The sequence below is a fragment of the Tiliqua scincoides genome, chromosome 2, assembly GCF_035046505.1.
Source record: "Tiliqua scincoides isolate rTilSci1 chromosome 2, rTilSci1.hap2, whole genome shotgun sequence".
NCBI lineage: Eukaryota > Metazoa > Chordata > Lepidosauria > Squamata > Scincidae > Tiliqua > Tiliqua scincoides.
The window spans coordinates 103,519,227-103,583,090 of record NC_089822.1 but is presented as its reverse complement, the minus strand read 5'-3'; the positions used below and the strand labels follow the sequence as shown (position 1 = coordinate 103,583,090).

At 44.7% G+C, this 63,864-nt stretch overlaps 1 protein-coding gene and 4 pseudogenes across 1 annotated transcript; 2 read left to right on the top strand and 3 right to left on the bottom strand.

Annotated features, from left to right (window-relative positions):
• The first annotated feature begins 6,047 nt into the window (after positions 1 to 6,047).
• Positions 6,048 to 6,163, top strand: LOC136643345 (5S ribosomal RNA; annotated as a pseudogene).
• Positions 6,164 to 6,750: 587 nt separating this feature from the next.
• Positions 6,751 to 6,869, top strand: LOC136643115 (5S ribosomal RNA; annotated as a pseudogene).
• Positions 6,870 to 15,120: 8,251 nt separating this feature from the next.
• Positions 15,121 to 49,289, bottom strand: WARS2 (tryptophanyl tRNA synthetase 2, mitochondrial). The gene is made up of 6 exons (XM_066616376.1): positions 49,254 to 49,289; positions 31,298 to 31,555; positions 21,983 to 22,063; positions 19,302 to 19,387; positions 18,807 to 18,925; positions 15,121 to 17,330 (listed from the first exon to the last, which is right to left on the bottom strand). Exons 1-6 carry the CDS (start codon positions 49,287 to 49,289, stop codon positions 16,882 to 16,884), a joined length of 1,029 nt encoding a protein of 342 aa, XP_066472473.1. The 3' UTR covers positions 15,121 to 16,881.
• LOC136642833 (5S ribosomal RNA) lies at positions 36,293 to 36,412 on the bottom strand (annotated as a pseudogene).
• Positions 39,967 to 40,086, bottom strand: LOC136643248 (5S ribosomal RNA; annotated as a pseudogene).
• Positions 49,290 to 63,864: the final 14,575 nt, after the last annotated feature.

The window sequence follows — 63,864 nt, the reverse complement described above, 5'->3', positions numbered from 1 at the left end:
ACCATTTTTATTTCCAAGTGGTTCAAGTGTACCCATCCCTCTCTCCTGTAAGAGCAGCTCCTGCAAATGTTATTGGTGCCTGCTGGAAGGAAACTCAATATATTGTCTTCAGGCCATAAATGGTGAGTTTAAATTTGTAGGATGGACTGATTTTAAGGAAAAGTTCTCTTAGGCCTCTTGAGTGCAAATACCATCAAAGAACCTTTTGGGCATTTCTAGGTTATTTTTCTGAATGTGTGTATGAGCTCAAAGTTGGAAAGAGGCATAAAAATAAACCCCAAACCAACAATAATACAGTAAAATCGAGGGTATGTACATTATTGCCAATGTCCGTTTTTTGTTTGCATTAAACAGAGGAATGGAGTGGGGCCTTTAATTGGCATCATGTTGCATGGACGCACATCTACTGTTAAACCCATTTCTGCCCAGCCCACAGATGTACACACTTGATCCCTGTTGCGTATATGCAACATTGGGCAGAAGAGGCTTAACGCTGGATAAGCACTGGATGAGATGTGGAAAGCCATGAATGGAAAGGATGGATGGAAAGTGCAAGAGGAGTGTGCTCTGCTTTAACTCCCCTTCGTGCACTTTCTTCTTTTTCCCAATTGTCTAAATTTTAACACTGAGCTCCTCAAGACAGGGACATGTCTTTGAGCACAAACCTAGGCAAGTCTACTCAGAAGTAAGCCCCACTGAATTCAATGTGACTTACTCTTGGGTAAGTGTGTACAGGATGGTAGCCTGATCAGAAGAAGTGGCACTCAGGGCCCAAGCCTTTCCAACTTTCCATCAGTGACGCAGCCCTGCCAACAGGGCATGTGCTACATCTTGCAGTGAGGGGGTAGTCATGGAGGCCTCCTCAAGGTGAGGGACTTAACTTGGGGCTGCACTGGTCAACACTGGCACTGGAAAGTTGGATAGGATAGGGCCCTCAGACAGCCATGCAGTGCAACTGGAGGTTTTGCTTCATTTCCCAGTCTGCAAACTAACTCAGATATGCTGTTCCCTCTCATCAAATGCCCTCTCCACTGCCCTCTGGCTTTTCCCATGTCCCCATGTGGTTTGATCCAAGCTTGGATACTTTTAATGCATTATGACTGTGCTTGCACCCCTGAGGTCCAGCGATTTTCAGCCACTGTGCTGTGGCACACTGGTGTGCCATGAGGCCTGCAGGTGTGCCATGGGAGTTTGGGGGAGTGTCATTTAGGCCATTGGGGGATGCGTGATGTGCCTTGTCAATGGTCCAACAACTGATGGTGTGCCTTGACCATCTTGGGCCTTGTCAGTGTGCCATCAGGCCCAAATCAGTAGGCCCTGGTGGGTTTCCACAGAGGAGAGGCTATGAGCAAGAAGTACTGGGGAGATGGACTTTGCAGAGCTTCCTCTCTCCTGCGGGGGTGGGGGGGCAACCGAGCTGTTCCGCTTTGCCAGCAGGGCGCGTGGAGAGTGTCCTGGCGGCCCAGGAAGACCTCAATGCCGCCTTTCAGTGGCAGTGGGGAGAGATCGCAGGTCGCGGGCCCCAGGTTGACAGCCGCGCTGCCGCCGCCTTCCCTCGACAGGCTCGGATGACGAATGGAAACGACGGCCGCCCCCTCGCTGGCTCGCTCTCCGCTAGGCAAGCAGCAGGACCCCTGCCTTGCTGGGCGCCCCTTCCCAGGCTCTCCTATTGTGCGCCGCTCACTAACAGCCCAAGCCTAGGCCTGTCTACTCGGAAGTAAGTGCCATTAGAGTCAAAGGGGCTTACTCCCAGGTCACTGTGGAGAGGATTGCAGCCTCAGAGCCCAAGCCTAGGCCTGCCTACTCAGAAATAATTCCCATTATAGTCAATGGGACTTACTCTCCAGTAAGTGTGGATAGGATTGCAGCCTTAGTTCGGGGTTCCGTTCTCATTGCAAGTGTACAATAATATTATTAGTGCACGTGTACAATTATTGCACGTGTGCACGCTAGGCAGAGTGCAGTCCTGCTGGGTGAACCTCTCCAGCGCAAATCCCATTGAAATGAACGAGTGATTCTCCCGGAGAGAAGATGCTCGGGCTGCGGGAGGGGTGGGGGCGCTGGCTGGATTGTGCCTTGGAACCGGTTGCACCTGTCGATTTCGACGTCCAAGCGGAAGAGACACGTGTCTGTGTTGGATCCTCCACACAGGGCAGAGGGATTTCTGCTTCAGACCCAGCTGTATGGCAAGTACACTCTGAGAACCGCTCCTGGTCTCGCATCCCAGACACAGTGGCGTCACTAGGGTTCGCCTCACCCGGTGCGGGAGACCAGCGTCACCCCCATGCAGTGGGCAGAGCAATACTCCAGGTGGTGGGCGTGGTGATCTAACCATCTCCCCGCCCCCACTGGTTTTTTGGCAGTACCTTTTGACAGAATAAAGATATTTGAACGCAGTTTGTTTCATTGCATTCTGCATGAAATTGCACATTGATTGATATATAACATGGTGGTATTATTTTTACAAACTGTGATTTTAGTGATTTTGGTCACTAGTGGTGTCACCTCCCCCCAGGGTGTCAACTTATTAACACCTTATTGGAGCAGCTCTCAAACTTTTAACACTGGGACCCACTTTTTAGAATGACAATCTTTTTAGAATGACAGGACCCATCATAAAGCAAATTAATAGAAATAATTATAAATAAAGTAAAGTAAAACAAATAATTAAATAAGGGAAAGCCAGTCCTGTTCCACCAAGTCAATTTTCTCTGTAGCCTACCTGCAGTAACACCCCCCCCCCAAAAAAAAAGAATCAGTAAGATTTTCATCCCTACCCAGTACCCAGTTCAATTTAAGTTCTTATATTTCAAGCATATAACTATCAGGACCCACCTGGCTTTACAAGTCTGAGAGCCCAATCCTATGCCTGTCTACTCAGAAGTAAGTCCCATTATAGTCAGTGGGGCTTACTCTGAGGAAAGTGTGGATAGGATTGCAGCCTAAAACAGAAAAATAACCTTACCCTGTCAAGCCTCTGTTTCATTCTTTTTATGGGGGGGGGGGGGCTGCCTTCTGGAGCATTTGTTGAGCGCCAGTTGCATCAAATCAGGACCATTCTGGTGGCCTCACATTTCCCTTTGCCTGACCTGCCCAAGAGACAAGGCACGTTTGCTTACTTGCCAGTAAACGCGACCATGTGTCTTAGTTTTTCTTTCCATAAGGCTCAATACATTCGCCAGCTTGGAAGGAGGGACCTCCTTCTCGGGTGTTTTTTAGAGACTACATTCATTGGATCAGGACCACTCTGGTGTCGTTGGATTCCTCTCAGCCTGCCCTTTCTGACAGACTAAGGCACGTTTGCCTACTTGCGAGTAAACGCGCAATATGGCTCAGTTTCACTTTCCATTGGGTTCCATGCATTTTTTGTTTTCTGGTTTTTTGCCAATAACTTTTGGTAAAAAGGAGATGTTTCACTCTGGTTTTTTGCATTGCATTCCGCTGGGAATTCCGCATCCAACGGTATATAACATGATGAGGTTACTCCTTACCACTGCGATTTTAGCGCGTCAGTCCCCCAGTGCTCGACCCCCGTGCGCGTCACTCGGTGCGACCCGCACCCCCTTAGCGACGCCCCTGCCTCCGCATCAGATTTTTAACCACCATCCGATTGATTCACGATCTAACATGATTTTCAGTGGAAGACTTGAGTTAAGCCGCTTCTGCCCAATGCTGCATGAAATGTAGGCTGCAATCCAAACCACACTTTCCTGAGAGTAAGCCCCATTGAACAAAATAGGACTTACTTCTGAGTAGGATTGTGCCCTTAGTGGGGCTTATTTCGGAGTAAACGTCCACAGGCTTGCAGTGTCTTTTGTAAACGTACATCGGATTATAGCTGTGGTTCCCTTTAAGCCGTTTCGGCCCAACGTTGCATAAACGCAACAGGGATCAAATGTGCACACCTAGGGACTGGGCAGAAATGGAGTTGCCAATCAGGAGTTGGCAGACAGGCTTAAAATTTCGTCCTCGAGCCGTCTTTTGATTTGAATCTGGATTTATAGCAACTGGTGTTATCGACGTGGGGAAACTGGTCCACTGACTGGACCCAGTGAGTAATGTTAATGTTGGGGGGGGGAGGGATATGATGGAAATTTGAATCTACCCCAACTGCAAGTAAACTCTTTGCAGGGCGTGTGAGGTCAGTTAACTGGTAATAAACCTGGAATGGGGGGGGGGGAGCTCCTTAAGAAAGTGCAGGATCAGGGGGCCCAACTCTGCTCTGCTTTAACACGCCCGCATTATTGGATCATCCCAGGTTTCAAGCCCACCACCCCCTCTCGATTCCTGAGTCCAAGTGCACGCGTGGCAGCAGTTCTGGGTTACCCCACCATCCTCCCTACGGGAAGAAGCTCTGCTCGTCGGAATGTGAATGCCCCGCGAGTCTGACTGCAAGGGAGTTCAGTGTGGGGTGTTTGGTTTGCTGTTAAAGTACTTTAAAAGTCTTTAATGAGTGTCCCAGAAGCAGCAGCCACTGGTGGGATGGGCGGGATGGGCACTCTGGTGTCTTTAGTGCAGTGGGATCGGGGAGACGCGAGTTCGAATCCTGCTCTGTCATGCGGTCCAAACCTAGGTTACCTTACTAGGTGGGGGATAAAATGGGAGAGGTGGAGAGAACCACCCCGATCCCTAAACTCTGTGGAGGAAGGTTGGGGGATAAAACAAGGTCGTCGATCAATCCACCACGTCTTCCCTAGAAAAAGAGGCCTGTTCATCGCCTGGTGTCCAAACAGCCGGCCAGCTCCCCCTGAACGAAGAAGCAATCGCATTCAGATTTCACCTCCAAGTTGTTGCTTCCTTGGGGGCCGGGTCGTTCTGATGCGATTGAAGGGGGGGGGGAGAGATCAGACTAGATCAGAAAAGCTGGTGCGGGCAGGCAGCCGAGGAGGTGAGGTGGTTTCACTGCGCATGGGGGTGACTGGAGGACGGAATACTTTGGGGGGGGGGGGAAGTGGGATTTTAGTGGGACATCCACTAAAATTGAGTGTTGGGAGAGTTAGAACAGACAAGAGAAAATATTTCTTTACTCAGCGTGTGGTTGGTCTGTGGAACTTCTTGCCACAGGATGTGTTGATGGTGTCTGGCCTGGACGCCTTTAAAAAGGAATTGGACAAGTTTCTGGAGGAAAAGTCCATTACGGGTTACAAGCCATGATGTGTATCTGCAGCCTCCTGATTTCAGAAATGGGCTATGTCAGACGCAAGGGAGGGCACCAGGATGCAGGTCTCTTGTTATCAGGTGTGCTCCCTGGGGCATTTGGTGGGCTGCTGTGAGATTCAGGAAGCTGGACTAGATGGGCCTATAGCCTGATCCAGTGGGGCTGTTCTTATGTTCTTATGGGATGTATTTGCAGAATGCCTGCTCTTCTCTCCAGGCATTCCTTGATATTGCAGCGTGTGTCAACAACACGACTTCGTGTGTACAGGCGCAGCCCAAGCCTACTGAATTCAATGGGACCAAACTCCTCACCAAGGCTGCAATCCTATACACACTTTCCTGGGAGTAAGCCCCATTGACTATAATGAGACTTACTTCTGAGTAGACACGCATAGGATTGGGCTCAATGGCTGCAATCCTCTCCACACTTTCCTGGGAGTAGGCTCCATTGACTGTAATGGGATTTCTCAATAGACAGGCATAGGATTGGGCTCTGAATGTGCCTGAGACTGCAGTCCTATACGCACTTTTACCAGCGGGGAGTCACCCCCCCCCCCACGGAATTGTATAGGATCAGGCCGTGTGTGATTTATTTCCGCCGCCCCGCCCCCCCATCTGCATAGCTGAGGCGTCCAGTCTGTGTAAATGGAAAGTTGGGTTGTCAATCTCTAGGCAGATCTAACGAAATACTATATCCTATGCGTAAGGGCTGACCATATATCCAGACCATAACGTGTACCATTCCAGGGAAGCTTTTCATGGGACTGATGCAATGTCTAGGACTGCGATTTTCAATCTTTATCGTCTCATGGCACACTGACAAGGTACTAAGATTGTCAAGGCACATGGACAAGGCACACCATGCTGCCGGTGGGGAGGGGCTCACATCCCCCAATGGCCCTACCCTGCACATTCCCGATCTTGTCTGAACTTGGAAGCTAAGCAGAGTCAGGCCTGGTTAGTACTTGGATGGGAGACCGCCTGGGAATACCGGGTGCTGTAGGCTTATACCAGAGTCTTTCGAGACTGAAGGTTGCCAACCCTACCAATAAATGACCTTCCCCCAAACTCCTGTGGCACACCTGCAGGGCATTTGGGACACACCACTGCCAGGGCACAGTGGTTGAAAATGGCTGGTCTAGGTTTGGAATCCCATTAACACCCCATTAGCATCCCCAGGGCAGCTTCATTTCTTTGTTGATTGTCAGTCAGTCAGAAACCTTTATTGGCATAACTCAGAGACAACACAGACGTCAAGGCATTGATAACATCAAATAGGAGAATCAGTCAGGCTGAATTCTCTGTGCCCTACTACCGATTTCAGAAAAAAATAGCTACTCTCCCTAATATCTTGACATCTTCCGAAGAAAGAATGCATCATGGCTTGTCTTGATCAGATCAACCACTTATCTTTGTCAATATCTTCTTCGTTAATTGAGTTTCATAAAGTTTACTTCAGCTAATCCGAGATTTGTGACTGTGGAGTTAACATCTAAGGTCAAACCTGAATTAAACTTACTGTTTTTTAAAAAACTGACTTATTAAACCAGCTCTTTAAAAAAAAAGTCTGAGTGCATAACAAGGTTCGAAATTTCAGATCATCCCATTACCCTGCACATGCCCGATCTCGTCTGATCTCGGAAGCTAAGCAGGGTCAGGCCTGGTTAGTACTTGGATGGGAGACCGCCTGGGAATACCAGGTGCTGTAGGCTTATACTATAGTCTTTCGAGACTGAAGGTTGCCAACCAACCATCCAAGGGGCAGTGGGACTCCATATCAAAAATTACCCCCCAAACTGGGCCATTCCAGCCGGAAACGTGACTTCCGTCGGAGGGAAAGAGAATTGCTCTTGATCGCCACGTGGGTGGCATTGGAAAATGAGGCGAGCCCAAGTCTGTCCCATGTTGGAAGAGGAAAGCACTTTTTCGGTTTAGCTCGGTTCGGTGGTTCCCAAACTGTGGGTCGTAACCTGATTTTCGGTGGGTCTTCAAAGGGTGGTGGAATAATCAGATAACCAATGGCCTCAGGCCCTGATCCGAGATCAGAGAGTGTAGCTGCTCCTTACCCTGCAAACAGCTCAGCTCCTGTCGTTTGCAAGGATGTGTAAAGAGATAAATGTTTGAGGATCTTTTTTCTGGTGATTATTACTTAAAAAAATAAATAATTATAAAATATATATAAACATATGTCTCAATAAAAATATATAACTATATTTATAAATAAATAATTTCTTTCTTGATCTCCTTTTTAAAAAGTTTGGTCAATCTAGGTGGGTCCCGACAGAGCGTCATTTTAAAAAGTGGATCCCGGGGCTCCAAAAGTTTTGGGATCCAGTGTAGTAGGTGCATTGGATGGGAGAGCTGGAGGATTCCTCCGCTGGGTTTTCTAAAGCGTTTCTGCTTCTCCTGCCTGCCCTGCAAACGTCACTTTGTAACTCCAATTCGGATGAAGAGCGCGTTCTGAAAAGGCAGCGCCTCTGGGCTGCGAATAGAGCGGAGGAACATTGCTGGCAGCCTTGCGGGCCTTGACCGGAGCGTCTGCCGCGGCCAGCCAGGCCGAGGGTCGCAGAAGGCCCTTGACTGTGACCGCGGGGAACCCGGGTTCGGCAGGAAGGGTGCCCTAAACCAGGATCGCGGGAGGGGAAGCCCACACAGCACGTCTCCCCTGGGAGGAGCAGGTCTCTTGGGCTGAGAGATTTTCCCTCCTGGTTTGGCCCATGACTTGCACCCCTAACTGGCTCTGAACGAACTGCCCTTCTCGGGGCAGGGGGGGGGGCAGGTAGAGAAGGGGGAAGAAGGCCCTGAGGAATGGGGGGCTCCCCCTGCACAGCCCCCCACCACTTGAAACCTCTCCTTGCCTTCGCCATCCCCATTGGATGGGGGCAGGAGCCCCCCCCAGGAGCAGATGCTGCAGGAGGCTTTTTCTTGGCTCTTTCCAAGCCCTCCTTCCCTCCCTCGCCGGTGACCTCATACCTGGCATGGTTGCCATTAGGCTCTCGGCTACGCAACCGAGCAGCAGAAGAAAATGAAACGAGCACACGAACCCATGGCTGCTTTGGGAGATCAAAGCCCCGATCTCTCTCCGGGCATCTGGAGAGCGGCGGGAGGGGGGGGCAAGGACGGGGCGGGAGGGAGCTGGAGCTGCTGCTGATGCTGCAACCCTTGCGGGACTTCAAAGCGTTTTTTAACAATGCTGCCCCCCCCCCACCCACCAAGCATCCTTGCAGACAATGGAGTCCGTGGCTGCCCTCCAAGGAAAGAACCTGTCTCGGAAAGACTGGGGGGGGGGGGGAGACTCTGCTGGAAAGAGTTGAAGGCTGCTGGAAAGGAGGGCTGCTCGCATGTGTACACGCATCAACGCCCCTGGAGAAAGTACAGCCCAAGCCCATGCATGTCCACTCAGAAGCAAGTTCCACCATAGTCAATGGAGCTGACTCTCAAGGAAGTGTGGACAGGATTGCAGCCTTAGGACCCAACCCTATCCAACTTTCCAGCTCACATTGTGTAGCCACAATGCAGCCCTGTGGTAAGGAAACAGTGCGCCCATAACCTGAGAAGGCCCCAGTGAATGCCCCTCCATCACAGGATGCAGCGCACACCCCACTGGCGCAACTGCCCCAGCACGGGAAAACTGGAGAGGATTGGGCCCTCAGTTCGGCAAGGTTTGGCATCGTTTCCAAAACGTTCGAAAAGCGTCCCACTGGAGTCAAGGAGGACAGAAAAAAAAAAACAGTACACGTGTATCTGTAATGTGGGAAAGGCTGCCCTGCTCAAACACTGCTAGAAACGCCTGGTTAACTGCACAAAGGGACGCCTTTTTTCAAGCGGTGCTCCTCTTCTATTCAGCAGGGGGAGAGCAACTGCCCCCCCTTCACCCCCACCCCTTCCCTCTTTTCCAATGGCTGTTGCCGGGATCTCTTCTGCACCTGTCACTAGATTGTGTGAGCCTTTAGGGGACAGGGAGCCATGGCTTAGCCGCTTTGAAAGCCCACTTGGGAGATAAAGTGGGGGGGGGAGAGAGAGAGTGAGATGCTGCCTTGAGGGCCCTTAAGTGGGGTGGAAAGGCAGGGTATAACTCTCATAAAAAATAAATAAATAAATAAATAAATTTGTATTGCGCTTATGCAAATGGTTTTGCGAAGTACTTTCTGTTGAAAAGCGGTATATAAATATTATTTTCAATATTAATTTTTTTTTTTTAGCCATTGCGATTGTCAGGCTCAAGATGGAAGGTTTTTCCAGTTTAGTTCTTTTACCAAGGATCTTGAAAGGCAAGCAACCTCCCCCTCCCCCAGCTTAACAACAGAAGGAGCGCTGCTCGTGATGTGTACAAGCATCAACGCATCAGCCCAAGCCTATGCATGTCTGGCTGGAACCTGAAAGGGAGGGAAGACTGCTCTGTCGCTGGGTGGTGTTTCTTCTTTTGAGGCCATCAAAACACTGGTTTCTGTTGGAGGAAATTAAAAATAGATGGAGGAAATTAAAAATAGGAAATTCTTCTTTGGGGGGAAGCAGAGTAGCATAAGCAGTGGACCCCCCCTTTCCAAGGGAACCTCCCTCATTCTGCTGCTATTCAATGAAAAAAGACAAAGAGGCAATGGCTTGTTAAAGTTGCAAAAAAGAAGTAGTATATATATCTGGACTTTCAGAAGGCGTTCGACAGGGTCCCTCACCAAAGGCTACTGAAAAAAACTCCACAGTCAGGGAATTAGAGGGCAGGTCCTCTCCTGGATTGAGACCTGGTTGAAGACCAGGAAACAGAGAATGGGTGCCAATGGGCAATTTTCACAATGGAGAGAGGTGAAAAGCAGTGTGCCCCAAGGATCTGTCCTGGGACCAGTGCTTTTCAACCTCTTCATAAATGACCTGGAGTCAGGGGTGAGCAGTGAGGTGGCTAAGTTTGCAGACGACACCAAACTTTTCCAAGTGGTGAAGACCAGACATGATTGTGAGGAGCTCCAGAAGGATCTCTCCAAACTGGCAGAATGGGCAGCAAGATGCATTTCAATGTAAGTAAGTTCACATATAGGCTAATGGGTTCTGAGCTGTCTGTGGCAGATCAGGAAAGAGATCTTGGGGTGGTGATGGACAGGTTGATGAAAGTGCCGACCCAATGTGCAGTGGCAGTGAAGAAGGCCAATTCTATGCTTGGGATCATTAGAAAAGTACTGAGAACAAAACAGCTAATATTATAATGCCATTGTACAAATCTATGGTAAGGCCACACCTGGAGTATTGTGTCCAGTTCTGGTCACTGCACCTCAAAAAGGACATAGTGGAAGTGGAAAAGGTGCAAAAGAGAGTGATGATTACTGGGCTGGGGCACCTGGCGCTTGGGACTCTTCAGCCTAGAAAAGAGACGCCTGAGGGGTGACATGATTGATACGAGTACATACAAAATTATGCATGGGAAGGATAAAGTGGATAGAGAGATGCTCTTTACACTCTCACATAACACCAGAACCAGGAGACATCCACTAAAATTGAGTGTTGGGAGGGTTAGGGCAGACAAAAGAAAATATTTCTTTACTCAGTGTGTGGACGGTCTGTGGAACTCCTTGCCGCAGGATGTGGTGATGGCGTCTGACCTGAATGCCTTTAAAAGGGGATTGGACAAGTTTCTGGAGGAAAAATCCATTATGGGTTACATGCCATGATGTGTATGTGGAACCTCCTGATTTTAGGAATGGGCCATGCCATTCAAAGGGGAGGTAAGAACCTGGCTTTGCAAACCAGCTCTCTAGGGCCAATCCATGCTCCCAAAAGGAGATTCACTGCTCAGGTCCCTCTGCTCAAGCTAAATGATTCCCCAGAGCTCACCCCATGAATGCAGGTGCCCAAATCATAAAGGAGATTCTCTGGCAGAAGGTTCTTTCATGCATCTTCACTTGCTGGATCAGGAACCTCAGCATGTCAGAGATGCGCAGGTGACATTCAGAGCACAAAAGCAGCACTGCATTGCTTTCCAGGGCACACAAACGTGTGCATCCAAATGCGTATTCTCAATAGAATGAAAAGCAGCACACTGTTGACAGTGGATCTGCGCTGCTGTGCAGCCCGCATATACCCTCCCCCCCCTGCTGATCCAGCATGTGACAACATGTAGGAAAACCGATTTCCACAGGAGGCTCTACTTAAGTTGTGAGAAAATTCGAGAACTTGAGAAAACATTTCCTTCCTTTTGCCTGCCTGCACTCCTCTTTAGTTTGTCAATTTAGGGGCAGATTCCTATATTTAGAAATGCATGCCTTTTATTTATAGTAAAGAAAACACACACACACACACACACACACACACACACACACACACACACACACACTCCCATTGTGGCTTCCAACAACACGAAGCAGGTAGGAGCACCACATACAAACCACAAAAATGTTTTCCACGCCCTCTGACTTGAGAACTTCTCTGTGGTTCTCAAAATATCCCTTGCATTCAAATCCAAAAGGTCAGCCCATGCCTCGTTTGGAGAATGAGAATGCTGCAAGCCAGAAAAGGCTTACTCGAACAGCTTGCTTAGGGGCTACTTCACACATGGCATGTTCTAGGTGTGTGCCTAAAAATGGGAAGTGTCAACGTGACAAACAGGTGCTTTAAAAACATGCCCGTCATACGCAGGTGCATATCAGAAGGGCAGGACTGGTTGCAGCTCCCTGATGAGCATTTGCTTGGTGGCAAACCTAAGCTATGCAGTATAGAGTATATGAACGAGTGCTAAGACTGGAGCACTAATGAATCACTCCAGGGCTTTCAGAAACTGTAGGAGATAGGAGGGAGATAGGAGGGTACTGAAAATCCTGGATTTTAGACTCTACTGGCCCCTGGTGGCTACCTTGAGTAACTACATACCTGCAGCACTACAGCCAGTGCCTTCTACCCAGACTGTCAAGGCTTGGTCTGCAGAGGAGGCAATTGAAGACAGAGTGAAAATGGAGCTGAACATAACAAATCTTTGGGGGGGAAGAGAGGGAAGCCTCCTCCCGCTTTGCTTCAAGAGGCAGCATTCCTGAGATTCAAGACTTTCTGAAAAGCTGCCCTGTAAGAACATAAGAACAGCCCCACTGGATCAGGCCATAGGCCCATCTAGTCCAGCTTCCTGTATCTCACAGCGGCCCACCAAATGCCCCAGGGAGCACACCAGATAACAAGAGACCTCATCCTGGTGCCCTCCCTTGCATCTGGCATTCTGACATAACCCATTTCTAAAATCAGGAGGTTGCGCATACACCTCATGGCTTGTACCCCATAATGGATTTTTCCTCCAGAAACTTGTCCAATCCCCTTTTAAAGGCATCTAGGCTAGATGCCAGCACCACATCCTGTGGCAAGGAGTTCCACAGACCAACCACACGCTGAGTAAAGAAATATTTTCTTTTGTCTGTCCTAACCCGCCCAACACTCAATTTTAGTGGATGTCCCCTGGTTCTGGTATTATGTGAGAGTGTAAAGAGCATCTCCCTATCCACTCTGTCCATCCCCTGCATAATTTTGTATGTCTCAATCATGTCCCCCCTCAAGCGTCTCTTTTCTAGGCTGAAGAGGCCCAAACGCCGTAGCCTTTCCTCATAAGGAAGGTGCCCCAGCCCCGTAATCATCTTAGTCGCTCTCTTTTGCACCTTTTCCATTTCCACTCTGTCTTTTTTGAGATGCGGCGACCAGAACTGGACACAATACTCCAGGTGTGGCCTTACCATAGATTTGTACAACGGCATTATAATACTAGCCGTTTTGTTCTCAATACCCTTCCTAATGATCCCAAGCATAGAATTGGCCTTCTTCACTGCCGCTGAACATTGGGTCGACACTTTCATCGACCTCTCCACCACCACCCCAAGATATCTCTCCTGATCTGTCACAGACAGCTCAGAACCCATCAGCCTATATCTAAAGTTTTGATTTTTTGCCCCAATGTGCATGACTTTACACTTACTGACATTGAAGCGCATCTGCCATTTTGCTGCCCATTCTGCCAGTCTGGAGAGATCCTTCTGGAGCTCCTCACAATCACTTCTGGTCTTTACCACTCGGAAAAGTTTGGTGTCGTCTGCAAACTTAGCCACTTCACTGCTCAACCCTGTCTCCAGGTCATTTATGAAGAGGTTGAAAAGCACCGGTCCCAGGACAGATCCTTGGGGCACACCGCTTTTCACCTCTCTCCATTGTGAAAATTGCCCATTGACACCCACTCTCTGCTTCCTGGCCTCCAACCAGTTCTCAATCCAGGAGAGGACCTGTCCTCTAATTCCCTGACTGGTGCTTATGATAATTTTTGATGTCAGTTTCAGTAGTGACGGGCGCTTATGATAATTTTTGATGTCAGTTTCAGTGCATAAAGCAGTGACATCACATCAAAATGTGATGCTTCCTTGCAGTAGGTTAACAGAATGAACAGGTCTTTTCATCCCAACACAGTAGCACAACAGACAGACTTGCTAGTGCACACCAAAACGAGCAGCTCTTGGGGGCTTAAGGCAGCCATTTTCAACCACTGTGCTGTGGCACACTGGTGTGCCACAAGTGGTCCACAGGTGTGCCACTGGAATTTGGGGGAAGGTCATTTATTAGTAGGGCCAATGGGGGATGTGGCCTCCCAGTGGCAGCATAGTGTGCCTTGTCAATTGTCAAAAACCTGATGGTGTGCCTTGACCATTTTAATGCCCTGTCAGTGTGCCATGAGATGAAAAAGATTGAAAATCACTGGCTTAAGGGATAGGCCTTAAAGCGGTACTGTGGGTGCACAACTCAGCCTCCCAAGAAACTGAGCTTTCCTTTTTTGTTTTAAAAAGTAACTCTCTAATCCTTAGCGGTGTGAAGATATGCTTGAAAAACTGTGTGAGCAATACCTGCTAAAAACAAAGAAGCAGATCAGTTTTCAAGAGTCACAAGGGGAGCCTTCAGTCACATCACTCCTGCCCTGAGCAGCAAAACCAGAATCACACAACGTGAATTACGCATATTTGTACAATTTAGAAAGTCTGCAGAATCCCAGTTTTCTTGGCGTTAAGTTTGGACTGCCTGGGTACAGAACTTTTTTTTTTTTAAATGACTGTAATTCTTTGTGTTGATGCGGTGGACACCATATGCAATCATGTGTGCATCTGCTGTCAAACAGTAGACATCTGGGATACTGGCAAGAGGAGGCTGTTGAAATGAAGCTCCGAAGGGCTCTATTAGTGGGTTGAGTCTGCTGCACTACAGCATGCTCAGCACAGCAGGGGTACCCTGACTACAGAGGCAACTTGATGGGGAGGGGTAGGCTACACTGGCTTCTTTCAAGAGAACATTCTGCATTTTGCTTTTCTTCTGCAGGATCCAGAATTGCGGCTTTGGCACAGTTATACTCAAAGTTTTGGGGGGCTCTGGAGCAGTCTGTCTTCTACCAAGAGGCCATAATCATAAGCTCTAGAATCCTGATTTCAGAATGTGTGTGGTTCCTCTGGTGGAGAACACACTGTTATTCTCATTTTTAAAAATGGTTTTACTTGGGCTCAAGGTATTCTTTTGCTCAACTTCCGTATATTTTAAGATAAAATAACTGCTCATATACTGCTAATTATGATTTAAAGTCTGATTACTTTCAAATCTGTTTCTCAGCTCCAACCGTCCTCCTATGCTTCTTTACCATCTTGCCAACATTGCTAAAATATTCCTTCCTTCCCTCCCTGTAGGAAGTTGTAGCGCTGTAGGTCTTTTGCACCAAACCTCTGTCAGTGTATTGACCAGCTATCAGTAAAAACATCTATGCATCAAGCACAAATATGGCCTACTGTACGTACTGATTTTTTTGAGGTGGAAACAGAAGGCCTATAGCAAAATTACCAACATGAAGATATACTAAGTTACTGAAAAATAAAGCTATGGATTAAAAGCCTCTCTCTGTTATGGTCTGAGACATGGAGTAGTTATTTTTCTGCCTTATAATTCATTGGAATAAAGAATCTGAGCCATTATTTCTCCCCTTCAGTCATCAGCCAGAATGTGACAATTTTATTATTTTCTATCATAACGTCATTCATAAGCTCCTGTTGATTCAGCAGCAGCAGGAGCTCAATGTTTTATTATAAATTTCAATGTCCAGAAGACTCTCCAGAAAGAGACAATCAGCACAGGTTCTCTCTTCATTGTTTGCTATATTGCCAGCCTCCACCATGACAGTATGGAAGCCACAGATTATAACACAGTGGTTAAAAAGGCAGCTGCGAGATCAGAGCAATAAACATGATACAGTGACCGGAAAGCAAGCTATTGATGACCTCTTCCACTCGTCTTTTTCCATCAGCAGTTTATCTGGCTCTTCTGGTTTTGAGATTGAGGAAACAAAAGTGTGTGACTGCTGAAGTTGCTCTCTCATGATAGGAACACCTTTTTGCAGGAAAAAGGTCATTTGGCTATAACTGCTGCCCTTTGTTGATGTCCACCACTAACTGGTGGTATTCTGTTTTTGCAAGGAGTCATCCCTTCACAGAAGGAAGAGTTCTGAATGTCTTTCCCCCTCCGCACACGCACACAACACTTAAGTGCGCCTGGAGAGTTTGTCTATCTTTGGAAAAGAGGAAATCAAAAGTAAGTTGAGCTACCAGATGGAAATCTGCAAGATATGAGGATACCTTTAAAGTTCCAGATGGAAGGGGAAATTAAAGAAACCACAGCTTCTTCCACCTGCTCCCCACCCATTGCTTCTCTTTCCATCTGTCCTCCTCAGCCACACATAGTCATGAGCAAGCCTCCATAGCTATCCTACTGTGGAGGGTGGGGAAGTCAGGAAAGATGACCAGTTGAAGAGCTAACCGGGAGGAGCAGGCTGGAGAAGCTGCAGCTATGTTTTTCCCTCTTCACCTAGGACTTTTCAAAAGGAAGACACTCTCCAGATTGTGACCTGGCACTGTTACATGCAAGGATCAAAGTGGGAAAGAGGCCCCGGGCAGATGGTCAAGTAGAGACTTGAGAGACTGGATATTTCTGGGATCAGTCAGCTGGGTTGCTGCCACTTGCTCATCACTTCTACAGACCGTGAAACAGGCTTCAAGGATCCCTGGACAGGTCTAATTTTGTAATATACAAAAAACACACATGAATCACAAATCAGAGACTGTTCTGTCAAGGCAGCTTCTCCCATCTTCTCCTTATAAACCGCACCTTCCCTCAATTTGGCAACATACCCACTAAATGCATTCAGATCTCCTGGGCAATTTTCATTCCTTCTCTCCCTCCTTCACATACCCTACAGTAGTGAGGTGGTCTGCATGGATTTTGTACTCAGGTATTTGCATTTGACCATAATATGTAGCTGAAGAAGCCATCTTCACCTGCCAAAGAGACCAACTAGATCCGATGGTAGGGCTGACTCCTGTTTAGCAAACACTCTGAGAAACACTTCACCTGGCAGATACTAAGGAGTTCAAACTTAGGCTAGATACGTATTGCTGTTTGTATAGGTTCTTTCCCAAGAAAAGACAAGTAATGAAAGACAGGTTCTGACCTAACAGAAATTGTGTTGTTGAGCCAGCTCACAAAAGGGAGGGGGACCCATGGAGGAGATTGTACTTCTGCTTTGTATGGCTCTCTGGAAGCTCCCAGCTGGTCCTATTAAGTTAATGGGTGTGAGGGAATGATTTGACTATAAATCCTCTTGTGGATCCAAAGACAAACTAGGACCTTGAGACTGGGGGCAAAAGATGACCAAAATCAACTTGAGGCATGAAAAGCTGGTTTCTTGTACCATTAATGCAATCCCACCAGTCTTCTGACTTCCTGATACACAGGGGCTGCAAGTTCTTTGGCCTTTTCTGCACCAGTCCACAAAACCTTCTCCAAGTAAGATCTGTCACCTTTTAGTCTCTTGAATTCACTCCTGATCGGTGCCAGTTTTTCAATTACAGCCTCTGCTACCACTCCCTTGTAGTGGGCAGTGTCAAGGCCAACACTGTGGCGCACCACTTCCTCCGTGCTCAGCCCTGTGATGGCAGAGTGAATGGCCACAAGGTTGGAGACACCTGGGCGGCTATCTGGGTCATAGGTCACCTCAGAAGTGAAGTCTGTGAGAGCCTTTCGGAATTTCAGCATGATCTCCTCAGGGCTATCTGTAATGTTTACAGTGGCCAACTTCTGAGGGTCCGATTTTGACATCTTGGATGTGGGATCTCTGAGGGACTTCACCTTCTTGCTTGTAGCTAAAAATTAAGAAAGATGGGAATTACCCAAGAGAGCATGAAACATAGTGGCCAAGAGACTTACAGAGCAATCTTGCATACATCTACTCAGAAGTAACTCCCACTGTGTTCAATGGGGCTTACTCCCAGGTAATTGCATTTAGGACTGCAGCCTTAGTAACAAGTCAAATATTACTTCTCCTATGAACTCACTAGGTGGTCTTAGCTGAGTCATTCTCTTAGCCTACCCTCCACAACTTGCAATATGGAACGATCATACTATTTTACAAGATTTGTAAGGATTACAAAATATGGCCTGAAGCAATTTGCATGTGTGAAAACATAGTATAAATGCTAGGTATTATTTTTACGTAACACACCTTTCACTAAGCACCCCTTGCCTGACTCTGATCATTAGCCCCTTTTGCTTTGCTGAATATCCACCTCCAAAATTTATCTAACAAGGCACCACAGCTCTTTTTTCTCCAAGAACAACTAAAAGCTTGGAACAGACTAAGTTAATTGCTGTCTTCAGGACAGCCTTGCCACTCAAACCCATACCTTATCATTAGAGAACCCACATTCCCACATTCCCCCGCTGTGCTGCATGCACCATCTTTGTTAGAGAGGGCAAGGTTTTATTATCTTTCAACAACCAACAGCTTAAGATTCTCTCTTGAAAGCTTTGACTCCTTGTTTTGCAGAATTTTGGATGTTAAGAAAAACGTGGACCCCCCCCCCCCCCAAAAAAAAAAATAATAATACAATTGGTATACAGGTAGAGCAGGGGTGTCAAACATAAGGCCCGGGGGCTGGATGCAGCCCGCAGAAGCTTTTTTCTGGCCCTCATGCTCTCAGCTGCTGAGCAGTGCTGAGGTGTTACTGCTTATAAGGACAGCGCACATGAAAATTGGGCTCTCCCATATCTTGAAATATGATAAAGACCTGCGTGTTTTCTCTTCTGCCATTTGTAGTTAATGAATTCCTAAGTGAGAAAAAGTGCTTATTTTTGGTCATGAGTTGTTTAATGACATCACTTCCTGCCTAACGACATCACTACAGGCCCTCAGCAGGAATCATGAATGCCATTCGGCCCTCGGTATGAAATGAGTGTGACACCCTTGAGGTAGAGGGTAGTGTGTGTGTGTTTAAACAGCTTTAACGGGCTATACAAAAATTTCTATATCTGGTAGAAGACACACGCTTTGCACGTGCCTCTGAAAAGTTTCAAGGACAAAGTCTCATACTCAAACAGCAGGCACCAAGCACCATGTCTTTCTAAAGGTGACAGCGCATCCATGTAGTCTTGCATTATTTTTTCAAGAGCTCCATTTCATGGGCTCGCATTTCCTTTCTACTTGTTTACTTTGATATCAGGTCATCTCTTCTACTTTTCCATCCACAAGTGCATCCCTGCCCCTCCCTCCACCCACACACAATGAACTCACTTTACTCACGATCACCTCATTTTGCAGAGATGTTACACTTCTTACTCACTTAAAATGGCTTTGGGCACTGGAAAGAATTCCCCGTATTTCTTGTTGAAGCGGCGGGCTACATCTTGGGTCAGTTCCAAGTGCAGGACTTGATCTTCTCCAACAGGGACATGTGTTGACCTTTCAATTAAAACCCAAACGCTTATAGCAAATCAGTAACACTTAAACCATACACAGGTTGGCACAATTCCTGCTACCACTGAGATGATAATCACAGAGGATAAAAGACATCAGGTCTCCCCTTCCCCTTCTCAGTTCACACCTGCTAGCTCAAGCTATTTCAGAAGATGATGGATGGTAGTTACTATACTAATGTCCATATACATGTTGGATATCCTGTCAAACATGCCATTACAGAACCCAGGAACAACTGCACCATGACTAAGCTGCTCCAAAATAATCTATTCCAAGTCACCTCCATATTCATCCTCATTTATTATATCAGTGACCTCCCCACCACCCCAGACCTTCCTTTGCAAACAGATGAAATTCTTACTTGTAGAGAAGAATATCTGCAGCTTGAAGGACAGGATAGGTGAACAGACCAACTGTTCCTTCATTCATTTGACTGGCATTCTTTATCTATTTAAAGAGAAAAAGTAAGTCATACCAACTTGGCGAATACTTTATTTTTAATTTATTTTTAATCCTGAGCAAAATATTTTATTTATTTTTAATCCCGAGCAAAATCATTTTGATCAGGCTAAAGTTAAACCATTCTTTCATAACCTAAGGCTGCAACTGTACACACACGTACCAGGGAGTAAGACTCATGGGTTTATTTCTGGGCAGACATGTATAGGATCGCACTATAAGAAGATGTGAAATGTTGCATATGGAAATTTAAAAGTCACCTAAGCAAGGGGTTTCAAAATTATTTCCTGCACTTTCCCTTTAGAAATTTGATACAGCATACAAGATAAGGTTTGGAACAGCCATACTCCATTTCCATGCAAAATAATTATTGGACAAGCACCGAGGTGTTTTGAGCTGAATGTTTTACTCTACTGATATTTTATATCATAAAAAAAAATTCTAGGCATTTAAAATCTTCCCATCTGCCCCAAGCATGAGCAGACAGGGAGAGCACCATTTCAGATGTAAGGTGCAGGGGGAAGGCAAAGAGATTTCCATGTGATCCTGACCTCCACAGAGGTCATCAACAATACATGGCTGTGTTTTCTGGGTGATACAGGTTCTATTAGATCACTGTACACAACACCAGAAAAATTAAAAGGCCTTTTTTTTTCCTTTTTGAAACCGGCAATACATATTAAGACATCAATAAGTTAAGACATCAGATATAATACTTTGAAACTTTGCATGTGCGGATTAGGAAAGGCCGTATTTAAACACTGGTTTGTGAATTTTAATATTTTTTTGTTCATCTTTTCGAGTCATTAATCTGTATTTGGTTATTTGTTCTACATCTGAAAAATAGAAACAAAACACAATAGTGTAAATTTTGTTTGTTTGTTTCAACTTTCATCAGGGGAAAAATAAGATTTTGGAAAAGTGAAGAACATGATCCAGCACATCACAGAGTCCCACAGGTTCACTAAGTAAATTGTGATTTTTCTGATGTTGAAAAGTGGTAAGTAAATATTTTTGACAGCAGTAGCAGGTTCAACTGAGTCCTATTTCTGCGACATGCTTCTCCATCTACACATGTACCTAGACACACAGTGAAGGCCCAATTCTGTGCAACCTCAGTGCCAGCACTGGGTGTTGCACATGTGCCGCAAGGCATGTCTGCAGCACTCGGAGAGCAGGGGCCGCTGGCACTGAGCCAGCGCCAGTCAGTGCAGAGCCTCAGCACCAGGTGGAGGGCCGACCAGCGCTCCTGCAGCACTGGCTGGTGCTGAGTATTTCCAGGGCGGGGGAGGGCGGGGCAGGGAGCAGAACTGGGGCGGGAGGAGATGGGAGCAGTGGAGCCCTGCTCCGTCGTATTCTATCCTCCGTGTCTGGCTGCAAAGCCCTACATCGAGGCTCTCAAGTCTGCACTGGCAGAATAGCTAATGCAGTTCCTGAGGCTCCCCCCAAGGAGACCTCCGGCCTCAGCGGTGCCGCTGGATGCTGCGGCAGCCATTACGGTGCTGCTGCACCCAGTGCAGCCACTGGGGATAGGACTTGGCCGCCCATCATTTAGGAGAATGGGAGATCTAAGCATGCATTCAATACCCCCGCCTTTCAGTCCTCCTCCATCTCTGCATGATGTTTGGAGCAGTATTGCACACAGACCTCCCATGCTTACGCTAGCCTGTGCACAGTCTTCTGTGTGTGCACCAAGCTGACGAAAAGGGAGAAAGATGGTGTTTGACTGACTTAAGGAAATCTTTTCAGCATAGGCACAGCACCCAGATGTGCAGAGATAATTCACTTTTGTGAAAAACTACAGTTCATTCTTCCATTGAGCAATGTGATTCAGTTCTTACAATTCTTCAAAACAATACAATTTGTCAAAACTTCATTTTTCAATTAGGAAGTGTACAAAACTAAAGCTGGAAAGCAGGATCTACAGATTACGCTTTATTTAATCCCAGTGCGGAAACATTTCACTGATTCAGATTAATGTAATAAAAGTGTTTGGAAACAAGAAAATCTGTTCCCCTGCCCCAATCCGGGGCACTTTTGTAACTTAATATCAAAATTTTGTAATTTTAACTTTTAAAAACCCATATGTATTTTCAAAAATTGTGGGCTACCAGTACCACCCTAGAATCATTTCTTCCGCTCCTCCTACCAGAGGGTGACACTCTGCACCCCTCCACCCCTCAAGAACTGCTGATTCTGCAAATGAGAACAGACTCTTGTTGCACAACAGATGCAAAACATTAATAATTGCTGGTTAAATTATTTTAAAAGCAAAAAGTATGCTTTTTTCTCCTCAGAGTTATTGGTACAAAAAGTTTAATTTATTCAAGTGATTTAATAAGTCTGTTCACTGACTGTATGAGTTTTAATAAAGCAACATGTCTATTAAAATTCTAATATCTTTTATTGGAACATCTGAGACTTATCATGCTTATCACCAGAAAGATTCTCCCATCCCCACCCCGTATGTGCAAAGGCCAACTTTAGTTCTTATAAGCCACAGAATCATCTTCTACATTTCAGCTAAAACCAGTTCAACATACTGACTTCAGTTTTGCAACAAGATGAATGCTAGAGCCTTACCTTCCAGTGGGGAAAGTGCTGGAGACGAGGCACACTTGTGAAACACCCCAGAATCCAGCCAAGTTCTGCGTGTTCCGCTATCTGCAACAAACAAGAGATTAAATTCGGAGCCATGTGTTCTCTCACAGACGCAGCACTAATAGCAAGTCCTGCTTCCAAATACACCCAAAAAGCATGTGAAGTTGCCTTGTAGGGACAAGCTCAGACATGACAGCCAAACCAGGGGAATCAGAAATATGCTAAGGGTGTACAAGTGCCTATCTACTCCTCCACTTCTTCACTCTAGTTTGTCCGCTTCCAAGCTTGTGACAAATTGTGGTGACCATAAGCCAGAAAGAAGGGGAAGGAACCTGTGTGTACAAGTGGGAGGAGGAAGTGTGCAAGCATGTGTATAATAACAAATTAATGGTTTGGCTCAGACATCAGAATCAAACCTGTAGCCCAATACTGTCTACTCTGGCCAGCAATGGCTCTCCAAAGTCTCAGGTGGGTTTCTTTCCCCACTGTGTTAACCAAGATCATTTTAACTGGAGGCTTGAACATGGGGCATTCTGCATGGGTCCCTACCAACTCTGATTCTATGTGCTCCACTACTGAGATAAATTTCCCAAAACACTAAGGCCATGAGATATATAGGCAACTCTACAACTCAATTTTTCCCCCTATTGTACGTCCTTGTTATTCTGACCCACAGGGAAAGAAGAGATGGAGAGAACAATGCTTCCTCATTCTTCACTTATTCTTTAGGGCAAAACCTCGAAGTGTCTAAATGGAACATTAATCACAGAAAAGTCACAGATTTCAGATGTCACAGTAGGCACAAGAGACAGGACAGTTAAGAGATGTGGGGGAGATATCTGAGGTCTAGGGTCATGGCAAGTTGAGCACAAGTAGCAAAATACCAAGCACTGTAAACATCATTTCCTATTGATGTTCTGAACAACCCCAGGTGCCCATTAAAAACAGCCTGACAAAGCAGCCAGATATCAGTGCTTTTCAATATAAAGGTTGTTCTATTATTGTTGGACCAGCTCATTTATCCACATTCTCCAAACAGTGAAAAGCGGGGGAGGGAAGGAGGAAGAATGAACATTAATGCACTGTGAACTCTGTTCTTTGGTTGGCCTCACTATTGTAAAAGGGCCTCCTTCCCTTTATCCTTAAGGGAAAGGCAAGGAATATGTTCTCAGCATCAAAAGCAGCTGTAAAATTGCATTATAAGCTTACCAGGCTAACAAGAAAGTGGCTATCAAATGCAACAGATCCAAATCTTGTTGGAACATGCATGTGGAAAAGAGGTCTATAAAATTTAACAAACAAGCTGCATTATTCTGTCTCAGAAGACACAGCTCTTAATATTTGATCGCTTGGCACAGAATCACTACTCAATCCACTAGATAATCCCCACTCAAAAGAATGCTAGTTTAATGCATAAAGAGCAGGCACATTACTTCCTGAAGGCTGGTCCGAGGAAGAGATAAACTGCTGCAGTTAAGCTGGCTAGCTAAAGTCAGATGAATACGTGCACCTCACTTGAGGGGTAGACATTAGCGCTGAAGACTATTTGCTATCCATTTGCAGGTTTTAGTTAATACTTCAAAAACCTACAGAACCTCTTTGACCAGAAAAGGGGTCTCCAAACCCTCAACGGGTGGAGGATTTGATCCAGCCCAAGGCACATGGTGGGGAGGCTTAACTGTTCCAACTCATAGCAACCTGTAGACGGGCCGGGCCGGGCACGCCAAGTCTTGGTGGGAAAGAGTGAGAGAGACAGAGGGAGGCAAACTGCAAGAGTAACTTCTGCCTGATTCTTAACTCCCACTTTCTTTGGAAACCTGAGAGGAATTCCAGATACATTTAATACCCTGGTCAAGACTGCAGGTCAGTCAGTCCCAACAAATACCGAAACCATGTTTTCTCTTTACAAATTGATGTATTGCTCAGATTACTCCTAACATTATTTAGTTGTTCCAACTCTTTATCTCCTTGATGCATTAATTCTCTCCCCAGTTCCTTCAAATAATTTCCACTTCAAAAAATGTTTTTCCAAAAATATTGGTTTTCTACCATATTCCTCCTTTCAAAAATTCATTTTTCCCAATTTCATTTTCCTTTTTAAAATCCATTCCCCCCTCTTCCTGGGCAAATCAATTTTGCCCTCTGCTCCCCCAACCCCTTTTCAAAATCCATTCCCCTCCATCCATCTCTAATGTATTTATTTAAATTCACATATCTATTTTTCAGCCCTTGACACCTCATCAGGTACCCAAGTGCTGAAAAGTTTGGCGAACCTGGACCAAAATAACAATTCTTTTCAAAAACCGCTGTCTCTCTAACCTGAGTTGTTAAGAAAACAGTTGAGCGTATCTTGCTGGATGGTCTGGTCATATCTAAAGTATCTCTTCTCCAAGAAAAAAATACGCAAGTCAAAGTTTATTGCTGAATTGGCAGTCAGATTTTACAACAGTGCACTGTCAAATATAAAAGTCACATAAAATGTCAGAACAGGAGTAATAAAAAGAGAAGAAACACATTTACAAGATCACAGCTATACCTCATATAGCCATGGTTTTCACAGAATCTGCTCTAATTTTAGTCACCAGTAAAGCAAGCGCTGCAGTTTTATAGCTTACAGACTAACCTACCCTACATAATACAAGTTGCACTGAATAACTTGTGACAATATATTAACATACCACCAACATATGGGGGGAAACCATAAACCGCCTTTGACTCAGTCCTAATGGGGAAGGGAAAGATGGGATATGATATTGTAAAATAATAAAAATAAATGTTAGCAAAAGCATGCCATGTCATCTGTCAACATCTCATCAATACTCATAGATTTAAGTTACTCATGGACAAAAGTGCCAGAAAGGTTATGTCAAGCTTTTTTTTAATTTCCCCAGCTCTAGAATAACATTTAGAGATGTAAAATTTCTGGAAATTCAGAATACTTTTTCCAATTCACACATACAGCATTTTGGAACAATTAAAATATATTCAATATTTATGTTCTATTAGATATAAACTCGTGCTGCTCCTTTAGGGATGTATAATAGATTTTCTATAACCGAGGCACTCCTGGATACACCTTTGCACTGGACTAAGTAGGAGTCGCTATGGTTGGTGCATTTACTGTACATCCTTCCAGAGAAAGCAGATCTGGCCAGTGAAACACAGGCCCTAGTCATACTGAGATTAGACTATTGCAATGCGCTGTGTGGGGGGCTACCCTTGAAAAGCATTCAGAAGCTCTTGTTGGCCCAGATCACAACAGCACAGGTTCTGGTTGGAGGCCAAGCCTGGGTGCATGCAACTCTCATTCTATACCATCTGTTTTGACTACCACCTCATTGTCAGGCTCACTTCAAGGTGCTGGTTTTGAACCCCTAAATCAGTGGTTCCCAAACTGCAGCCCCCTCTGATCTCCTCTACAGCTGCAATAAAAAGCCCTTCAATCTAAACCTACTTCCTGTTTTCCACGAAAACCAGTCAGTGCTCCCCCCAGGTAAGGACAAAGTCCCTTGGAAGCAGCAGTGCCATGATTCCTGTGGCAGGATATAAGCCATTGAAACAAATAAAAGCTTGGTCATGATATCAGGGGTTTCAAAATACAAGGGACAGGGATGAAACAAGAGGTTTGAGATGGTTTTTGCAGCACACTCTATTTAAGGAGATAAGCCTTTCTACACCCAGAATTTAACTTCTCTTGTATGCACCTTACAACATTAGGGCAGTGGTTCTCAAATAATGGATCTGGGACCCACAAATGAATTGTGATTTAATATTTGGTGGTTTGCAAAACTGATAAGGTAGATTAGGATATGTGCAACAAGCATTAAACAAGCTTGGGGGGGGAAGTACTGCCGCCCAATCACAATTATAGCCACATCCCTTGGCATTTATAAATCAGGCAGCAGCCTAGGGCCTCTAAAAAGTTTGAGAACTACTGTACTAGGGTTTAGTCCTGAAAACGCAAAATAAAATCCTGGAATGCATTTAGGTTCCTATAGATCTGACATAGCCTCTGCACTTAGATATCCTTGTGAACTCTTTCAACTCCACACCACAATTAAGGAATACAAATAAACCTCACCAAATCATGGTTTAAAATATATTTGTTTTCCACTTTCCATCCCAGCTCCACCATCATCCTGATAATTAGTTCAATTGCACACATCTTATGTCCATCTTTCAAATGGTGGTTAGGTTCAAATAACCTCTCTCAGCAGTTTTATGTTAACCAGCACAGGAGACCAGATGGAATTCTGGAGGATCCCAATAGTCAAAGTCAAAGAGTAGCATCCCAGCACCACCTTCTGAGTGGTGACAGGAGCAGAACCACTGTAAAACAGTGCTGAGCTTGTCTGATTTTGTCATTCTGCACATTGTTTTATTATTTTTATGATCACTGAATTTTTCTGCATTTTTAAGCAATTTTCAGACAATTCAAGACAGTTAAACTGGTTTATTATCTAGTGCAGAATGAGAAAGATGGAATCTGCCCAGTACAACACTATACTCCACAGACAAACTATCACCCTTTGAAGCCTTTTCAGCAAAGAATAGAGATGTCTAAAGTTGGCAAGAACTCCTTTTAAATGCCAAGTCCTAGCCAGGCAGAAAAGCTCTGTATCCAGCCAGCATGGCATCTGTGGTCCCTACAGCAGTGGTTTTGACACATCTGCACCGAGGCAGCCAAATATCCAAAAGAACAAATGTCTGCAGACGTGGCTCCAAAACATTCACTTTTCTCCATCCAAAGCATCCATCACATATTCTCATGACAGACAAAAAGCTGGCCATTCAAGACAGAAGTCTGCAAAAGAAAACTTGAATAACCTGGGAGAGAAATCTACAAGGCTACCCAAAGAAAACAACTACAATGTGTTTCTTCTGATGCTGCCCAAGCTAGCATTGCGTGTGTCGCAGTGAAGTAAGCTATTTTTATTGGAGAGAGACTGTTTTGATATATGGTACACCATTAGTTTCAACATTATAACATGTTGTCTTCGTGCTGTCAAGGCAGCAAGTTCAACTAACATGAGAAACAAAACACAGTTTAGGACATATTTCTCATCTTGCAATGTGCCATCTTGTATTCAATAACTGATAGCAAATTAAACATGGCATTCAGTTCACCAAGACATTGTTGAGATGAGTGGGAGAGGGAACAGGACACTACTCTGGGTGCCATCACTTGCTTAGGTTTGGTTAGTGAGCACACAAGAGAGGGACTTCTTTGTTGCAGCGCCCCTCAGCAGTGGAACTCTGGAAGGGAGTTCATGATTCTTTCTCCTGGCTTCTAAAAAGGCCCTGAAGGGCAATAAGGTGGAAGATTTATTTATTTAAGAAATTTATATCCCGCCTTTCCCAAGCCAAAGCAAATGCCCAAGGCGGCTTACAAAGTTTTATAATTGCACACAAAGTATCACAAGTACAAAGTATCACAACAGGTTAAAAAACATCAAACAAGGCATTAAAACATTAAATTTTAACATTACATAGTGAAACGTAAACCAATAGAGGGCAAAATCTAACAAATATCATTGGGCCAACGGGGAAACAATAAGTCCAGGGAGGCAGTCAAGCCACAGCAGTATTTCAGAGGCACAGAGGGCAAATATGCGCTCAGCAACCAATGCCAAAGAGAGCAGGTACATTTTGAGCTCTTGCCAAAAAGCCATGAGAGAGGGAGTAGTTCTCAATTCCCCGGGAAGGGAATTTCATAGTTGCGGCACCACTACAGAGAAGGTTTGCCCCCAAGCTGCCACCCCTCTCACTTGGGACAAAGGTGGCCCTTGTAGAAGAGCTCCCTCAGGTGACCTAAGGGGATGGGCTGGAATGTATGGGTCTTTCAGATAGCCTGAACCCATAACATGGAGGGCCTTAAAGGTATAGAATACAGAAACTTATGACAGTAAGTCTGAAAATGTACAGTCAATTTTTTGGTATCTGCAGGGATTAGATTCCTGGAAAACCCACCAGATATCAAACCTGTGGCTATGGGAACAATGGGGTTAGGGGAAAGTCAAATGAATGGCATTAATGCCTTCAGAATTGCTGCCACAAGATTCAAAATGGCTACCACAAGATGCTGGGATCACTTCAGAATGGCCACGGATCATTCCAGAATTGCCACAGATAGGTAAGTTGCGCTCTTCGTTCTCATAGATAAGCAAATCAATGGGAATGGAGTGCGCAGGTACAGATAATTGACTGTATATGTATACGCAAATGTCCATGTGTGTTATATCAATGAAGAAAAACTACATACGAAGTGTTTAAGAGGAAGCCTTGATGAGAAACTGTTTGAATAACAAGCTAAAACTAAATGCGGAAGAAACAGACCAAAAAAATGCTTTTGTGCATGGGATCAAAAAGCAACTAAATTAACATAGATTCAGTTCCAGTTATCATCCATACCATGTGCCACCCACCCTGTTTCCTATTTAGTGCAAGCCATAATTGTAATCATCATATCCCAACTGGCAAACTCTGCCCTTCAAATCAGAATTAGAAATCCACTTCAAACCATGGCCTCCAATTCTGATTTGGAGGGCAAGTGCTAACCACAGAATCGGTTGATTTAGACATCTCAACCAATTATGGTTTGCACTAAAAAGGGAATGGAGAGGGTGTGTGTGCCCATGACTTGGCAGATCATCCCAATTGAACTCCTGGCATAAGACAATGATGACAACAGCAGTATAAAAGATAAGCATCTGTTTGGGAAAGGGCCTTTCGTTCGTCGACAAGATGGGAGAAGCACTTAATGCACGAATCTTGCAGATTAGTGTTTTAATGGGCTCTCCTAGAATTAGAACTGTATTTCCATTTGGCAACTGCCTCCTGTGCATTCCAATCATCACTTTCAAATTTCCACTTTCCTCTTTTTGAAAAAAAACCTGTTTTTCCTGATTTTTGGTTCATCATTGGCCATCTTTTCATGAAGTAAACCATTACCTTCTAATCCTCAACTAGTAATGGAGAAAGTTTTTCATACATATTAAGCAGAAGGATAGCACATTGTAAATGCAAGGCAAAAAAATAAACACTATCTAGGTGTCATTCAAAGCAATCAAAGAGGCAGCTTTTGTCTATCTCAGCTAATCACACACTTTGTTGTTGCCTAACAATTGCTCTCATTTTAACCATGATGAGAAACCACAGATTAAAAGATGCTGCTGGTAGCATACTAACCAAACAAAAAACTCTCTGCTAGAAACTTGGACAATGGAAGAGACAGTGATCTAATATGCAACAGCTCAAAAACCTTCCGTGTCTCCCAATGGAAAAGCCTGTTTTCTGTATAGATATTATCTTCCTCAGAAAATGTTTCCTCCAGCATAATGAAAAATACTTGGAAGAACATCAGCATTACAAATCCCACTATTTATTGTTTCCCATAGGAAGCTAGTTATTTCCATTAGCTGATTTCTCCAAAGATGCAATCATCCAATATGCTACATCTCCCTACTGTCTACAGAATTCTTGCTGAGCACCAATCGAAAGTCTCTTGTTGGGGTTCAAAGTGGGATTCTGTTTTTCAACAGCAGCTTCTCTTATTGTGATCTTGGGCAGCTTGTGCATTTAAGACAGTCTCTCCCCTTCTGTATATCCGCTTCTTTCAGCAATTCCATAGATGCGTCCCCTAAATGTCTAATCTGTCAAAATACTGGACTGACTAAATCTGAGAATTTTCATTTCCCTTTCCAACAGCTATTGCATTTAATTGGCATCCCATCAATTCTGCATAACTGATGACGACTCTCCAGGACAAATAACCAAAATCCCTTCTCTCACACTGCAATGATTTGAGCCTCTCAGCATCAGGTTCAAGAGGAAAGAGACTTCCCTGACGCACTTTGAAATCTGTGCCATTGCAGAAAGACTGCATGGTCAAGCAGACAGGTCACTTTGGGGATTTGCTGTCTTCTCCGCCTGGTTCTAGCCTAAGCCAGCCCACCTGCTGGGACTGGCATCAGCTGACTGGGCATCCAAGCCCAGAGGGCAGGTAGGGATGCCCAGGTGGCAGTAAATTATCCAATCAGAAGGACCAATGACACCATCAAGCCTAGGTTTCTTAAAGTCCAAGGATACTAGGGTGTTTTCCAGTTTAGGTCCCCCTGAGTTCACATCTATGTGTGGCCAAGCTTTCACCTGTCGCCTGTGGATCAAAGAGGTGCAATTGGATAATTCAAGTTGACCTCGGAGTAAGGAGAGAACAATGAAATTTAGATGCACTAAGGAATTAGTGAATAAAGGAATTTGCTTTTAAGTTTCCTTGTAATCACCTCCTTGTTGTGGGTAAGATCTGTACCAGGGCATTGCCAACACCCAAGTTATTTCAAGTCTGCTTGTTTTATTCTTTCCTCCATCTTCTTTCTTTATTCCTTCTTTTCACCCTCACCCAAAACAAAATCTTTTTCACATTTTAACACTTTTCCTGTCTGTGGTAATGGGTCAAAGTTACACTATTAACAGAGTATGTTCTCTCCCAGAGCGTGCTTCCTCCACTCTCTCAAGGGACAGCAAATCTTCATTTAGAACCAAATGCCGCAAAGATTCCTGTTTTTATGTGTTAGCTACCCTCTCATACCTACTGGGTTTGTGTTCTGGATCTTAAACCCTTTCAACTATTTTAAAATTGTGGTTGTTGTAAAGCTGAAGTGAGGGACAAAGACTAACTAGAACTAACTAACACAACACAGATAAGTGATGACCTGCCTAAATTTGATAGTGTGCTTTGGGGGGGGGGGTTAATACCTTTTCTGCGTTTAATTCCCCTTTACATGTGTTAAGCGAGGAAAGGTTGAATATATGTATTCTAAACAAACAATAAATACCATTCACATACTACTCGTGTACACAACCTTAACCATTGACCAACACTGGGACTGTGCTAACTATAGCCTTCTGTTACTGCCCCATTCTGAACAGCTACAAGTTTCACAACACAATGAGTGACAAAGTCAACAAAATAGTCTAGCAGGCGGTCTACGTGTCAGATATGCTTCTCTCTCAGACAATGAGAAGGATTTTTCCACAATTGCAGGTTTTTAAGTTTTGAAGCATTTGGCAGGAGGATGCAAATTGGCAAAACTATTTTTATGCAAATGTAGATGTTCTGTGCTTTAATCTTACATGACCTAAGTATCTTCAAAGTACAGCCAAAATTACTATCTTCTAAAGTAGATATATAGATAACAACGCAAAGAGAAAATGCATTACTTGGAGACAGACTCGCTCACCAAAACATACAGGAAGGCTCCAAAGGGTTTAATAAGTTAGAGACAGATAGACACTGACCTGAGATTGCTGGAAAAGGAAGGACTTATGTGGATTTAAGCCACAGGCCAGGAGAACAGCAGTGATGTCTAGGATGCTCTCACGGAGGACAGTCGGCTCCTGCGGTATTGTGAGCGAGTGGAGGTCTACAATGCTGTATAACACAGAGTTGCATTCTTCCTGCAGGCTCACCCAATTTGTGATCGCACCAAGGTAATTTCCTAGATGAGGGATCCCAGTTGGCTGAATACCAGAAAAAATCCTTTTCAGGCCTTTATTCTGTAACAGAAACATAGTTTTTTGTTATTTGTATAGCAAATGAACATCAGTAACAAAACAAGATGAATGCCTGTGTTCATACTTGCAAACTTGGGCATAAGAACATAAGAACAGCCCCAACGGATCAGGCCATAGGCCCATCTAGTCCAGCTTCCTGTATCTCACAGCAGCCCACCAAATGCCCCAGGGAGCACACCAGATAGCAAGAGACCTCATCCTGGTGCCCTGCCTTGCATCTGGCCTTCTGACATAGCCCATTTCTAAAATCAGGAGGTTGCACATACACATCATGGCTTGTACCCCATAATGGATTTTTCCTCCAGAAACTTGTCCAATCCCCTTTTAAAGGCGTCCAGGCCAGATGCCATCACCACATCCTGTGGCAAGGAGTTCCACAGACCAACCACACGCTGAGTAAAGAAATATTTTCTCTTGTCTGTTCTAACTCTCCCAACACTCAATTTTAGTGGATGTCCCCTGGTTCTGACACACACACCCCTATCCTCAGAGCAAATATTGGTGAAGGAGAAGATTGTCACCTTGGAAATATCACACGACAACAGAACACTGGGTTGTGTGTTATCCTCCTGGAGCAAGCAACTCTGGACACTACCCCGGTTTACTCTAAGGTACCCCTAGCACTTCTCTGTGTTCACAAGCTCTCCCTGATTTCCACAGGGCTTTGACAGAACAACTTTCCAGTAGAACATGCCCCAACAGCTACTCTTCCACAACCAGACTGATCTATTGTTCCTGGGTTCATTTAATCACAGTCTTAGAGTGGTTCCTCATTTTAAATGGCAGATATGATCACTCAAGAGTATACTGGTGCATGCTGAAGCATATATATATGAAACATGGAATATGCAGCCACGTCTTTAAATGGTCAAATACTTTCGCCTTGAATCTGAGTTGGATAATAGGTGTACATGAGTTTTTAAAGATAAAGAATATGTTACCCAGATCCAGGTTTTGTGTGGGGAAACTCCTGGATGCTTGCTGCATTAATTGGGGTGATGAAAGAAATATATCTAGAACTTCATCTCAGAATACCCACATGGCACACTCAGAGCACAATCCAGATGCATTCTTGGGCCGGTGCAACTGCACTTGCACTGGCCTGTAGGTGTTGCAAAAGTGACTTAAGGCATTTCCACCCCAGCTCAGAAGTCCGGAGTATTTATGTTAACATCTTCCAACAGATGGCTGCAATCTTTGTCTCCGAGCCTTAGAATTACAATCCTGTTTCCACCTGCGTGTCTTTCACTCAGTTTGGTGGTGATTTTAGGGAAGAACACAAAATATAAAGATTACAGGCTTTTATGTAGCTCAGTTCTCTTAGATGAAATGTGTAAAATATTTTACAAAGCACCATGATGGTACTTTACAGTGTAGTACATGCAAAAAGACAGCATAGCACACGCAGCGGAAAGCATGAGAGACAGGGCCAGCAAAGAATGGATACACAGGAGTGCATTGCTTAACGACTTTCCACCTAAGGAAAACCTTCCACCTAACAAGGGACACAACAGTGGCCAAAGCACAACAAAGAGGCTCTTAATGAGGCAATCAGATATCCCATAGCCAGTAGCAGAGCACCTGTTTACAAAACAAAGAAGAGGTTCTTAATGCAAAGAAAAGGCAATTGGTCTCCAGTAGCCTGCACAGGGAGTGTCTGGCAAGGGGGGGTCTATTTACACAACAAAGGCACTTGTGCCCGGGGCACCCAGGTTCTGCAGCAGGAGTCCTACGCGCAGCCCTACATGAGCACCCTCGATCCTGTGGAGCAGAGCTCCGCGGATCCTCCTCCCTCCCTCCCTCCCCCCAGCACGCCTCCCACCCGTCCCCCAGCACACCTCCCTCCGCCCTCTCTCCGCCCACCACCAGCCTCCCCCTTCCCCAGAATACCTCCTCCCCCCACCTAACGTTCCGCAGCTCAGTGGTCTGGGAGACCACTGAGCCGCAGGAGCTGGGCGACTGCCCCGCGCTAGGAGCTGGGCTAGCACCGGCGGGAGCCCAGCAGTGAGCCCCGTGAACATGCCTTACAGCATCGTCCTGCTCTGAATGGGGTTGCACTCCCTCTGAAGGAGCAGGTCCACAGCTTGGGGGTTCTCCTGGATCCACAGCTGCTCCTGGAGTCCCAGGTGGCGGCGGTGGCCAGGGGAGCCTTTGCTCAGCTTCGGCTGATTCGCCAGCTGCGACTGTACCTGAGCTGCGCGGACCTGGCCACAGTAACCCATGCCCTAGTGACATCTAGATTAGATTATTGCAATGCGCTCTACGTGGGGCTGCCTTTGAAGACGGTCCAGAAATTACAACTAGTACAGAATGCGGCTGCTCATGTGGTTGCTGGTGCACGTCAGTTTGATTCTGTTGAGCCGTTGCTCCGGCGGCTACACTGGCTGCCGGTTCTGTTCCGGGCCCAATTCAAGGTGCTAGTTTTGAATTTTAAAGCCCTTTACGGCTTGGGTCCGGGGTATTTGAGGGACCGCCTCCTTCCCTACAATCCTGCCCATGCTCTTAGATCATCTGGGGGGCCCTTCTGACTGTGCCGCCACCAAGAGATGTAAGAGGGGCGGCGACCAGGAAGAGGGCCTTCTCGGTGGTGGCCCCTGAATTGTGGAATAGAACTGAGAACTGCTCCCTCGTTGCTAACGTTTTGGCGTGGACTGAAGACCTTTTTATTTCAAAAAGCTTTTAATTGTTGACAGGCTGGCTGGCGTTCTTGCTTCTTATATGAAAATCCACGGGTTTGTTTGTTTTTAGATTTTATAATTATTGTAAATTGTTTTTAATTGTTTTTCATGTTGCACTTTTAAATTGTAAGCCGCCTTGTGTGCCCGTTGGGCAAAAAGGTGGGGTATAAATTAATAAAATAATAATAATAATAATAATAATAATAATAATAACTGTGTGCAGTGGCCACAGAGCCATGCCGCCGAGCACAGGATTGGGCTCTTAATCACATAAGAACAAGGCCTAGAAAATTTATCCCCATAGTTTAGTGTCCACACCTGTAAGTAAATGGAGTTGCATTTATTTAGGCTTGGTCTCAGTTGGAGATGAGCCAAAGGCTTGTTGAAGAGCATATGGGTTTAAACAAAGTACAGTAAAATACTAGAAATACATCACTGTGCAAAAGCTGGCATTCTAAGCACCGTTAGTTGTGAGTAAGGCTCCCTGCCTATAGTGGAATCTTCTTCTAAGTAAGCATACATGTTAACAGGCTGTTAAATTTTAGAAACAGCTGAAGAGGCTGTTTAGCTAAAACCTGCAGAGAAAACAAGGTTATAAGTTCAAGAGAGAAAGTTGCAAGGTCTTGGAAAAAAAACTCTAAATACCGTAGCATCACCATTTCCACCTCTGGTTATTAGATTTCTTTTTGCTAGCCCATTCACACCAGGGTTGCCAGAATGTTTTTCAGGCATTAAGCATCTCCCTTACTCTCGTGCGAATTGAGTATTCTTGTTGACACAAGAAAGAAACCTTAAAGTATGATAGTCTAAACAGAGGCACATTATTCAGGGAGGCTTTTTGAAAAATCTCTGATATAACCCGGTATTAGGCTTTTTTTTAAAAAAAAGCAGTTTAAATCATCAATCATAACTGAGCCCTGACAGTTGCATCTCCAAGAAAGGCAAGCAACTATCTGGGTGGTCCCTTTAACTCTAGTCTCCATTAATGTGAACTTTTAAGTGAAGCTTATGCGAAGGTTCAAAACTGCAGTGGAATCAAATTTTTGCTGGAAAAAACCCACAAGATCCATTTCTAACTGAGACAACTAATAAAAACTTAGGACAGAATTGCACAGTTCCAGAAGGAAAGGGATATTGACACTGAAAGCAGTTATCCTTTGCCTGGCATTCACCCTCTTCCCATAACACGGCCGTAAAATATTATCCCATGTCCCAACATCATCGTGCGGTGCATTGCCCCTTTTCTCCACCACAGAACAAAAAATGCTGTAGAGCTGGGATGAAAGAAGCACATGACATGATGGTATCAGGATATGGCAAGTTTTACTAGATGTTATGGAGAGGAAGCATCCAACAGGGAGGTGACATTTTCAGAGGCAGGCCCACATTTCTGCTGGCGTGCAGTACTGTCCTTAAGAGATGCCCATGGGCATACACACCCCAGCAGAACCATGTTTGTCTTTGAAGAACAGACTGCGGTATCATATCAAACGTCACTTTTGAAACTCTTCTCAATTCAGCCCTGCTAACTGGGCAAAAAAGCACCTTTCAAAGTGGTGCCCTCTTCTATTTAGCAAGGGGAGAGCAACTCTTCATCCCAGCATGGCATCTTTTCCAGTGGCTGTTTCCTGCAGTCTCTTCTGTAACTCTTTTTAGACTGTGAGCCCTCTGGGGACAGGGAACCATCTATTGATTTATTTTACTGCTTTGTGAACTACTCTTGTTGAAAAGCAGTATGACTAAATAGTCATCATCATCATCATCATCATATGCAAAAGCAGGCTATGATGTGGCACAGCAAGCTGTTGACGGTAGGGCCACTGCTCAAGTGGTGGAACACATGGTGTGCATACCGAAAGTTCATCCCCAGCACACAAAGGATCATAGGGTGCAGGGCTGGAAGAGTTTCCTATCTGCCTGTGACCCTGGTCAGCCATGGCATGTCAGAGATAGCAGCAACAAACTACACAGACAAGTGGCCTGGCTCAGTATCAGGTAGCATCATGGTTGGCAACCTTCAGTCTCAAAAGACTCTGGTATAAGCCTACAGCACCCGGTATTCCCAGGTGGTCTCCCATCCAAGTACTAACCAGGCCTGACCCTGCTTAGCTTCCAAGATCAGACAAGATCAGGCATGTGCAGGGTAGCATCATGTGTTAATGCATAAGGGAGCTGGTGTACTAGCCATGAGGCCTGCCCGAAAAATGTTGTTGCCAGTGTCCTTGCACAAGGCTGGTCTTTAGGGGGAGAGAGTACCATTTCACCAAAGGTCTGTGAATTAAAAGGTGTACAGTAATACAACAAAGCTTTCACGAACCACCACGGGGTGATCACACTGAGTGCACAGCCCAAAAATACACCTAAAATACTCCAACCCATTGTGGGTAACAAAAAAGATATTGACAGTCTGGAAAGAGTTCAGAGGGAAACAACTGAAATGATTAAGTGCCTGGGAACAACTGGCTTGTGGGGGGAAAGATTAAAAGAATTACATATGTATAGCTTAGCTAAATTGCAGCATTTTTGAAAGTTCGCTTTCTTCTATTCCAGCCTCGAAGGCTGACCAGTCTCCAGGAGACTCAGGCTGTCATGGTTTGATCTATTACACTTCAAACATTCCATTATACCCTGAAATCAACTGGAAATATTTTTATTTAAAATATTCTCCATGTGCCAATGTTTAAAGCTGAGAAGAAGTGTAGTATGACTCCCTGGACTTCAAATTAAGAATACTCTTTTCTCTACCAGGTTCTGCAAATTATGCTCATCTTCTCGCGCCCCCCCCCCCCCATTCAGCCTTCAGCATCAGAAAAACAAATCATTTGAACAATTAAATGCTGAAGCAGAGAAACATCATATGCACAACTAGTTACTGTCTAAGCTGAATCACAAATGGTATTTGCAGTACATCTGTAGAAAAGGTGTCTCCCCCCCATATCCTTTATAAAAATACTGAGCTCAAATTGGAATCTGATGAAGGAAATTGCAGATGCTCGAACACAGCACAATTGGGAATGACGCTCCCTGAGCACAATTTAAGCTGTTTAGGAAAAGAGAAAGCATGAAAAAAGAAGAAATAACCTTTGTTCCCTCATGCAGAAATTACAAAATGTTAGCCAGCAGATAGTATGTGCAATGGAATGTTCATAAACTAATAAATGGCAGCAAAAATACAGTGTTTTGAGAAACTGGGTATCGAGCAGGAAGCAACAGGTTGAACGATGACCCGATTGATTAAAAGAACCAACTTGAATTTTAGAGAAAATGTTCAATAGAAATAATCTGAGAATATATTTCAAAACACTAATAGCTCCCCATGGACAGGCTAGCTGACATCAGGTTTGAAATCCAGTACCACTGATTTTATTTACCAACATAAAACTAGCAAACATTAAACATTGGTATTACGAGATTTTAAGTATTAAAATTAATACTTTGTAATTAAACTTTGAGCCCAATCCTATGCATGTCTACTCAGAAGTAAGTTCCATTATAGTCCATGGGGCTTACTCCCAGGAAAGTGTGGATAAGATTGCAGCCTAAGAGTTAAGAAATACAGCCACCTTAAGCACTGCTGTTGTGGAATTACGACGAGTATAAACTCTCTCAAAAAATCTTAAAACTGATTTTATGTATATTACAGCCCAATATAGCCCTAACCAACTTTCCAGCGCCAACACAGCTGCAATATGGCCCAAGGTCAGCGAACAAACATTCCCTTACCTTGAGGAGGGCTCTGTGATTGCCCCACGACCACAGAAGACTGCCCCACTGGCACAGCTGCATTGGTGCTGGAAAGTTGGTTAGGACAGGGTGCAAGTATAGGAAGGGCAGAATGATGTAGATAGGAGATGGAAATAAGAGAGAAGTCCTTATAATACTGAGAAGAAAATCTCAGATCAAATGCTTGGAATATGATGGTATAACAAAGGGAATATACATGGAAAATTATTAATAGTTTCAACAAACTGAAGCAATATAATAAATTTCATAATTGTTTTGATAGTTTATATTAATGAATCATAATTATTGCATGGTATTTTCTGTCAGGTTGTTTGATACTTTGTTAATAAAAAGTATCCCGGACAATACAAAGTATTTCACTTAAGAGACAAAAATTTTAATTTAAAAATGCGAATTCTGGAATCCTAGCACTGAAAAACCTCACATAGAGCACTAGCCTTCTATAAGTTTCGTTCCCTGTTTATTCACCCTGCAAGAGTCAGAAGGCAGCATAGCAGGGAGTTCAGCCTGGTGTCATGAAATCATGGGGCTGGAATGTGCTTTAGTGAAAGTCTGAGGTCAGGATATCAGAGCTGCACACTCCACTCTTTACTGTAGTTAATTTTTGTTTTTTTAATAGGGGAAAAATATAAGCCACAAGAGATACAAAGTCAAACTGTAGGAACTCAAGACTTAGCATCTTTATCCAGAGTAAATGCCTTTCACATTTAAGAAAACTATTACAGCAGCGGCTCTCAAACTTTCTACTGCTGCGACCTATTTTGTCAGCTATGGCAGTTGTGTCCCAGAACGCCTTGCTATATCACAATGCAAGGCCGCAAGGCAGCCAATGGAATGGTTGTGTGTGGGTGCCACTGGGAAGCCGCAAGGCTTTCTGGGCTGCCATGTGGCCCAGAATGCCTTGTGGCTTCTGGATAGCGCCAGTTCCATGACACGCCAAAAATCAGGTGACCCACGATGCAGAGTTTGAGAACTACTGCTGTATAGCGTACTTTTAAGACCAGTTCATCTCTGCTTCATGCTAACAGGATGTACTAGAAAATAGCAACAAGTTTCACATGCAAATTTGGTACTATGGAAACACAGTAGTCCTATATCCCCACACTAGTTCTGCAAGATTGAGAGACAGCAACTTTCTAAGGGACACCAAGAATGCACTAGGAATGAGCAGGTACTTGCACTTCCATTCCACCACTCAAGGGCATTTCAATTGGCTTTGCAGAATTAATTTCTGGTTCTCATACAAGGTTTTCCGCTTTACCACACACATCCTTGCAGCCCAAAAAACTGCCCCCGCATCTTTGCAGCAACCTAACACAGAAATTTAGCAGGTGAAGCCTTTCCCACCATTTATCACCATACTAACAGAGCAGTTCTAGGCATGTCTATTCAGAATTGAATACCTTTGTGTTCAGTGGGGCTTACTTCCAGGAAAGCGTTATAGGACTGCAGCCAAAGAAAGTGTTGCCTCTTATATTTCAGGGAGGAGAGGAGCCTTCAGATGAAGGCACAGAAGTAGGGACAGTAAAAACGAAAAGGGGGCAACACCATTTGCCTTTTTGCATGTTTATTGTTCATTCACCTCACTTGATCAGTTAATGTAAAAACAAAAGACAGCACCAAAAAAAACCAAGAAACACTGAAGCAGAAACTAGCTAGGAATATTCAAAGAGAAAGCTACAAAATATATAATATACACATTGCTACTTGGACATTGCAAGTGTATCTGCCTCACAATAAACCATTTTTTAGCATTGTTAAAACTGTGGGGTGCATGCAAGCAAAGCAGAAACAGCTCTCCAAGTGACTGCTGCTGAAATCAGTCACAATATTCTGCCCACTCTGCTGAAGCCAGCACCAACTGTCTTTCTTTTTAAGAAAAGGGGGGGGGGGTCACTCCAAAATTCTCTAATGAGTTCTCAGCTGTTGAAAAATGGTTGGCAAGCTTCAGTCTCAAAAGACTATGGTATAAGCCTACAGCACCCGGTATTCCCAGGCAGTCTCCCATCCAAGTACTAACCAGGCCTGACCCTGCTTAGCTTCCGAGATCAGATGAGATTGGGCATGTGCAGGGTAACAGTTGCTGCTGGTTTACATTTTGGAGTGTGGCAGGCTCCAGTTTAGAGATGTTTCCTTGGAACAGAACAGATAAAAGAGATGGCCAAGGTCTGCAAAGCTAATTGTAACTACAGGAGTGGGGGGGAGCGTGTGTTACACTCATCCACATGCATATACTGTATGTGCGAGAGAGGGAAAGAACACAGGAAGAGAGGAGCGAATCGCTGCTGACATGCGAGACAAGGAAGATTGATGGTTTCCCTCTCTAGTTTTCCCCACTGTGAAGGCACACAGGGGGTGGGGAAGGGGACGAAGAAGACGCTGTGCCGGCGACAAAAGCAAGCTGCTACGGTTATACCACTTGAGCCCTGATTAATGAGGCAGTAGCAACTCAGGAAGTGGAGAAGAATCATGCCCCTTATTTTGTACTTAATTATAATTGGATCCACAGCTTTCTGCATGGTTTTAGTTGTTTGAAAGTTATGAGTTTTCAAGCCAGTCAAAGAAAGATAAACTACTACGACAGAAGAGTGAGAGGAACCTCTTACAAACGCTTAGCTTGAATCAGAGAACGTGAAGTCTGAATCCACTAGCAAACATAGTTCAAACTGTATACCGTACATGAAAAAGTAACTGGTTTTGACCTGCGCAGCACTGATACTCCCTGGAAAAAAGCTTCAGTTGTAAATCGAGCATTTTAGTGTTCAGATACCATGCTATTTCTATATTTTTCTCCAGTGAGCGCATTCTAAGATCACGCACATCCTTATCGAGACATATTCTACATATGTGCAGGCAACAGAGAAGACAAATCATCTGCTGTGGTTTGGGGGGGGGGGGAACTCCATATTAAACATTCTTTGGCTTGGAAGAAAAAAAAATCCTGTGAACTTAAGCACAAATTGTACACAGGATTGTGGCACTGAAAGGAAGCACACTTTGGACTCTGCCTTCACTCAAAGTACTATGGTCCTCTGGGAAGTTGCACCCCCAGCATCGCCAGATGAACATCACACTAAAGGGGTAATCCAATCTGGCCCCCACCACTGACCAGAGAAAGAGAGACTTCAGGGAGCTCACTCCTCCCAAACCCTGCCAGAAAAGAACATTCTGCTCCAGCTGCCTGCAGCCAAAGAGTAAGGAAGGTCAAAGAGCTGCAGGGATGTTTATTACTAGCCGATTAAAAAAAAAAGCTGTGTTGATAATAAAATACAGGTCAAATCGACCATTGTGAAGCGATGCCACTGAACAGTTCTTTGGCACTGTAATCAATATTATTTTTAATTGGAAGCCTGTGCTTTCATGCAGGCTTTTTGAACTATGTACGTTCCACCTTCCATGCAGACCTCCAGAATAGAACCGCGTAGGGGGACATAGTGTAGTTTGTATACACCTATGTCTCACAAGCTGTACAAGCACAATTTTAAAACTTCAGCTACAGTTATGGAGATGCACACATCAATATTTGTGGAAAAGATTACTGAGCCTCAACGCACAAACTGAAAACCAGGAAAACTCCAGTAAACTTAGGTTTGTTCACACAATGCTTTTCTCCTACACAAGTCTCATCCAGTCCTCAGCCACAGGCACGCTCTAATACAGGGCTGTCAAACAGAAGGCCCACAGGCCAAATGTGGCCCCTGGAAGCAATTTCTCCAGTATCCATTATAACTGGGTTCTCCCAGCATGATAATTGGGCTCTCTCATATCTTGAAAACATGAACAAGATTTGCACAAGATTTTCTTTTCTGTCATTTGCAGAGTTTCTATGTGAGAACAAAGTGCTTATTTCTGGCCATCATCTGCTTAATGATGTCACTTCCTGCTTAATGATGTCACTTCTGGCCCTCAGCAGGCACTATGAATGCTAACTTCAGCCCCCTGTATCAAATAAGTTTGACATCTCTGCTCTAATACCTTTTCCCCTAAACTTTCAATAGCTGAAGTAGTGTTTTCAGAGAGAGAGAGAGAGAGAGAGAGAGAGAGAGAGAGAGAGAGAGAGAGACTTTTATCACTGTTTGCTCATCACTGACCTTGTGATTGTGGAATAGCACAGTTACTATTAAAATACCACACAAAGTTGCCATATTCCAAACTGACCATTTGTCCATCCAGATCAGTATTGTCTGCACTGCTCATAGGCAACTCTTTGACCTTTCAACCCTTTCTGGAAATGGCAGGAACTGACAAAACTTGTGATCCTCTGCATGTAAAGCTAGTACTGTACCACTGAGCTACATCCTTATGCCTCCTGGAGGCTCCTCTCCCAGTCACAGCCAGGACTTGGGAATAAGACTAGTGCTTCCAATAATTCCTTATAACTGGACTGTGCTAGGGAATCCTGGGATTTCCTTAGGCTGCAACCCGATACACATTTCCAGCTGAATTGAATGGGGCTACTGAACTGTTCAGTCAAATGAGACTTACTTCTGCGTAGACATGCACAGTATTGAGCTTGCAAAATCACACTGTCCCTCAAGCGTGAATGGTGAAGGGAACTCAATGCTACAGAGGTTTTCCCTGTTCTGAGACAAAGAATGGCAAACTTTAAAAGTTTTCAAGCCCTCTTATGGCACATAAGTGTGTCCCAGCAACTTGAGAATCACTGTTTCAACAGTGGGCTTCTGAAGGTATATAGTAGCTCATATTCAAACCAGCTGGTCTAATTCAATAATTTACTCAACAGAACGTATGTCAATAGGGCAGCTTCATGCTGGATTAATGTAGTCAATGTATACCCAACTGTTAATTAAAACAGTGTAGAAATTTAGAATAAAGATCTCAGTTCAGTATAAACTAAGAAGAAAAGATTTGGGTTTTAAAAGAGTATTCATGCCCTGTACACCACATCAAGTCAAAATCCAACTGATTTAAGCACGCATAGTAAAGAAAGCAATGCAAACCAACGGAAAAGTTCAAGTTTGGGGGGAAAAGGTCAATTTTTCAGGATACCATCATAAGTCCAGGAACATTTGGTTGTTTAAAGCTGCAGGACGGAAATTATGTACGTACACATTTTGCACTCTTGGAGATCACTACGGCCTTGAGACTGATACCTAGAGTTATAGTCAAATTCCACTATGGCAATAGTTCCCAAACTGTGGGTTAAGACACAGTTTTGGTGGTTCACAAAACTGACAAGACAGATTAGGCTATGTGCACAAAGAGTTAAAACAACCTGTTACTGGGGGGCGGGCACTGCTGCCCAATCACCATTATAGCCACACCCCTTGGCATTCAGCCATGAGGCTACAGCTGCCATCTTTTATATTTACTGCACACTTACAAGTGCGCATTCACTCACAAGCAGGCAAATGTTCCATGGCTCTTATCAAAGAGCCAAAGAATGGTTCCAATCCAATGAACATGGATCAACTAATGCTTCAGAAGGCTTAACGTCTCATCTGCACAGTATTTTAAAACTAGCAACACAATTTAGAAATCTAATCTCAGGAGAATCTTAAAAAATCTTTAAAAATATACACAGAGATAATCTTGGGACAATTCTCAGATTTACTATTTTATAAATACTTTATTATTCAAAATGCTTTAATGCAGTTTAAAGATATTTAGGCAGATCACCAAGAGAAAAACGTACATCTGAAAGCAGGGATGGGCACTCAACTCAAAATGTCTAGCTGACATTGCCTGACTCTGACTCAATTTGCCACTCAGGGCCAATGACTTGGAAAAGAGTCTTGACCCAAAGAGACTCAAGTCCCTAGTATGTGTGTGTCTGTTCTTGCTCACTTTTTGGACCTTGTGTGCGATCCAGAAGGTCCACTTTTTGGACCTTGTGTGTGGCCTTCAGACCGATGGCAGCAGCAGATGTGTTGGGCGGAGGATAGGTGGTTCGAGGATAGGTGGTTGAGGGGAGGAAGAAGGCTTAAGGGTTTTTTTGTTTGTTTTTTGGCTCAAGGACTTGACTCGTTTCTCAAAATGACTGTTGACTCAACTCAAAATGACTCAAAATTTTCCATGAGTAAAGTCATGACAGTGTGTGCTATGACTTGAAAGTTAAGGGGCTGCTGACTCGTGCTGGAGTGACTGGAGCACTTCCCTGTCTGAAAGACACTTTAAACAACACATACTGCTAGATCAAATCTATATAACTATCTGTGTAACTGTCTGTGCTTATTTATAAATAGTCCACCTTCTCTTCACTTGAATCTCCCTCAGCCTGAAATATTGCATGACCTTCTCCATTACCACAGCGTCCCAAAACCTTAATAACCAGTTCTTAATCCCATGAATTAAACGTTCTTTCCAAAGACATTTTGTACCTGGATTCAATCTTTCAAAGGAATGACTATCTGGATAGACAGCACTCCAGTTACAAAAATTTTGAAGCATCAGGTATCCAATGACCAACTGATAAAATCACAGACAAAATCTCTGCCCCATATTTTCTAATTATGTGGTGTGGGGCCCACCACATACACATATGTTATTTTATTCTAACATTCTTTCCAACAAAGTTTCAGTCCAGTTCCAATATTTCTTTTAATTTTCCAAGGGATCAGATACCACCTTGAGATCACTTTGCAATAAGAGTCTCTAAGTGTAGTATATAGCCAATGGAACCATTTTGTCAACATTTGTGTACTTATATTTTTAATATTGGAATCTACAGATATGAGAATGTCTTGATCATGTGGGACAAAGTGAATTAAACAAAACTTTACCTCTCTCTAAATAAGACCTCTGAATGTGAGAAAGCAGGGAAAATTTCATCTTTTCCCACAAATAACAGCACAATTAAATCAGGCACCATACTCTTATGACAGAGTACTTATCTGAGTCATACTTAGAAGTAACACTCAGATAACATCCAAAGATTGTGGAATACTACCCATCTCCATATTTGTATAGCAATGCTGCATGCATAAGTAACTCATGTACCCAGCTGACATTGCCTTCTGTAGTATCTCAAGCCACTCCAATATGTATTAAGAATAGGCAGTATCAAACACTTTGGTATGACATCACTACAATCACTGGTGTTTTGCTGACACATCAGGCAGGCATACCAGCAAAAATGTTCAAAGTTGGAATCTTAGGTTAAGCACTTTTACCCAAGTAAAACTCAGATAATTGAGTGACTGGCAAACTCAAACACAGACCTACAAAATTGAGGGTCAGAAAAGTTTTTCCCAAATTTTATGGTGGTTTGATATGAATTTGGGGTGCCAATTTCAAAAATGGCATCTGTTTTGCCCTATCATGTCTAGTTTTGGAGATATACATAGTATAGCCTCATTAGTGAATGGTTCAAACAGCTTCCTCATGAGCCAGCCATGATGTAGGCTTCCTCATGAGGAAGCGGATTGAACCATTCACTAAAGAGGTTATACTATATCTCCAAAACTAGACGTGACAGGACAAAACGGATGCCATTTTTGGAATCGGCACCCCAAATATACCCAGGAATTTGTGTAACGTTTAAGGAAACGCCTGCCTGTGACTGGACAGTTTCAGCGAGAGACTGCCATGAGATCTGAAGAACGTGTCTCTTCTAAAGATGTCACTAGTCTACTCACAACAGTGTCCACACATAGCACCATGATGCTCAACTGGTTTGGACACTGAAGAACAAAGTAGACCAAAGAGATCATTTCCTTAAGGAAAATCCTGAGCAGACTAAAGTGAAAGTAAAAAACTGAAAAATGTTCTTCACTCTGCCCCTGCCAAGGAAAAAGGGCACAGCAGGACAGAAACAGCACCTCAGCAGAGTCCCTGAAAATAATCTGGGATCATCTTCTCAATGAAACACTTCCCAAGGCTGCAAGACTTCACCTAAGCTCTTCTCTTTATTGCTTTTCTATTCTTGCAATTTTTCTTTTTTCATTGATTTGAGAGTCTCCATTCTAACAAGCAGGAGATAATAGGTGTCACAAGATTATTTAACTGGACAGCTATGAAACTGCTGGAAAATTTAGATCTTCTCAAGGAGAAAAGTGCAGGAGAGACTGTAGGTAAGAACCTGGAGTGCCTATTTATTATGGTACTGGTGTTTTGAGGATATGGTCTCCGATACTTAATATCAAGGGAGTTGTGCCTCAAATACACCACTAACTTTCCATTTTAAAAAACAACAACTATGATGTTCAGTTCATATGACATTTTACTGATCTGGTGCATCCACCCACTGGGGTAAAATAAGATCCAGATTATTTATTTATTTGCTTAAGAAATTTATATTCCGCCTTTCCCATGCCAAGGCATTAAAGCATTAATTTTAACATTACATAATGAAAACTAAATCAAAACAGAGCAAAATCTAACAAATATCATTGGACTACTGGGAAAAAAATTAGTCCAGGAAAGCTCTCAAGTCACGTCTGTATTTCAGAGGCCCAGGGGGCAAATATCCACTCAGCAACCAAATGCCAGACGGAACAGGTGTGTTTTGAGCCCTCGCCAAAAAGCGATGAGGTAGTAGTTCTCAGTTCCCATGGAAGGGAATTCTATAGTTGTGGTGCCACTACAGAGAAAGGTTGCCCCCGAGCTGCCACTCCGTTCACTTGGGACAGAGGTGACACTTGTAAAAGAGGCCCCTCAGATGACCTGAGAGGGTGGGCTAGATTAATGATTGTCATACTCAAACTTGAAATATTTTATTGCTATATTGCAGCAATTCTCAAACTCTGAGAATTTGAGAGCCTGTAAATTCTTATGGGGGGAGTTCTAGCTAAGAGGGCTGCAGGGACTTGGATGTACTCACCAGTCCCTGCTGCAGCCTCCCAGGGGTTCGGGAAGCCTTGAGCGACCATCTGCAGGGCTCCCTACCCTGCTAAAAGTGAAAGCGTAGTGATTGCACTCCGCCTCCGCAAAACCGGAAGTGAAGCGCAATTGCTGCACTTTTGCTTTTAGAAGGCTGGGGAGCCCTGCAGACAGTCGTGCAAGGCTCCCCACACCCCCAGGAGGCTGATGCAGGGACTGGTGAGTATATCCCAGTCCCTGCAGCCCCCTCAGCAACGTGATCCTGGGGATCGCATCGCTGCCTCCCCCCTGCCCCCGCCCCTTAAGGGGGCAGAGGCCAGGGCCCTCAGGTTGGGGCATCACAACACTCCAATTTGAAAAGTCCTGCTATATTGCATGGGGAAAGGTTTCTGGAGACGCACCACTTTTCATAGTCACATGGAGGAAGATATTATCTGAACTACCTCTAACATATATGCAGACATTACAGCACAGTAGTTGTATTAGTTCAGACAAACCACTCCCACACAAAGTTATGTGATAGTGTGCTGGGTGTAGTAAGGGAAAATGCACACATATGCTACTCTTCTGCACGATGCCCTGTATAACTGCCCAGTCTAGCCCCATTCATTCATTACCCACCCATGCAGAGCCAAAGCAGGAGGCTAGCAAAGGGGATCCAGCTATGCTCCCTGTGTGACTGCATTCACTGATCACAGTGTCAGGGCCAATGCACATTCATCACTTGTCTAAAGAGGGCAGTGCCAAATAGGGGAGGGACATGGCCAGTGAACATATCAATATGTGGGTAGCTGACATGATCCCATTTATCTCCCACACACACACACACACACATATATAGGGCTTGCATTAAGGCTAGGGTGACCAGATGTCCTCTTTTTCAGGACATGTCTTCTTTTTTAGCCTTGTGTCCTGGAAAGAACTTAAATGCCCTTCTTTTCACCTTCCTTAAATGTCCTTGCAAGTGGGCCCCTGCAAGCAGTGCATAGCCTTCTTGTAAGTAATAAATGATATGTAATACAGCTTTAAATTTAATAATCAGTAATATAGTGTTTAAATTAACCACATGAAATCAATATGTGAGTTTTAAGCTTTTATTTTGTCACATCCTACATTTCTCTTGAATGACCTACATTTTGGGGTTCCTTGTCCTCTTTCGCAGTTATAACATCTGGTCACCCTGATTAATGCAGGGTCCCATGCAACTGAATCTCCCCACCCCGTTTCTCACCGAGCTGGTAAACCTGTGTTGTACCACTTCAGACTGCAGATGGGGGAAGCTTAGATCGCTTTCTGCACCTCCATCTAAAAAAAGGTTCCTGGACTAACCAAATCATCAAGAAGAAGTCAGGATGAAAATGCTTGGACTTTCAACGGCAAAGTAAAAAATTACATTTTTGTATTCCACCTTTCCAGCTTACACAATCTTGCTCCTTTCAGCCTCACAGATGGGTTAGGCACCAAGCATGGGTGGGTCCAAGGAGGCAGGCCAGGATGTGTGCCCCCCCCCAAACTGTGAGAAGCAAAGTTGGGAGCAAAGTCTACCCAGTGGGTAGATCTGGACTCCAAGTCCACAGAGGCCATAAGCTCAAACAGGAGCCTGGTCTACCCAGCAGGCAAATCTGGGCTCCAAGTCCAGGTGGGAACCCAGGTCTACACTCTCAGCAAACAGCCATGGAGGACATATGTCCAACCAGGAGCCTAACTCAGCCATTTTCAACCACTGTACATAGCACATTGCTGTGCCGCAAATGGTCCCCAGGTGTGCTGCAGGAATTTGGGAGAGGGTGATTGATTAGTAGGATCATTGGGGGATGTGAGCTCCTACTGACAGCACAGTGTGCCTTGTCAACTGCCAAAAAACGGATGGTGTGCCTTGACCATTTTAGCACCTTGGCAGTGTGCTGTGAGATGGAAAAAGGCTTAAAAGCACTGGCCTTGCTGGTAGGTAGCTCTGGGTTCCGAGTTCAGGCTGGAGCCTAGCAAACAGCCACGGAGGCCATAAGCTCAAACAGGAGCCCAGGTCTACCTGGCAAGTAGATCTAGACACCAAGTCCAGGCTGGAGCCCAGGTCTACCCACCTGGTTCACCTGGGCTCTGGAGTTCAGGTAGTGCTCATGACCCCTCTTCCCAACAAACACTGGAGCCGCCTGTGGCACCAAGCCACCCAGGAAGCTTTGTGGCTGGCTGGAGATCCCCCTCCCTTGCACTGAACTCTTCCTACACTGGCTCCCTAGCTGAGCAACCACGAGGCAGCACAGGCAGGGAGGTGAGCAAGAAGCCTGTGCGCAGGGGAAGGACCACGCTGCCTGGGGGGGGGGGGGGAGAGAGAGAGAGAGACCCTTGCCTGCCATGGGTCTTCCCATACCCGGAAAGGCATGAGACTGCCTTGCGGGACGAGGAGCCCGGGCCCCAGAACGAGCTGCCCCCCCCCCCCGGAGAGGCATCTCCCCGCGACAGGGCAGGCACTGGGTTACCTGCGCGAGCCGACACGTCCGAATGGGCGCCGCCATGTTGGAAGAAGAGGAGAGTTAGTCAGGTGACGCTGCGCGCGCCTGCGCACTGCAGCTGCCCTGCCCAGCTCAGCCTTCCCCTTCCGCCCTCAGTGCCTGCGTTTGACCTGGTGATCATGTGGGTGTGTGTGCACGCTGAGAGGGCAAGCTTAGGAGGGAGTCCACTGTACCCAACAGAGCTTCTCCCCACAAGAAAGGGGGACCAGGGACTGCAGTCTTGTCCACACTTTCCTGGGAGTAAGCCCCATTGACTCTAATGGGACTTACTTCTGAGTAGGCATGCTTAGGATTGGGCTCTGAGGCTGCAGTCCTGTCCACACTTTCCTGGGAGTAAGCCCCATTGTCTGTAATGGGACTTACTTCTGAGTAGGCTTGCCTAGGATTGGGCTCTGAGGCTGCAGTCCTGTCCACACTTTCCTGGGAGTAAGCCCCATTGACTCTAATGGGACTTACTTCTGAGTAGGCATGGGCTCGGAGGCTGCAGTCCTGTCCACACTTTCCTGGGAGTAAGCCCCATTGTCTGTAATGGGACTTGCTTCTGAGTAGGCATGCCTAGGATTGGGCTCTGAGGCTGCAGTCCTGTCCACACTTTCCTGGGAGTAAGCCCCATTGACTCTAATGGGACTTTCTTCTGAGTAGGCATGGGCTCGGAGGCTGCAGTCCTGTCCACACTTTCCTGGGAGTAAGCCCCATTGTCTGTAATGGGACTTGCTTCTGAGTAGGCATGCCTAGGATTGGGCTCTGAGGCTGCAGTCCTGTCCACACTTTCCTGGGAGTAAGCCCCGTTGAACACAAAGGAACTGAGTAGACATGCCTAGGACTGGGTTCTAGGATTGCAGCCTCACTGTTGGAAGGACACCCCTCTGTCTATGTTTGGTAATTCTCTGCTTATGACCCTTGTAGTCTGCAAGTAAAGATTAAGGGAGAAGATGAGAAGATGATAGGTAAAGAAAAGGGAGGGGGAAATGATGGGACAGCAAGTTTGGAAAGTCAGCAAAGAGATGTAAAACTAATCTGAGAAGGCAAATATAGAACATAACATTTGGCCCAACTGTGCCCTTGTTTTGCTTGAATTTTAGGCCCAACAATTTTTACTTGATTAAAGGATTTCTATTCTGTCCTAAAATACAGGGTGCTTGAGGGGGCTTAAAATAACACTTAACAATAACACAAGAACACTTAATAATAACAATAACACTTAACAATAAAACATCAATACAAAATAAAAAAGTGCCAAGAACTAAAATACAACAGTACAGGTCATGCCTCATTATCCACTGGGGGGTTCTGTTTTGGAACCCCTAGTGAATTTTTTTTTTTTTAATCAATGAATACCCAATCAATGGAAAAATAGCTTTAAAGACCCACATCCAGGTTTCTTGCTCCTCCACTGCTGCCCCAGTATGCAAGGGTATAGATGCTATACCACATTCAACCACCAGATGGGGTGAATAATGGAATCCAGTGGGATGAAATTATAATTATTTAACAGCGCAAAGATTTTGGAAATTGGATTTTGGTGCTTTTTTCCTCTGTTACGAGGCATTTAAAGGTGGACTCTGGTATCAGTGTTGAGTCAAATCAGTGGATGCCAAATCACCAGGTCCCTCCTGGTTATCTAAAATAAACATATAAATACAATAAGCATGTGCTTGTAGCACATGCTTTTGTAAGCATGCTTACAATAAGCTTGCCGGCACACTCTCTCTCTCTCTCTCTCTCTCTCTCTCTCTCTGATCCTTAGAAAGGAAGACAACAGAATTGCTGGACAATAAAGTCTAGATTTCAAAGGAGAACAGCAACCAGTAGCCCCACAGTCATGGGGAACTGCTGAAACCCCTCACATCCTGTACCCCCCCAAATAGACATACCAAAAAAAGGTGGTTGGCAGACAGGAATCTAGACAGAGGTTCTCTCAGAACAGTTTCTGACATTTCAGAGTCAATAAATTAATATCTTTATTAGGATCAACCCGTGTTTAAAATCTGGTGTACAACCTTTCAGGTTGAATGGAAATTTTCTCAGGCTGGATGTTAAAAAAAACCTCCTTTTTTTTTTAAGATGGGAAGAAAGATGTTTCTTGGGGAAGGGCCAGTCTTAAGATTAAAAGAAATTGTGAGAAAGGCTTAAGGTGGCTGCTTCAAGAGCAAGGAATGGGAGGAAGAAAATAGTAGACTGGGCACTCTGTTTAAGGTTGCACCCCTAAGCACACTTGCCAGAGAGCATAGTCCTATGGATCTCAGTGGGATTTCTGAGTAAACATGCTCAGGACTGTGCTACATATGGAGTGGGGGGTGGGGAATAGGTTTTTTCTAGAGACTTTAGAGAAAAATTGAGGTAGAACCTAAAAATGTGGGGAGGATCCATCACCTCAAATTGTCTGTAATCTGAGCCGGGCGTCTGCTGCCCCAATGTGGTTTGAAGATGTTGTCACATGAAAGCCTCCATATGTGCACAATCAAAAGAGGCTTTGTTTCAAGATAAGTTTATTTCAAAATGGAAATTAAGCCTTTGTAATTCAAACTAACCTTACAAACAGATTGCTGACTCTGGTGAAGAAGAACCCCATAGAAAAAGGAAGTGAAAATAAGTTGTACAGGGCTTTTACCATTGAAAGGGGTTAGGTAGGCTGCAGTCTGTCACACATTGGGAATCCCAATGAACTCAGTTGGACTTATCATGGAGCAGACATGCATAGGATTGTGCTGCATTGATGCAACTGGGTGGAGGCTGCATGTTTCAGATATGTTGATGAGAGTGCAGGCCAAAACCTTTCATACAGTTTTTCTTCTGGGTTCTGTGCAACCAGGATTCACACACTGAATTGCCTGACTAAAATGAAGGAGAAAAAGGAAGCCCTGATCCCATGCCAGTATTTTTTTTTTGGTGGTGGTGATATCAAATTGCACAAAATGGTGGGCAGTCTGAGTTCCCCCGTGCTGATGAAGCAGTACCGGCATAGCTTCCACTGCATCTAGGGAGGAATTTTGCAGGCTGGAGTTCTCCTTGAGGTAAGAGGATATTTGACCCTTGCTCCATGGTAAGCCCCAGCTGATGCAAAGGAGTTACACAGCTGGCACAAAATCCGCGTTGCTCTATGTCAGCAGATCAAGCCCAGGAAGGTGGATAGGATACAGCGCACACTGGTGCAGCCAATCCTGTCCCCCTTCCTTGACCTGATCCGCCCACCCCCTACCCCTGTCGCCACCCTCCCCTGCCCCGTTACACCCCTTCCCGCAAAGCTATGTGAGAAGAATAATGGAATGGTGTATCTCACATAAATATTTCGATCCTAAACATAAGAATTGCTCTATAGGTAGTTGTTGTATACTCTGTATTGATGAATGGTAATTAGAGGTGGAAGAAAACGGTGAGTTGTGTGTGTGTGTGTGTGTGTGTGTGTTTCGACGTTTTCCAAAGTTAGAAATGCAGAAAGTGGTGTAAAGTGTTTTTATTCAAAATCTACTTTATAATTATAAATTATAATTGCTTTAAGTGCGTATTAGGTGCATTATATAGGTGGTATTGTGTCTGCAGATGCGGCCCCAGTCATAACCCATGCCACACCCCATTTAGTAATAAATAAAACCAAATAAAACAGTTTTTATTTTTCACTGATTTTGAGTTTTTGTTTTTTACAAAAATGTGAAGTGCAGAAAGCAGTTACGTGTTTTTATTTCATTATCACTGTTTTCTCCCACCTCTAATGATAATAAAGAAAAAACACAACATGTACAATATGTAAGAAGCATGTTTTCTTCACTAGATGAGTCTAACAATGGAGAGGAGCCAGAGAGGGGGGTGAGCTACTTGCCTGGGGCATTTGCCATCCCTACTGGTGCCACCAATGGATGACATTCCTCTTCTAGCTTCTCCTAAGCCTGCAATTTTCAACCACTGTACATTGTGCACACTGGTGTGCCGTGAATGATCTATAGGTGTGCTGTGGGACTTTGGGGAAGGTAATTTATTAGTAGGGCCATTGGGAGATGTGAGCCTCCCACTACCACCACCAGCAGTATGGTGTGCCATGTCAATTGTCCAAAAACTGTGCCTTGACAATTTTTCATGCCTTGTCAGTGTACCTTGAGATGAAAAAAGGTTGAAAACTGCTGTCCTAAACCTTGGTTGCTGCCAGGATAAACAGACCCGTTCATGAACATTTGAATAATTTGCTTCATGGACAACTCCTATACCATATATGATGTTGGGGGGTGTACTGGGGGAACCCCCAGAGTGATGATAGTAGTTATCCAAAAGCTGTTACCATTTGTGATCACTATCTCAGACTCAGGACACTCTGCCTGATATACAAAGATGTACTTGATTGTTAGCCTTTCTTATCGGTTTAATATAATAAGACATTAATTCAAAGCAGTTGACTTTGTAAGTGAATTATAGATTAGCCACAATACTGAGACAGGATATGTGTTGCTTTTTGTGCCCTGAATGATACTTCATGTTGTTTTTCCTTCGTTTGATGGTTGAAAGTATTTCACTAAGATACATTATATCAACTCTTGCTTGTTTTAATTAGTGATTTATTTCAGTTCAAATCGGTGGGTATTCCTGAACTCCAGAGTAAGCTTGGTTGTTTTGAAACTTTTAATGCAGTTTCTGGCTTCAGAGTAAGCAAACTTGAATATAGGTATTATTTTGCAGAGTTTGGTCCTCGCAGAGGGACTGGGCCATCAGAAGGGTCTCTGGTTGCCGCTGGCTGAGTTTGATCCCTGATTTGTTTTGACTGAGCTATTCTGAGCGATTATTGGAGAGTCTCTGGCTCCCATTGTCTAAACTGCTTTGACCGTGGAAAGGGCATACAGAGGGGCCTAGGAACAAGGCCTTTAAAAGGGGATTGGACAAATTTCTGGAGAAAAATCCATCACGGGTTACAAGCCATGATGTGTATGTGCCACCTCCTGATTTTAGAAATGGGCTATGTCAGAATGCCAGATGCAAGGGAGGGCACCAGGATGAGGTCACTTGTTATCTGGTGTGCTCCCTGGGGCATTTGGTGGGGCCGCTGTGAGATACAGGAAGCTGGACTAGATGGGCCTATGGCCTGATCCAGCGGGGCTGTTCTTATGTTCTTAACAGAGGGAGAAACAACAGGGGTCTGGGAAAGGAAGGCTGAAAGAGGGATAATTTGGAGGAATAAGATGACAAGAAGACCAGGAGGAGCTTGAGAGGGGAAAGAAAACTTGGAAAAGAAAGGGAGGAGCATAGAGTGCTAAAGGACCAGGAGTTGCAGAGATGGAAAAGTCTCACATTAGCATATGGCTCAGAAATAACCAATTTAGGTACCAAAGCAGCCCTTTCAATATGGAGACCGCTTAGGATTTTGGTTGCTTTGAAACTCAGATGGACCATTTCCTCGTTCTCAGGGATTACATTTTTAGAAAACATGTGAACAGTTACACAACAAGTGTCACAGCAGTTTGCTGTTTGCTAGTAAGGAAACCATATCAGGCCAACCAAGACAACCAGTTTTCTGTTGCTGGAATTTCTATACTTTCCATCTGTGATTGGGGGGGGGGATGAATGAAGTAAGGAAGGACATCTTTCCTACATGCTGTTGTTTTATCATCCATTATGCTTTCTCTGTTCTTTCTATTCATTTCAAATCTGTGTTTCCTGTCATATGTAGATTGAAAACAGAGCATTGCAGGGTGAAAGTTCTCTATTGCAAACATCTGTGCCTGAACAAGGATTGTGTTTCCATGTCTTGGAACATCAAGGGAATTTTTCCATCCCCAGATGCACACCTTCAGTCTGGGGCAGTGCAGAATTTAGGAGAGAAAAAAAATTGGTCACAACAGTTGCTAACAATGTCTGTGAAACAACTTTCTTCAGCATCATCAGCATTTTTGTGGTTGTTATAAAACAACACCACCACCAAGCCTTCGTCGTCTGAACGCCATGCGCTCTGAACCTGGTGATGTGAGTAAATTGCTTTGGGAGGCAGAGTGTTGAGAACCTTGTTTTTCTTCTTCAGATGGTTAGATTGAATTACCTCTGCCTATATACAGAATGCACTCGTACATCATCATTCAGAATGCACTCAGGACCATGCACCTAACAATAAGATCAGGCCACTCATACATAGTAATTATATCCTAGAGCACAGCAGCACAAAAAAGTCCTTATAGGTACCCTAAAACAAATGTGGATTCTCTGGTTACTTGCAGAAAGTGGGAGGTCATCCTTCCTTGAACTGATTATTTCCTAGTAATCAAAGAGGTTTGGGAGAAGTTTCATCAATGGGCACTACTTAAAGGAGATGATCACCAGGTAACTAGGAATCTCTCTGCAGCTTTTGAAACACGCCCCACGCAATTTAGGAAGGTGACAAATTTGGAAGGTAGACAGAGAAAACAGTTTGAAGCAATTTGGAGTTGCATCTGAAGAATCAAAGAGAACTGTGAGTTGGTACCCTTTGAAGGATAGGGACTCTGGGAATCTGAGGGTCAGCAGCTGTGCTGTCAACTTTCAGGAGTGTATTTGGTCCCATAGTACTTGGTAAACAAAGTAAATAAACAGTCACCATAAGTTCTGGTTCTGTCTCTGCAGGAAAGCATCCTGCAGGTAAGTATCCAGTCAATAAATACAGTTTATATTCAGCACATATTCAGCACAGTTTATATTATATTAGGAGTGGACCTCAACAGGTGGGAAACCCTGGCCTCTGAGCAGCCCGCTTGGAGGCAGGCTGTGCAGCATGGCCTCTTCCAGTTTGAAGAGACACTTGGCCAACAGACTGAGGCAAAGAGGCAAAGAAGGAAGGCCCATAGCCAGGGAGACAGATCAGGGACACACTACACTTGCTCCCAGTGTGGAAGGGATTGTCACTCCCGAATCTGCCTTTTCAGCCACACTAGACGCTGTGCCAGAACCACCATCGAGAGCGCAATACCATAGTCTTCTGAGACTGAAGGTTGCCAACTTGATATTCAGCACAGATAAAGGATTTACTGTGCCTGTGCAAAAGGACTGAAACAGCCATCAATAACTTGGAAGTCCGCATCTTGGGGAGCCAGTGTAATTTATTTCATGCACTTAGAACCCTGACCTAAAGAATATAATTTTCCCAGGGTGGTTTATATATATATATAGAGAGAGAGAGGTAAATAAAATATGCAATCATCTGTTGAAATGAAAAAAAAATTAAAACAAGCATAAAAATCCTGTTTCATCTAATTTCTACTTTCAGATCCAACAATAATAAAATCAATCATAAAATGTTTTAGGGAACAGGAGAATTTTCAGAGCCCATCTTCACACACAGAAAAAGAAGGGGTTTGGTGGATTTCCCCAGGGAGAGGATTCTGCTCTTGTACAACCCCTCAGAAGGCAGTGTCTATGGTACCTGCCAATTAATGGTAGTTACAGGCAGGCCTTTGAACCTGTTCGTAGGGTTTGGGTAGGTTCATTTGGATAGACCATTTAGGGGTTTAAAAATTAGTATCTAAACTGAGCTTAGAAATGGGCAGCCAGAATAACTGCTAATGATAATGATCAGTCCCCTTCCCTGGACACTTAATGAGACAGCTTGAAAAAAATTATTTCAAACAGCTTTTGGTGGTGGTAGGATGGGGGAAACGTTTCTGATGAGGATATTGAGACACCTGCTGGATTTTTTTCTCTGACGAATATACTGGGGCACCTGCTCAAATTTTTATCTGATTTTATCTATGATCTGCCTGATGGTTTTATATTTTAACCCATTGTTTTTGGCCACGGTGTTTAAGTATTGTGTTTGTGCAAGTTTAATTGTGTATTAATCTTGCTGTAAACGGCCTTGAGTGCCATGCTCTTAGCCTGGGCTAAGGCAGTATAGAAATTTCTAAATCAATGCATACATAATCAAACAGACAAATAAATGTATACAGGTTGTCTTGTACCTAGCAGCATTGGGCAGCTGCATTTTATTTACCCCAGTTGAAGTTCTGTAACTGTCTTTAAAGACAACCCCAGGTAGAGAATATCACAGTAGTGTAGCCTGGATACAAACTGTGCATAAGTAACCAGGGCCAGATTTGCTTCTATGAGCCTAAAACCTTTATGTAGTCTGATTAATATCAAGGTCCCAACTTGTTAACTGGCCCTGCTCCTGTGCCATGAACAAATGGCGACTATCCTGACATTTAGCATATAATCCATTTCTCTGTCTGTCCATGGGGCTGCTGGATGTAGCAGTAGCCATTTTGGCACCTCTGCACCTGGCAGCCACAGGGAGGATAGGATGGGTTGCCCATGTCTGCATTTCAAGATTCTGGTAATGATATGGTATAACAATGATAATAAGCACCTAAGTGGCATTTCCAGTTGTTCAGAGCAGTTCATACGCATTATGATGTGGCAAGTAAGCCGCTTCTTGCTGCCACGCCTAGTAAAGCCACAAGGCAACACCTTGGGTTCAAATGGGCCACATGAGAACATAAGAACATAAGAACAGCCCCACTGGATCAGGCCATAGGCCCATCTAGTCCACCTTCCTGTATCTCACAGCGGCCCCACCAAATGCCCCAGGGAGCACACCAGATAACAAGAGACCTCATCCTGGTGCCCTCCCTTGCATCTGGCATTCTGACATAACCCACTTTATTGAAACGGAGCATTATTTGCAACAGGTTCTAACTGACCCTGCTCCATTTGCAGTGCTGGCCTAAGCCTGGACTCAATCCAGGATAAAGCCTTTATCAATCCCAAGGGCAACCTCACTCCATCCAGGAAAAAGATGACTGCAGATATGGGTGAGTTCCCATTTTACCCTTCAAGGTGCTCTAAAACAGTGGTTCTCACACTTTTAGCACTAGGACCCACTTCTTAGGATGAGAATCTGTCAGGACCCACTGTAAGTGATGTCATGACTGGAAGTGACATCATGAAGCAGGAAAACTTTTAACAATCCTAGGCTGCAATCCTACCCACACTTATCCAGGAGTAAGTCCCCACTGACTTTGTTAGAAGCATATACACAGTAGCCTGTTCAAAGTACAGGTCTGTAACATTTCCCCAAATGCAGTCACATACCATGGCAGCATCAAGTCTAAAATATTAAAAATAAATATTGAAATGAATGGGGACCCACCTGAAATGGGCTCATGACCCACCTAGAGGGTCCCAATCCACAGTTTGAGAAACACTGCTCTAAAAGACTGAAGCCTATGTAACCACAACTTGGTGTTTTCTGAGCAGTTTTTTCTGAAGGAGTAGAGACGAACAGCCCAATATTATGCATGTCTACTCAGAAGTAAGTCCCATTAGAATCAGTGGGGCTTACTCCCAGGAAAGTGAGGATAGGATTGGGCTGTAATTTTTTTCTTTTAATAGTGATCTATTTGAAATATGGCACTGGGAACTTACCCATTGTTGCAGCTGTCTTTTTTTTGTTGCTCTTTAGAAGAAATCTCCCAGTGCACAGCCCCCCTGAAAACAACCACGCACTTGAGAGACAGTATTAATAATTTGAAGGAAACTGACAGCCTTGATTGGATGCCCAGCACTGGGCGGGAACTGACAAAGGTTCTAACTTCTTATGGCTTGGCACTCCACAAAATTGCTCTGGCTCTCTAGCAATAGTCTTGATATATTTCTTTTCTTGCTTTTAAACTGTCCTACTTGCCCTTGTTTTTATCTCAGTTAACACTTTCCTAGAAATTGATCTAAAATCTTGTGGCTACAGGGTGATGGGCTGAGAGGAACTGGTTAATTTTGGGGTGACTTAAAAGTGATTTCTATTCTAATTCATCTCCTGTACGCCAAAGTGCTCTGGGTTAGGGGAGGAGGGCGAATGACTGCTGTGGTTTCCCCAAGGAGTAAAGAAATGGGTAGGTCTAAAGGAGCTTGCCTGCACTTTGACACAACTGGGGCAAGAGGAGTCTGATGCGCAAAAGAGGGCATGTGGGGGTTCCTTTGGGATGCAGCTGGGATTGGTCCGACTTTGGACACTGAAAGGGTATAATACACGTCTGCCTTGAAGATTGAACTGTCTGAATTATTATTGTTTTGATTGTGCCATCTGTTTACATGGCACTTGATAGGTAATAAGAAGTCAGCCCCCTGTCCCAGTGGGTTCATGATCTAAACAAGATAGATGACAGAAGGAGGAGAGAGAAGCAGGGAGAAACTGCAGAAGAAGACTCTAAATAGAAGGGTCCTTGATGAAGTTGTCCCTCCTCCCTCACCAAAGTCAGTGGTGGCTCTATTCAAGACACCATTCGGCCTTTCGTGTTCCAAACTCCACTGTAACCCCCTGTGATGTCCATGGCAGGTGGAGACCCCACCCCTTTGGGTCTGCCCAAGCGCGGGGGGGGGGCTTACGATGCACGCAGGTCGTCTGCAGAAAGAAGGACAGGAGGCAGATACAGCAGATTTGCACAGACGGTTTACTCTGGTTAAAGTCTTGACTTTCATGGGGCCTGTTACGTCACAGGCCCCTTTATTTTACATAGACTCATGTCATCGGCAAACAATATGCCCATTCCCCATGCCTGCCTGACCCCTTGGGGTTTCTGGCCGGGCTCCCTGGCTGGTGCCAGTCGGCAAGGGGTATGGGTTCCCAAGGGCTGCAGTACCGTTGTCGGGGTCAGCTTAGCTGTCCTCAGGAGGGTCCCCTGTACCTCCAGTCTTGCCCCTTGAGCAGCTGGCCTCCAATGGGGGTCATTGATATGCAGTCCTAGGTGTTGCAGCCTCACCTCTCCGGTGTTCACCCCAGGGCCCTAGGCATGTCTAAGATTGGGTGGTTCCCAGCCCCCAGCCCTTCTCTCCAGGGCTGAGGTGCACAAAGTTCCCTTTGGAGCCTGGGTTGGTTGAATAAGGCCAGGGTGGCTACCCCCTCTGGCCTCCTCTGCGATCCCCCTCCCAACTGGAGAGGAGCAACTGCTCCCTAGGCTGTCCAGCCTCCTTATGAAGCTAGCCTTGTTCTGGTCCAGCCCCACCCCTTCTGCCCACGTGGCTGCTGACTGCTCCCAGGAGGCACTAGGGCCTACTCCCAGGGAAGTGTCTTGCCTGGGACCCCAGTCCTGACAGTGCTCAGGTTCTACTCCAGAGGAGACCCTTACCCCTGCTCCGGGGTGATTCCTGGCCTCCTGGGCTGGGCCTAGGTGACCCCCCCCCCACCCATTTTCAAAGGGGTCCAGGCGAAATGTAAAACACACAGAAACATCTTCCTTGATGAAGTATCACAATAATAAATCACAACTAGAAAGTCAATTTACAACATAATTCTCCAGCTGAAGCTTGCATACCAACTCAAACCTCCCTGTCCATTCTGTTGTGGGAGGGGGGAAGATCAAAATATATTGTGATACAATATCTAAAGCAAGGCCTCCAGAAAACGTTTTTTTAGGGCGCAATCCTTTCCAGCACTGGCATAGCGGTGCCAATGGGACATGTGCTGCATCCTGCAGTTGGACGTCACTCATGGGTTGGCAACCTTCAGTCTTGAAAGACTATGGTATAAGCCTACAGCACCTGGTTTTCCCGGGTGGTCTCCCATCCAAGTACTAACCAGGCCCAACCCTGCATAGCTTCTGAGATCAGACAAGATCAGGCATGTGCAGGAGGCCTCCTCAAAGCAAGGGAATGTGTTCCCTTACCTCAGAGTTGCATTGTCCTTATGTCAGTACTGGAAAGCACTGACATAAGGGGTTAGGATTGTGCCCTTAGTTAGTCTGAGATGGATGAGTTAACTATATTTTTATATATAACAGGACAAACATATCAGTTAACTATTTTAAACCCATCACTGACAGAAAGAAACCCCAGCCAGTATTATCACTTGGAACTATTAATAGAATACTTGTTAAGTATAAAGGGAGTTTGTAACTGGCTGCACAGGTATCTTTTGGAGTGGGAGAAGCATTTTTGCTGAGCTATCCTGGAAGCTCGGAAAGCCTCATTGCATGCTAATTTGAAGCCAAGAATGAAGAAATGTGAGCATGTGTGCATCTCTCTCTCTCTCTCTCTCTCTCTCTCTCTCTCTATATATATATATATATATATATATATAGTTAACTCTGTTCTAGCCCTAGCCTAGTGCTATTTGCATATCATACAATCCCACAACAAAGGAACTTCTATTATCCCTGCCACTTCTGCTACTGCTCTGAGAGAGGGGATTTCTCCCCCCTTCAAAAAACCACATGTGCGCTGAAACACATGAGGGCACACATGTCCTTTAAAGAAATCAAGCAGCCAGGCTTACAGCTGGTCAGAGTTGTGTTTGGGGGGATTTCTTTCCTGGGAGCTTGTAATGCAACAGTATGATTAATTGCAGACAGCTTGTGACTGATTAGACTGAAACTGACTAGGAGCTTAACCACTTACTTGATTCTTGACTATCCCCAAGAAGAAAAGAAGCACCAGTCAGTTAACCTACTTGATCAGAGCTAGAGTTCTGACCGATTAAGGTGTACAAAGGGCATATCAGGACGGACTCATAGGAGAAGAGAGGCACAGCTTTTCAAGTCAAGCACCATCCTTGACTACTCCTCAGTTCAAGGGAGTTTTATTCACTCCCCAATACTGATGTTGGCATAATCAACCCAGGGGGTCTGATAGGCTCAGCCTTGGGAATGAAGGAGAAGGAGGCAGTTCCAATCCCAGGAATGATGTACTTGAGACAGACAGCTGAACATCACTTCCAGTCAGACATATTTTACAGATGCTGCTTAGAGTCCAATCCTATCCAACTTTCCAGGGCTGCTGCAGTCGCAATGCACCAGGTGAGGGAACATTTGTTCCTTTATCTTAAGGAGGCCTCCATGACTTAAGGTATGGGAAGGATACTGCAGGACACTGCAGGATGCAGCAGCACACCTCTCTTGCCCCTCTCCAAACTTTCCAGAGAAGGTAGGTCTACTTTTAAGCTAGTTAGTTCCCCTGGCTCAAACACAGCTAGCTCTAGCAGCATACAAAACTACCACTGTACCCTAGCACCAATGGGAAGATAACCAGTAGGTAGCTTCCCTGTGAGCTGCAGGGTCCCTCCTCCCAGTTCTCAAAGCAGCAGCTCTTCTAGGTGCAGCAGTGCCCCCTTAGCTCTCCACCCCTCAGCAGTCTCTGTTAGCTAGTTTGTCAGGCAGTCAGTTAGTCCATTAGCCAGTTCATTAGCTAGTCCGTGAGTCAGTCCACCAGTTCATTGACCATCCACCAGTCTATTAGTCAGTCTTCCAGGTCATTAGTCCATCTGCCGGTCCATTGGTCCATCAGCCAGTCAATTTAGACCTTGATTCCTCCAAGCTCTTCTCCTCCTACCCACAACTCTTACTGCTTCAGGTGCTGCTTTTATCCCTCTAAAACAGGGGTGCTCAATAGGTGGATCGCGATCTACCGGTAGATCGCGAGGCAAAATAAGTAGATCGCGGAGTGCCGACCCCCCCTTCAGGTGCCTCTGGGAGGAAACGCCGGGAGTAAGGCCCATTGTACTCAATGGGGCTTACTCCCAGGTAAGTGTGGCTAGGATTGCAGCCTCACAGCCTAATTCTAGGCATGTCTAGTCAGGAGTAAGTCCTGTTATACTCAGTGGGGCTCAAAGTACACCAACATACATCGTACACATAAATGTTATATGTTATGATGGCGCGAACATTGTAAAAAAAAAACTCTGGTAGATCTCCGGGCCTTGCTGGGTTTCAAATTAGCTCTCGAGCCAAAAAAGTGTGAGCACCCCTGCTCTAAAAGGATAAAAAGGCTGCCTCTAGTGGCCTCATCTATGCAGCACACACACTGATAATTAGATCCCTGGGGTTAACTCTATGTTTCCCAGATTCACCAGAGCAAAGGGCCACTTCAGACACACATCTTCTACATTTCCACTGCAACATTCCAGATGGTAGAATGGGCTGGAACAGTGGTTCCCAAAAGTTTTGGCTTTGTGACCTACCTCAACGTCAGCAATGGACAGCCAGGCCGCCAGGCATTATGGAGCACAAATCAGAAGTTGCTTCCTGGTCGCACCAGTGTGTGACCTGAATCATTGGCTGCATGGCACTGCATCACTCCCTATAATGTGATGTATTCCCAAACTAGGAGAACTGCTGCAGGGGAGCCGAGGGTGTGACACATCCAATGATGGCTTGTGACCGAGAAGTGTGTTTCCATGTCACACACCATGATGCCTGCTGGCTACCTGGTCACAGTGGGCCCAAACCCCCCAAAACCAGGTTGTAACCGGCCAATGGGTTGCAACCCACAGTTTGAGAAACACTGCGTTAGAAGACATGTCTTCAAAATGGTGTTGCAGCCTAGTTGCAATTCAGTAAGAAGCAGAGGCAGACAAAGACAAGGGCAAATGCAGGAATCTAGTGATTTTTGAAGTAGCGTTGTTTAGATTTTTAGAAATGAATGAATGAATGTCAGAATTTGAAAAAGGCTTAGGTGAATAAGCCTGAAAAGGAACATAATTCCATTATATAGATTTGAGTTATGTAAGTTATATGTAAGCATCTAAAAATGGCATGATTCAGCAGAGCTCAGGAATGTTCAAGGAATGTAACGCATCCTGCTGCTGCAAAAGGGGAACCTTTCTAAGCGGAGATTTTATAGGGGGGGAAAATGGAAAATTGTCATC

Coding starts and splice junctions, on each gene's coding strand:
- WARS2 (XM_066616376.1), bottom strand. CDS start 49,289: ATGGCGGCGCCCATTCGGACGTGTCGGCTCGCGCAG. Junction 31,556..49,253: donor GGACGTGTCGGCTCGCGCAG/GTAACCCAGTGC, acceptor TTTCTGTTACAG/AATAAAGGCCTGAAAAGGAT. Junction 22,064..31,297: donor TCCTTTTCCAGCAATCTCAG/GTCAGTGTCTAT, acceptor TGTTTGTTGCAG/ATAGCGGAACACGCAGAACT.